A 72,089-nucleotide genomic window follows, 5' to 3' on the forward strand; every position below is an offset into this window, starting at 1 on the left:
GGGAAAACCTAGCCTATCAAAGACTAACATCTTCAAGCATCTTACAGCATTCGGAAGAGTACATAATAGTATATTGATTAACAAGCATGGTGTAGCATTAACGCTCGGAGATCCTTCCTTGACTTCCTTCGAAAAAGCAATCCCGGAGCCATCATATCCATCTCATGTTTCAAGTATCCATTTCTAGTTGTAATAGATCAGGACAACTCCAAGCGTCCATTACCATGGACACGACTATTCGAATAAATAACTTCCCTATAGGGGTGCACCACATTTCCCAACACGCTTGATTACTCTGACCGGACACACTTTCATGGGTCATGCCCGGTCTCGGAAGATCAACACATCGTAGTCCTACCTTGCCTCCGCAGGAAGGTTCCCGCCGGTATACATCCTAAGCACTCCGGGGCCTTGGGCCCTTCGCTCTTTGCACTCCGGGTCGTTATGCGACGAGCCAGGATGAGCACCATCTCATCCTGGATGGCACTGGCCTGACAGGCCCACAATGCTGAACTGACGTCTAACAGAGCTTTCGGAAGAAACATACGACGCTGAGTGCCCATAACTTTTCTCGTGTGGCGGTTAGTGCGTATAGGCCAGTGGCCAACTCAAATCAAATACCCAAACCCTTAGCGTATTGGGAGCTCACGGAGGCGAGCAGAGACTGATGATCATGTGATCCCGTCGCCCCGTCTCAGGGAAATACGGCAAGGGCTAGGCCCAACCATCTCACTAGGATGGTCTACCTGCCTGACCGTGCCTCGTCTTTATCTTGCGGGTGCCCTCCGGGTCATTCCAGCTATGCAGAGACTTTCAGGAACTCAGGTCCACCTCTACCGGGCTGGTACCGCATGTCCCTTCAGTCCTGCAGTAACAATAACTCTCACGGGTACCCACATGGTCAACCGGACTTCACATATCTCACGGGTACCCCTCGGGGCCGACCCGTCTTTAACATGGGCCTGGAGTAAAGCCAAGGTAATCATGTGTCCATAACATCAAGGGGGGAACCCGAGGAATCACCCTCAATGGAACCCACTTGATGTAATCGTCAAGGTGAACATATGAGGAATCACCCTCAAGGTTCACACTTGAGGTGTTGCACGACAGAGTCGTCATCGGGAGTGGTGAAGGAGGAATCACCCTCCATAATCCACTATTGTCGGTGTCAAAACCGGCGGATCTCGGGTAGGGGGTCCCGAACTGTGCGTCTAGGGCTAATGGTAACAGGAGGCGGGGGACACAATGTTTACCCAGGTTTGGGCCCTCTCTATGGATGTAATACCCTACTTCCTGCTTGATTGATCTTGATGAATATGAGTATTACAAGAGTTGATCTACCACGATATCGTAATGGCTAAACCCTAGAAGTCTAGCCTATGAGGTTATGATTGTTGTCCTACGGACTAAACCCACCGGTTTATATAGACACTGGAGGGGGCTAGGGTTACACAAAGTCGGTTACAGAGAAAGGGATCTACATATCCAAATCGCCAAGCTTGCCTTCCATGCAAAGGAGAGTCCCATCCGGACACGGGATGAAGTCTTGTATCTTGTGTCTTCATAGTCCAACAGTCCGGCCATAGTATATAGTCCGGCTATCCGAGGACCCCCTAATCCAGGACTCCCTTAGTAGCCCCCGAACCAGGCTTCAATGACAATGAGTCCGGCGCGCAGATTGTCTTCGGCATTGCAAGGCGGGTTCCCTCTCCGAATACTTCAAAGTACCTGACTTAAATAGCAGTGTCTGGCCTTTCATTTAATGACACGCTCATTAGCTTCTGTACCTTCATGATTTCAGCTTCCACATGTCGAGCGAATACGAGAGGTCGGGGCATTTTTGCATTTACCACCCTAACCATATGAGAAAATTTTCTATTAAAGAGACGGGGATCTTCAAATCTAATCCACACCATCTCCCCAAATGAGGAATTCGCAGAGCTTGCTCGCCGAAACCACCCCAATATGGCTAGAGCTCCCAACTCTTCCGCACGCCCTCACGGCCCCAAGCAGGGTGATTGCGAAAAGTGTTCCGTATCCCACAACCAACTGGTGAAGCTACAGACCCAGGGATTTCTTCCCCCTGCAGATCTGGTCCCCGTTCGAGTCGGATTGGCTTCTTTCAATGGCGGGGAACAGGCGGAGAAGTTCCCCAACCCATCCAGGAGGGAATGGGTATGTTTTGTTCCCTATTTGTTGAGAGGCGTTGGATTTCCAATCCATCCATTCCTTCGAGGGCTTCTGGAGCACTACGGCCTCCAACTGCACAACTTCACACCTGCCTCCATCCTGCATATTGCGGGTTATGTTGCTCTTTGTGAGCTATTCATGGGTTGCGAGGCTCATTTCGAGTTATGGAAGAAGCTATTTTGCCTCGTCCCTCGTAATCAGGATGGATCGATATTCCAAGTGGGCGGAGCCGAGATATGGTGCATCACCGGAACTGGATACCTATCTGGTACGCTGAAGAAGGCATCCAAAGACTGTCCTTCTGAATGGTTTTATGTTGAAGTCGTTTCCCTTCCTGACCCAATCCGGAGGGGTCTTCCTAAATATTCAAATACTCCATTGAAGAAGCGCCTCAACTGGCACCCTCGGAGCCCTAGGGAGGAAGATAGCATGGAAGTCCACCAACTGATGAGCAAGATAAAAACGCTTGCTCAATCCGGATTGTCAATAGTCGAGATTATGGTGATATCCATAATGCGAGGGGTTCAACCACTCCAATACCGAGGGCACCCTATGTGACACTTCAATGGAGAAGATGATGCCACCCGCTATGGTCAGAAGGGTCCGGACACTTCCGCCACGTTGGCGAAAATACTGTCTGATTTATACAAGGGAGAGGAGGAGGAGTTCACTCACATTAAGCCCAGGGATGGATTTTCCATGTACAACCCTCCCAGCTGGGTGAGTTTCCATTCCACTACTCTAATCCATCAACTCCCTGAATCCTTTTTCATAAATATTAATCTCTCATTTATAACAGGAATGGCGGAAAGTTACCAGGGAGATCCACAGCCCCGCTCCACAACCAGAGGACCACAACCAGGCCCTTGATCCCGGATTTGATGAGGATCCGGATATATTCGTGGAGCTTGGGGAAGGAGTGTTTTACCAGGCGAGCTGCGATGGCACCGAAGTGGCCATCATTGCTGACTATCCTGGTCTCCTCCCTGCGTCGCATGTAAGTAATTAGGAGACTTGTCCTTTGGGAGACTTTCCCTCTTTCGCCTTACCCACTGCACTATATTATGCTCTAAAGGGGAGGCGATCAGTGTGCCACGGAGCACCAGAGGCGACGCACATGCCTTCAAAGTGGAAGGCAAATAGAGATATGACTGGGCCTTCATTGAAGAGGTATGGTTTTTAAATATGCCCCATGTTCGTCATCTTAAAGTATGACACTATCCGTTGTGTCTTATCAGGAAAAACATTCCCTGGACTATGTCCGGGGATCCTACCGGTCAGGTCTCTACTAACCGGATTTCGGACCCTGTCACGAGGACTGAGGCTAATGCGGAAGTGACACCGGATTGTCTTTCTGCGGAGGATTCGGATAAAGTATCCGCCATAAACTCTGAGGTGGAAAGCGTCATGAATCATTGGCGCCGGTGGGCCGCTTTTCACGACCCTGGTTTTTCAGAAGAGGCTTTCAACGCCTTCATTTCGGGTGATGCATACATCCGAGCTGCTCGAGATGGGCTTTCCAGAGCTACAGACCAGTATTTGAAGGATATGCGGGTAAGTTCATACTTGCACAATTCTGATAACTATATACCAGTAGCCCCCGAGACTTGAAGCAGTTTAAGCAACTGATCTAAGGATCATTGTATACCCAGGTGCTCAAAGAGAAGAATGACATGTTGTCTCAAGAGCTGAAGAAGTGTCAAGCCCAGCTAACTACTACTACCACCGAACTGGAGAAATCCAAGAATGCAGCGTCTGGTAATGTTCCCCTATATCAAGAAAACATGATCATATATCAGTAGTATTGATATAGGTGCAAATCTTATGACAGAGGCATCAGAAATCACACGAGCAGAAAATCCAGGAGCTCAAAGGCAACTGGCTGCGAGCGAACGTGTACTGACAAAAGTCAGGGTGGAGAAGAACAAACTGCAAGATGCCAACACCAAGCTCGGTGAAGAGCTAAAAGATGTGCGAGCCCAGCTAGCTGACTCCGTTAAGGAGAATAAGAAGCTGCGAGGCGACATATTTAGTATGTGTTCGGACTTACCTTTACATAGTTCGGCGAGGAAAGAAACTGACAATAATTATGTTTGTAGGTATATTGACGGGCCATCCCGAAGAGGAGGTGTCCGGATCGTCGAGCGATCTGCTACAAGAGATGTCGCAAATGCACGAGCGAGCTCGGCAAGCGATGCAAAGTATGGCCAAGGCCTTATGGCCAACCAACTCTCCTCGAGGAAGTATGGAGGGGCATGTACAGCTCTTCAAGGGAGTGCGGCAGCGCTTCCAATTATGGAAGATATCGGCCTACCGGGAAGGTGCGCGAGAAGCCTGGGCAATGGTGAAAACTCGGTATACCAAGCTCGACCCAAATCATATGGCCCGGGTCGGACCTGTAGGGTCAAACGGAGAAGAAATTCATGTTAGCTTGGTGTATGACCAAGTACAAGTAGCCGCCAAGTATTCCCAATAGGATTGTAGGCTAGATAGCTTGTTGGATGGCATAGAGGAAGAAGTGTTTGAGTCTAAGTGACTGTGTACTTCATTTGACAAATTATGTCTCTAGCTGAATTGTAAAAAACGCTTGTCATGGGAGACCTTTTCGCTTCAACCTCTAGACCAGAAGGTGCGGAGTGCTTCGAATACCCGGTCGGTAATGTAAACAGGGGTATGCGTGGAAACCAGGCGTAGGGGTCATAGTTGCTTGAACAGACAAGTATCCGGCTAGTTATGTTATATTACATTTTGATAGTATGAAACATCTTCCAGAGAGAATAGTTCCGTTAAGGATTCCTTTCCCTGGGTTGACATGTGTTTAACGTGCATGTCCGGACTGTGATTGAAAAAACCACAGCATACATAACATCTGGGGGTTCATAATGTGACGAATAAAAACATCTTTAGTCCGCCAACCGAATATTCCCTTGAGAACGCTGGCTTTCAGCTTCACCCAGTCTGAGGTACACATCCAGATGACTCGGCAGTAACAATCGCAGAGGTGCTCCCTTTATGCCCTAGCTGAACTAACAGGGACGTAGGGCATAAGCACAGGAGCCAGGCAACCCAGCTTGGCCAAAACTTAAGTCATATTAATGCATATAATGGCGAAGAAAAGGTACATACGTGGAAAAGACACATATGCGGTGAGCTTGATGCTCGAAAAATAATAATAAGCTTCTGTACAAGAAGCCCCCAGGTATAATTGACATACATATTAAGAATTGTATGCGTCGTAGGTGTACGGTTTAGCCGTACAAAAGCTTTACAGCTCTAAAAAAGGAAGGTGAAAAGAGAGAGAAAATAAATAATGGAAACAAAAAAGGGGATAAAGGGGACAAACGAAGAGTTCGGCGCTAGGCGTAGAATCTTCGGAGTCTGGCCGCGTTCCATGGGTTCGGCTCCAGGCGGTTGTCTGATGCAACACGCAAGCGGTACACTCCTCCGATGAGAACTTCGTCAATGATGAAGGGTCCCTCCCACTTGGGCTTGAGTTTGTCCTTTTTCTTCTTCGGCAAGCGTAGAACAAGTTCACCAACATTATAAGTCTTGGCACATACTTCTCTACTTTGATATCTGCGGGCATGTTGTTGATAGAATGCGGAACGGGCTTTTGCAACATCGCGCTCCTCCTCCAGGGAATCTAAGCTATCCTTCCGATCAAGCTCGGCTTCTCTCTCTTCATACATGCGCACTTGAGGTGAGTCATGAATAATGTCGCAGGGCAACACGACCTCTGCGCCGTACACCATGAAAAAAGGTGTATATTCGGTTGAACGATTGGGCATGATCCATAGTCCCCAGAGTACGGAGTCGAGCTCCTTGACCCAGTGCTCATCTGATTCTTTCAAAGACCGCACTAGCCTGGGTTTAATGCCGCTCATAATAAGACCATTAGCGCGTTCGACCTGACCGTTGGTTTGTGGGTGATAGACAGAGGCATAGTCGAGCTTGATGCCCAGATTGGCACACCAGGCCTTCACCTCGTCGGCTGTGAAATTAGAGCTGTTGTCGGTGATGATGTTGTGTGGAACACCATAGCGGTGCACAACACCGGATATAAAGTCTATCACTGGCCCGGCTTCGGCCATTTTAACTGGTTTGGCCTCTATCCACTTAGTGAATTTATCCACCATGACCAACAGATATTTTTTCTTATGGCTTCCTCCTTTAAGGGGTCTGACCATATCAAGCCCCCAGACCGCAAAAGGCCAAGCGATGGGGATTGTTTGTAGAGCGGTGGGTGGCATATGTCTTTGGTTTGCGAAAAGCTGGCATCCGACGCAATGTTGGACAAGGTCATGTGCGTCTGCTCGGGCCGTCGGCCAATAGAAACCTGTACGGAAGGCCTTGCTTACAAGGGCCCGAGCCGCGGCGTGGTGACCGCCGAGACCGGCGTGAATTTCAGCCAGGAGCTGCCACCCTTCCTCCTCGGAGATACATCTTTGAAGGACTCCGGTAGCGCTTTTCTTATAAAGTTCTCCCTCGTGAACCTTGTAGGCTTTGGAGCGCCGCACAATGTAGCGTGCCTCATGTTGACACCAGATTTTGGCACGGTCAATAACTTATTTAAGATGACCTCAAATGGAGAAGTGATCTTCATGAAAGAGTTCCGTATTGTCGATATGAAAATCTTTGAAGTTTGGGTCATCACAATCCGATTTCATCTTGAAGGCCGAAACTATGCTCAAAGTACTAAGATCTTATATTTAGAGTACAGTTTGGCTGATTAAGCCCCCAAGACGACCTCAAATGGAAACATGATCTACACGAATTGTCTTCGTCTCATCGAAACGATCGATTTCGATATAAAAATCGTTCAAATCCGAGTTCGTATGCAAAAGTTAGAGCCATCGGAATGTAGCCCTGCCACAAGGCGAAGTGTGGCGCGCCCCACCAGACGCCATGTCTGATGGGCAGCGCGAGCGACGGATGTTTTGCGTCACAGTCCGTTTTGCGTGAGCTATTTGACCCTCAAGATGACCTCTGATAAAAAAACGTTCAACATGAAAGTTTTTCGTCTCGTCGAAACGGTCAAGATTGCTTTTGGACCCGTTTCCATCCGAGGTCGTTTACTGCCTCAAACATGATCCGCAAGGTGCAGCCAGGTTGTAAACCGAACCGTTTTGGAAAGTTCGGATAAAACCAGTCCGAATTTGACTAGGGTTTTGGACGTGAATTGATGCAATTTTATTGTAAGGAAAGCCTAGATGAATCCTTTTCTTGTACGGGAAGTCCAGCCGCCTCTTATATATGTTGGGGGTGACGGCCGATTGAACAACACACAATCGAACAAATCATCTACCACTTTTTATCTTTTATCTTTTCTCTTTAACCCTAGTTCTTCTTCTTCCTCGTTCTTCGTTCGTTCTTCTTTTGCAGGGCGGCGAACCTCGAGGCCCTAGGGGCGGTCAGGCCGACCTAGGGCAGCCCATAGCCGCCGCGCGCCCTGACGGGGTCCCTCCCGGGCGCGTGGGGTTTCGGGTGCTCAAAAGCGCCCGCCGGATTGCTTGCGTACCGCGCTTCCGGACGGGTATCCTTCGACGTGAGCTGCGGTGAATCACCCTCGGCGTTGGAGGTACACGGTGACGTGTTCGTGTGCGGACACACTTTTTGGCGACTCCGCCGGGGACGAAGCTTTGAATGGTCTCTGGCCTGTTCTTGCTACAAAGAGATCGTCATCTAGGGTTTGCAATCTACAAAGGTAATATGAATACCAAATTCACATATGTAGATGCAAATAATGCATATGTTGTTGCTAGATCATCTAACGAGCATAATGTATCGGCTAGCCCTAGTTTTATCAATCATGCATCTAATTATGTGCAACCGCCGATTCAGAATAATCTTCATGCTTTAACTTCATATAATTTTAGCAACATGCAACATATGTATCCCAACTCCCATGCATCGGCAACCCCACAAATCTATATGCCGATGAACAATATGAGGAGTTCGGTTAATCATGTTGAGACACCCCATGTAGGAACTTCCAATAGTATGCAACAAAGTGTTTCGACTTTTTATTCATCGGCAAATAACTTGCAGTATGTTAATCCAAACGTGCCGGTGGATAGGGGAATTAGCCATGCCACTACTAGTTATTTGGCCAATTACCCTCAAACATCGTATGCTACACCTCATGCTACGAATTTTTCGGCACCATACGCAATTGTAGATATTCGTGATTCAGCTCCGCACCTTCATGCTCATGGCCGAATAAGTGAAAATTCTACCAGAGCGCATGTGTCTTTACCTAGTAACGTAGCATATCATGTTGCCCCTGCACAATTACAGAAATTCGGCAACACACCATTGCCGAAAGCGTCTCAAAGTATTGGGGGCAATCCGATGAAGATTGGGCTGAAATTGGTCGAAAAAAGCTTAAAGATAGACTAGCTACAATGTTTGCTGAATTTAGACAAGAACAAGCAACCTTGCAAATCAAAGAAAGAAAGAGTGGTGATTCGAATAACAAAGTTAATTCGGTTATTAAAAAAGCCGAATCAAATAGTATTTGTACCGAATCTATCAAAGAAAAAGAGGATGCCAAGGCATTGGAGAGTCAATTCAAAGTGAAACAAAGTATTATTCAAGTGATACAACCATCATGCTCTCTCAACGTAATTGAAGAGGTATGTCTAGCAAGTGACTTGCCTATCTTCCGATTTGGTCGCAACTTTATTGTCGATGCTTCTACAAGAAAAATTCTAATAAGTAATTTTGAAAGACCAATGAAGAAGGGTAATTTACTTGTTAGCAACAAAATTGTTATAGACTATATCGGTCAACCCATTGCACCATTTATAAAGACCGATAATGACTTATTGTTGTGGCCAAAGCTTTCCCCGTTGCTTTATCTAAAGTTCATATCTAGTTGGGTAGCTTTGCTTATTTCTTACTTGGCTTGCACTTTGTCTCAATTGAGACATGTGTGTTCTAAATATTTTCGTATCGGAAGTTTAAAGCCAAGGTTAATTTCTTTTGAGAAATCCGATGCTAATATAATATCTTATCCAAAGACACCAGAGATAGAGTGGAAAACACAATGTATAGCCGAATGGGAAGATTCTAAATCTGAACCATTCGTTTGCTTACCTTCAAAGCCGTTCACACAGCAAGATCGGCTAGAAAACAAAAGGTATACCTTCGATTCAAGCTTGTGTGATCAAATATTTGATTTGTTGCTAAAAAATAATTACATAAGAATTCTTGATCACCATGTCAAGCCATCAATCCAAGGACGAATGTATTGTAAGTTGCATGATTCATTCAAGCATAGTTTTGAGGATTGCAATATGTTTCGTCAAATAGTTAAATCGGCCATTGATAAAGGACAACTGAAATTTGTTGAGACACGAAAATATGACTAGTCTATTCCGATTGGTCCCGATGGCAGAAAGTTTTTGCATCGGCTGCTTCAAGCCGATCCATTGAAAGAGAAGGTAAAAACTGCAGGTGATGGGATTAAGCTTTCAAATAATGAAGTTGTTGAAGAGCATAATGAACATAATCTTGAGGGCGAGAATTCCATCGAAGCTACAATGGAGATGCCAAGGACTGGGGGGCAGCAAGCAAATCCAATGATCGATGAAAGCAAACAAAAAGAAAACAAAGGCCGAAATAAGCGCAAGTGTAAGAGATCAAAGATCACCTTCGCTGAACTATTGGATAAATATCAAAAGAAGAGTGAAGAGAAGAATACTTATCGGCCGAATCATGTAAAAAAACCAAGATCACCCCAAGGCGCAAATATAAGGATCGGTATTGGCAAAGTGAGAATTTGTATGCAACATATTCATATCCTTATTTTGGGCCGCGAGTGCCAATGCCGTGGATGCCTCCCTATGCTCATGTAGATCTATATCTATCATGGGACAGGTATGATACAAGGGCACATTCTCCATCTTATTGTAGACCATCTCACCAATATTATGCAGCTCCGAGAAAAACAACATTTGAACAATCACATGTTAAAGACCGTTTCAATCATAAGGAATCGGTCCGGAACTCAAGGAAGAAGAAAGATGTAGTCAAACAAGTTTACCGCGTTAAAAGAGATGGTCGTAAGAGTGCTACTTCAGATTTGATCTCAAATGAAAAAGAGCCAATGAAAGTATTGACATTGGCTACTACAGGCAATGAGATGAAGCAATCAATTGTTAAGAGTCAAAGTGCCAAATCTGAAGAAAATAAGTTGAGAGTGCACAAGGTCAAAAAAGAATTGCCATTGGTCAAAATAGAATCACAACCGAGATGCCCACTCGGCTTATCGTATTGGCAAAAGAAGGAATTACAAAATCTTAGTGCACAAGAGCTGAGAAAGAGGAACATGGCATGGGTTCCCAAGAAGATCAATCAAGACAAAAATGATGTCCATGCTTCTGTTGCAACAAGTAAAATAAAAGTGAAGAAGGAAAATAATGAAAGCAACAAACAATTAAGCCGAAGGTGCGCATCACAACATCAAAATCTTCGGTTAGCACGTCATCCATTTTCTTCAACCATGCCGTTGATGCCTTTGCCATGGAATTCATCCCTAGGTATGATCAATTACCCTCCATGGATTTATTTTGATCCATGGATGCAACATAATTTTCTATATCATGAGAGGGTATTACCAAATTACCATACATTTGGTTAGTTACATTGTTGCTAATACAAAGGGGCCGAAATATTTTATTCCTATTTTATTTGTTTATTTCGGCTATACATACTTTGGTGGGTGAATTTTACATGGACCTCATGTTAACGACCGATATTTATCTATCGCCCTAAGAATATGTCAAAGCATGGCCGGTGTAGTATCTTAACATCGTCCTTAGTTCAATTGGAGATCAAAACAGACCTCATGCCGCTTAAAATATTTTTGCACAATGATCAAAGCTGAATATGCATTGTCATTCGGATCGGAGCTTTACCTTGCTATAGGTGCTATACATACTGAGGCTTTCGGTGATTTGTTATGAGTAGTGCAACAAATATCTAGGGTTTATCAATGTTTTGACGAATCACTTGTAGTTTATCTTGAGGTATGTCTAGATGCAAAATTTACCTTGGGTTGCTTTAAAATTGTTCATATATCTAGGCATGACAATTCGAAAGAGTTGGCACAGCAAGCGTTCGGCTACTATGTTAACCATGGTGTATTGCATTTCTATCAATAGCCGATGCTAGGTCTTGTTAACATAGGTAAGGCTGAATCGAAGCCCACCGCTTCGGCCACTAATGAAACTTTTATGCAGGCGAAGTAAGGATTGGAGGAAGTTCATTCTTGATTATCTGCATAATCCTAGCAAAAGGGTGAACAATATGGTTCGGAGGACGGTTTTGATCTATGAAACCTTATCACCGGATTGTTATAGAAGCTGAGAAGTTTTCACCCAAGTTTGCATCAAGAGGTTCAAACAAGCAATGGTCGATATATACTTGTCGTCCTAAGAACATGCAAAATGGCCGATGGAGTGTTGACATCGTCCTTAGAATAAACTATGCGGAAGTTATTTTTTGGCACACAAACTTTACCAAAAAACGGGGGGGCATGTGTTGACACCAGATTTTGGCACGGTCAATAACTTATTTAAGATGACCTCAAATGGAGAAGTGATCTTCATGAAAGAGTTCTGTATTGTCGATATGAACATCTTTGAAGTTTGGGTCATCGCAGTCCGATTTCATCTCGAAGGCCGAAACTATGCTCAAAGTACTAAGATCTTATATTCAGAGTACAGTTTGGCTGATTAAGCCCCCAAGACGACCTCAAATGGAAACATGATCTACACGGATTGTCTTCGTCTCATCGAAACGATCGATTTCGATATAAAAATCGTTCAAATCCGAGTTCGTATGCAAAAGTTAGAGCCATCGGAATGTAGCCCTGCCAGGAGGCGAAGTGTGGCGCGGCCCACGAGACGCCATGTCTGATGGGTAGCGCAAGCGACAGATGTTTTGCGTCACAGTCTGTTTTGCATGAGCTATTTCACCCTCAATATGACCTCTGATAAAAAATCGTTCAACATGAAAGTTTTTCGTCTCATCGAAACGGTCAAGATTGCTTTTGGACTCGTTTCCATCCGAGGTCGTTTACTGCCTCAAACATGACCCGCAAGGTGCAGCCAGGTTGTAAACCGAACCGTTTTGGAAAGTTCGGATAAAACCAGTCCGAATTTGACTAGGGTTTTGGACGTGAATTGATGCAATTTTATTGTAAGGAAAGCCTAGATGAATCCTTTTCTTGTACGGGAAGTACAGCTGCCTGTTATATATGTTGGGGGTGACGACCGATTGAACAACACACAATCGATCAAATCATCTACCACTTTTTATCTTTTATCTTTTCTCCTTAACCCTAGTTCTTCTTCTTCCTCGTTCTTCGTCTGTTCTTCTTATTGCAGGACGGCGAACCTCGAGGCCCTAGGGGCGATCAGGTCGACCTAGGGCAGCCCATAGCCGCCGCGCGTCCAGACGGGGTCCCTCCCGGGCGTGTGGGGTTTCGGGTCCTCAAAAGCACCTGCCGGATTGCCTGCGTACCGCGCTTCCGGTCGGGTCTCCTTCGACGTGAGTTGCGGTGCATCACCCCCGGCGTCGAGGGTACACGGTGACGTGTTCGTTTGCGAATACCTCATTCTGGTCCTCAGTAAGTTCTCGCCTATTAAGGTAGGCCAGAAAGGGTTCGGTCCATGAGGCAATGACCGCCATGATGAGATGGGCCGATGGTGTAATTTCGGTGGCTGAGCCCCCAATGATGTCGGTGTGTTCGGAATCTAGGGTTGTATTAGGGTCCAGATTGGTATTGCCGCTCTCCCCTTGCCACACCACGGATGGCTTGAAAAGCCTTTCCAAAAAGATGTTAGGTGGGACGGGGTCACGCTTGGAGCTGATGCGAGCAAGGACATCCGCCGCTTGATTGCTTTCTCGAGCCACATGGTGAAACTCGAGCCCCTCGAACCGAGCCGACATTTTGAGAACGACATTACGGTAAGCCGCCATCTTCAGATCTTTGGCATCGAAATCTCCATTTATTTGAGATATTGCGAGGTTTGACTCCCCGCGCACTTCCAGGCGTTGTATGCCCATGGAGACGGCCATCCGAAGACTATGCAATAAGCCTTCGTATTCGGCTACGTTGTTGGAGTCCGTGAATAATATTTGTAGGACGTACTGAACAGTGTCTCTCATGGGGGATGTTAGGACAACGCCTACCCCAAGGCCTGCCAGCATTTTCGAGCCGTCGAAGTGCATGACCCAGTTGGAATATGTGTCGTACTCTTTAGAGAGTTCGGCCTCTGTCCATTCAACGATGAAGTCGGCCAAAACCTAGGATTTAATGGCCCGGTGCGGTTTGTATGATATGTCGAATGGGAGGAGCTCAATGGCCCACTTGGCAATCCAGCCTGTAGCGTCGCTGTTGTTTATTATGTCATTGAGAGGTACTTCAGAGGCTGCTGTTATTGAGCACTCTTGAAAGTAGTGGCGTAGCTTCTGGGATGCCATGAAGACCGTGTATGCTATTTTTTGGTAGTGAGGGTACTGGGATTTGCATGGTGTGAGGACAGTGGATACATAGTATACCGGCTTCTGGAGCGGGAATTTGTGTCCGTCCTTCTCTCGTTCGATGACAAGTACCGCACTCACGACTTGGTGTGTGGCCGATATGTATAATAACATTGGTTCGTTGACGTTTGGCGTGGCCAGGATTGGGTTGCTTGCTAGAAGAGCCTTTATTTCTTCCAGTCCAGCCGTTGTCGCGTCCATCCACTCAAAGTGATCGGTGCGTCGGAGAAGGCGATAGAGTGGCAATGCTTTTTCTCCTAGTCTGGAGATAAAGTGGCTCAAAGCTGCCACACATCCGGATAGTTTTTGGACTTGTTTGAGGTCTGTTGGCGTAGCCAACTGTGACAAAGCTCGGATTTTAGCTGGGTTTGCCTCAATTCCTCTATTGGAAACGATGAAGCCCAGAAGCTTTCTAGCGGGAACGCCGAAAACGCATTTTTCTGGACTAAGCTTAATATCATATGTTCGGAGGTTGTCGAATGTAAGACGCAGATCATCTATTAACGACTCGACGTGTCTGGTTTTGATGACTATGTCATCCATGTATGCTTCAACTGTCTTGCCAATTTTTTCTCCAGGCATGTTTGAATCATGCATTGATAGGTGGCACCAGCGTTTTTAATCCCGAAAGGCATAGTGTTGAAGCAGAAAGGCCCATATGGGGTGATAAATGTCGTTGCGGCTTGATCGGACTCCTTCATCTTGATCTGATGGTATCCGGAGTATGCGTCGAGGAAACACAGTGAGTCGTGTCCTGCGGTAGCATCGATGATCTGATCGATGCGAGGGATGGGAAAAGGATCCTTAGGGCAAGCTTTGTTGAGGTCATTGAAATCGACGCATAGGCGCCAAGATTTATCCTTCTTTGGTACCATCACCAGGTTTGCTAGCCAGTCCGGGTGTTTTATCTCTCTGATGAATCCAGCCTCGAGTAACTTGGCTAGCTCCTCCCCCATGGCTTGTCGTTTGGGTTCGGAAAAGCACCATAATGTTTGCTTGACCGTCTTGTATCCCTTCAATATATTTAGGCTATGTTCGACCAGCCTGCGTGGGATTCCTGGCATATCAGAAGGGTGCCAGGCAAATATGTCCCAGTTTTCGCGTGGGAACGCCTGCAGTGCGGCGTCGGCCATGGGGTCCAGTTGTGCCCCGATGGATGTTGTCTTCGTTGCGACAGTCCTTGATCCTGTCCTTGACAAGGAGGAATCTGGCCCAAAAGTGATGGACCAATTCCTGGGACTACTGTCTGATGTAGGTAAGATCGCTTGTATCTGGGTGGGTGGGTGGATTTAAGTCTGAACCATGACCCTATCTGGGATCCAGAGCTTGAGAAAATTTCGAGCTTAACAGTTTGGACTCCGGGATATCAACCAAGTTTTCTGGCCCACGGTCCGATTCTAAGCTCGAAATACGGGGCATCTCTTCCCACGGTCGAGTGTCTGGCTCTGTGAGCTCGGAGATCTGAACATAGTTTGTCCTCAACATAGGGGAAGAGTCGTCGCATTGCTCCTCCACTACCCCTATCTGATGAGTGATCGGTGGAGATTCAATTTCTCTCTGATTGGGTTTAAGCCCAATCTGATCATAGTCTGTAGCAACTCCCAAGGCGGCGATGTGATCCAGGAGTTCGTTTAAAGACGACAACTCCATCAGATCCATCTGTTCGGAGTATTCTGAGATGACGCGAAGGCGATTTTCGATGACCCGAGAAGTCATCGTTGGCCCGACGACCGAACGGGCGGCCATGGTAAATCCGCCCAGCTGGAGGGTTTGGCCTGAAGCCAGGGTTCCCCCGGTGGTGATGTTGTCCTTGAAAACATGGCGAGCCATCAATCCTGTCTTCAACGTCACAGTGGAACTCTCAATGAAAGCACCAATGTTGGTGTCAAAACCAGCGGATCTCGGGTAGGGGGTCCCGGACTATGCGTCTAAGGCTAATGGTAATAGGAGGCGGGGGACACAATGTTTACCCAGGTTCGGGCCCTCTCTATAGAGGTAATACCCTAGTTCCTGCTTGATTGATCTTGATGAATATGAGTATTACAAGAGTTGATCTACCACGAGATCGTAATGGCTAAACCCTAGAAGTCTAGCCTATGAGGTTATGATTGTTGTCCTACGGACTAAACCCTCCGGTTTATATAGACATCGGAGGGGCTAGGGTGACACAAAGTCGGTTACAGAGAAAGGGATCTATATATCCAAATCGCCAAGCTTGCCTTCCACGCAAAGGAGAGTCTCATCCGGACACGGGACGAAGTCTTCTATCTTGTGTCTTCATAGTCCAACAGTCCGGCCAGAGTATATAGTCCGGCTGTCCGAGGACCCCCTAATCCAGGACTCCGTCAACTACCGACTAGCTACACTACAGAGTTATCATCAGGAGTGCATTACGAGGTATCACCCTCGGCACTCGATAGTAGCTCTGCAGAGTCGTACAACTAGGGGGGTGATGTGATTGCTTGTATCTGTGTTGGTATTTCCCCGAAGAGAGAGGAGATGCACCTTCGGAGACACCTGTAGAGCTCCTTTATAATCACCCAGTTACGTTCTGATGTTTGGTAGCACATAAAGTGTTCCTCCGGTAAACGGGAGTTGCATAATCTCATAGTTATAGGAACATGTATAAGTCATGAAGAAAGCAGTAGCAACATACTAAACGATCAAGTGCTAAGCTAACGGAATGGGTCAAGTCAATCACATCATTCTCCTAATGATGTGATCCCATTAATCAAATGACAACTCATGTCTATGGTTAGGAAACATAACCATCTTTGATCAACGAGCTAGTCAAGTAGAGGCATACTAGTGACACTTTGTTTGTCTATGTATTCACACATGTATTATGTTTCCTGGTAATACAATTCTAGCATGAATAATAAACATTTATCATGATATGAGGAAATAAATAATAACTTTACTATTGCCTCTAGGTCATATTTCCTTCACTGGCGCTCTACAACAGAAACGCGCTGCTACAAAGTTTTTAGCAGTACCGTGCTTTGGGAAGAACCGGTACTACTATTCCTAGCCTACCGGCACCAGTGTGGGAATTATAGTAGTAGCGCTTTTCTGTGCAGACGCGCTACTGCTGCAACTATAGTTGTAGCGTGCTTTTTCAATAAGCGCTACTACTAAGTAGCAGTAGCGCCTAGTTTTGACCAGCGCTACTGCTATACCTCTATGTATAAGGTTTCCCCTAGTAGTGAATGCACCCCAAGTAGGATGTAAATTCATTGCATGACTATCGGCTTTCGTTCTTGCATAGGGAATCACAAACCTTAACACCAATATTCTTACTAAAGCATAATTACTCACCAACATGACTCACATAGTACTATCATCATATCTCAAAACTATTACAAAGAATCAAGTTTATAATTTCCAATTATCTTCATGATTTTTTATTATACCCCTTGAATATCTATCACTTTGGGACAAGTTTCATATATTACCATTGCTTATAACAAGCTCTCGAACAAATTTAAGTGAAGAACATGAGCATAAGAATTTTCATCTCTCAAAATAATATAAGTGAAACATGAGAGAATTTCTTCAAAATATACTAACTCTCAAATTAATCTAAGTGAAGCATGAGAGTTTTTCTTCAAAAATTAAAGCACCACCATGCTCTAAAAGATATAAGTGAAGCACTAGAGCAATTCCACAGCTCAAAAAGAATTTAAGTGAAGCACATAGAGCAATTCCAACAAATCATAGCATCATTATGGCTTTCTCAAATGGGTGTGACCAGCAAGGATGATTGTGACAAACTAAAAAGCAAAAACCTCATAAAATACAAGATGCACCAAGCAAAACTCATGATATGTGATGAATAAAAATGTAGCTCTAAGTAAAATTACCGATGGTTGTTAGGAGAAAGAGCGTATACCTTCCGGGGCATCCCCAAGCTTATTTGCTTGGTTCTCCTTGAATACTACCTTGGGCTACCATGGGCATACCCAAACTTAAGCTCCTTTCACTCCTTATTACTTCATCCATCGTGATGTCACCCAAAACTTGAAAACTTCAATCACACAAAACTTAACAAAACCTTCATGAGAACTATTAGTATAAGAAAACCAATCTTCACTTTAAGTACTGTTGCAAACCCATTCGTATTTTGTTATTGCATTATACCTATTGTATTCTAACTTTACCATGGCTAAAAAACCCGGTATGGTCCATAGATTCATCAAAATAAGCACACAATGCAAATAAAACAGAATTTGTCAAAAATAGAACAGTCTATAAAGACTGAATTTTACTCATACTTTTGTAACTCCTTCTGAACAATTAGGACAACGTAGAAAATTTGTATATCAATCTTGTGAAAACATTCAGAAGTTTTCGTCGCTTTTGTGAATTTTAATAATTCTGTTACTGGATGCAAAAGTTTTCGTTTTCCAACAAGATCAAATCAACTATCACCAAACATGATCCCAAAGGCTTTACTTGACACAAACACTAATTAAAACATCAAAACACAATCATAATAGTAGCATAATTGTGCATACACTCAAGAACAGAAAGAAAAAGACAAACTAAATTTTATGCATTGGGTTGCCTCCCAACAAGCGCTATCGCTTTATGCCCCTAGCTAGGCATAATGCATAGATTCAAGTATTGTCATCTTTAGTTTTTGATCCATAGGTTGCCCTCATGAGTAATTCATATGCTGGCTTAATTCCTGTTTTAGGGAAGTTTTTAGATGGGATGCGACATCCTCATTAGGAGTACCGAAAAATTGCTCTTTCATAACAAGTTTCAACAAAGCGACCTTAATATTATAAGACTCCACACTAGTGGCAAGAGGAGCAATCGTAGTATTAATAAAATCATTATTATTAGTATAGGAAAAATCGCACAATTTGGTATTTTCTTGAGACATCGTGAACAAGAAATCTGATGAGAACAAGACAAACAAAAAGAAGGCAAATATGTTTGTGCTTTTCAAAAAAAACGTTTTAGAAGTGGGGGAGATGAAAACGAGATGCAAATGGCAAATAGTTTAAATTGCAAGGAGATGAGAATTGTGATTAGGAACCTGATAGATGTTGATGATGTGTCCCCGGCAACGGCGCCAGAAATTCTTCCTGGTTGCTTGTATCTGCGTTGGTATTTCCCCGAAAAGGAGAGGATGATACGGCATAGCAATGGTAAGTCTTTCCCTCAGTTATGAAACCAAGGTTATCAATCCAGTAGGAGAACCAAGCAACACTATGTAAACAGCACCTGCACACAAATAACAAATACTTGCAACCCAACGCGTAAGAGCGGTTGTCAATCCCTCCTCGGTATTGAGATAGATTAAATTGTATGAGATTGGATAAATAGATCTAGAGGAAACACACAAAAAGATAAAAAAATGCAGCAAGGTATTTTTGGTTTTTGGAATAATAGATCTAAAAACAATATAACAGAAAATAGACCTGGGGTCGTAGATTTCAATAGTGGCTTTCGAGAAAATAGTATATGGTGGGTAAAAAAATATTGTTGGCAATTGATAGAAGAGCAAATAATTATGATGATATCCAAGGCAATGATCATGTATGTAGGCATCACGTCCAGATTAGTAGACCTGCCTGCATCTACTACTATTACTCCACACATCAACAACTATCCAGCATACATCTAGTATATTAAGTTCATGGAGAAACGGAGTAATGCAATAAGAACGATGACACGATGTAGACAAGATCTATTCATGTAGGAATAGACCCCATCTTTTTATCCTTAATATACATGCGTGCATCGCTACCCCTTCGGTCACTAGGTGAGGACACCGCAAGATCGAACCCATCACAGAGCACCTCTTCCCATTGCAAGAAAAATCAATCTAGTTGGCCAAACCAAACAAAAGTTTTGGAGAAGAAATACGAGGCTATAATAATCATGCATATAGGAGATCAAAGAAGACTCGGTTAATATTAATGGATAGAACTGATCATAAACTCACAATTCATCGGGTCCCAACAAACACACCGCAAAAAGTCAATACATCAAATAGATCTCCAAGAACATTGATGAGAACATTGTATTGAGAATCGAAAAGAGAGAAGAAGCCATCTAGCTACTGCCTATGGACCCTTAGGTCTGTGGTGAACTACTCACGCATCATCGAAGGAGCACCAATGAGGATGATGAACCCCTCCATGATCGTGTTCTCCTCCGGCAAGGTGCTGGAATAGGGCTCTAGATTGGATCTCGTGGTTCTGGAACTTGCGGCGGTTGGAATTGTGTTTCGTCGACTCTCCTAGGGTTTCTAAAATATTTGGGTAATTATAGAGCTGAGAGGCGGTGGAAAGGACCTCCGTGGGCCCCACCATCTCATGGTGTGTCGGGGGCCTCTAGCATGCCTAAGTGGGTGGTGGGCCCCGCGGGCCTTCCCTCGTGCACTTCCTTGCCTCCTAAGTTGTCTTCTGGGCAGAAAAAATCTCCAAAAAGTTTTGTGCGTTTGAACTTCGTTTGGTACTGATATTCTGTGAAGTAAAAAAACAAGTAGAAAAATAGCAACTGGCATTGGGCACTATGTCAATAGGTTAGTCCCAAAAATGATATAAAGTTGCTATAAAATGAATGTAAAATATCCAAGAATGATAATATAACAACATGGAACAATCAAAAAATATAGATACGTTGAAGACATATCATGAGGTGATGTGCCGGCTCTGGACGTTGATCACGTTGATTGAATCATCGGTGATGAAGCATGGGCAACAGGGACAAGGTGAGGGGTCATTGATGGAAAATTAACCAACCTATATTAACCAGTTTAGGATAAGCAGGTGAGGTACAAGAGCAGGTTACAAAAGCAGCCTATGCATCAGAATAGGAGCAATCAATTACAGTAGCAAAATCTAATGCAAACATGAGAGAGAATGGAATGGGCGATATCAGAATGATAAAGGGGGGTTTGCTTGCCTGGTTGCTCTGCAAACGAAAGGAATCTTCGGAAGCGTAGCCGCAGTCGAACACTGAAGCATCAATGGTCTTGGGGTCTACCGGAGAGGAAGGAGGGGGAGAAACAATAAATAACAAGCATACAAGGGGACAGAAAGCATAACATGACCGATAGCTATGCTGAGGGTGACCTAACGCAGGGCTACGCATTACAGACGGAGCGGGAAAATATCCGAGAATATTTTCCTGGCTCGAGGCATTTATTGGATAGATGATCGGGAGAGGACGGTTCCATGTTTCAGTGTTAGAGGCATGTGAGAGGTATGTGGACAGCGTATTCGTATTCGTGCCATTTTTCTGATCGATTTTCATAAATAAATTATTTAAATCCGAGTTATGGTTTATCTTATATGATTTTCTAAAGTTTTAATCATTTTCTGAAATTAAAATAAAGTCGAAAATAAAAGGTTAAATTGCTAAGTACACCTAAAAGTGTACCCAGCCAAAAGCTGTATTAGGCTGACAGTGGGGCCAGGGGACCCAGTCAGCTTTGAGCGCTGACTGGTCAAATTTACAAATGGGCCCCGGATGTCGTAGACACTAGGTAATTAATCGAGTTTTAAAACATTTTAATTAGCCTAAATAACTAGTGGGGCCCACTGTCAATGAGCCTATTAAAGACAGTTTTATTTAATCTTAATCCTAATGCTACAGTGGCATGGCCCGCACGTCAGTGAGTGTTAGGGGGTAATTAAAGGTTGGTTTAGCCCCTAATCACGGCGCCACGTCGGCAGGCGGCGGAGCTTCACCACCGGCGACTGAAAACGTAGCGTAGGTGCGCAGACTTCGCCGGAATCACGTTACGGGGCACGGACGGGGGCGCGGGTGGGTTCTTTCAAACGCTCGGGACATGGCGCGATGAATGGAATCGGTGGCTCGACCGGAGGAGGACCGCAGCGTCGCCAGCGACGAGCAGGGTGGACGTCGGGGCTCGGGCAAGCTCGGAGGCGGGGCTGCGGGGCACGAGGAGGCTCGTGGAGGTGTGCGTCGGGCTCCAGGGAGCCCCAGGAGCATGGATGGGTGCTCGGACACGAGCTAGGCCGACTGTGGCTGCGACGATGAAGCGGCAGGCGGCGGCGAGCGTCGGTGACCGGAGGGAAAGCCAGAGCATAGGGCAAAGAGGTGGGGCACGGGGCTCACAGAGAGGCCGGTAGGGAGCTCAGGGGAGCCGGAGGGGGTCTCAGTGGACCGGACGACGACGGAAGCGGCGGCGGCTCGAGGTTGAAGATGACCTCGCCCCGCTCGAAGGAGAGGCGCTCGGCTCGAGTCCGATGTCGCAGGCGACGTAGGGAAGCAGGACGGATCTGGTGGGCACAGTGGAGCGGCAAGGAGAGGCCGATGAGCGTGCGGGCGTCGCCGCTCATGGCGACGGTGGGTCAGGCGCTGGCGGATATATCGCGGGAGAGAGCAAGGGGGAACTGCAAGGGGGGGAGAGGGCATTGAAGAACCCTAGAGGCCAGGGGCACCCTTATCCGCTCCTGCGGCGTTACAGGGGCGAGAGGGGATCGGGCGACCATGGCGCGCGTGGCCTTTCCCTGGCACACCACGAGGTAGGGGAAAGGCCGAGGCCAACAGGCTGGGCTAGAGCCCACCAGCACAGTGCAGCTCTGCCCCTTTTTCTATTATTTTTTACTTATCTTCTTTTAAACTGTTTTGCTTTAATTTTTAATAGTAAACTAGTTTTGTAATGGATATATAATATGGTCCATAATTATCATTGCATATTTAGACACTGCCACAAAAAGTTTGGAGTTTAATTAAAATAGTATGGATTTTACATAATCTAAACGGCAATGAAAATATTGATTTGGCCCTTGTTTTGATTATTTTTGGGCATTAACCACTTTTACAAAATATTTTTCTATAAATGATAATTCCTTAGTGAATATTTGCAACATTTGGAACATTTGTTTTACTGTCTGAAGAAATATTTTATTTGACTTTATTTTAAATTTGAATTTGAGGTTAAAATATTTCTTAATTATCTTTCTTAGGGCATAATGATGATGACTTGGCATCATTAATGTGGACTTACTGTACGCATGATTCTCGGGGTGTTACAGTAAGCTAAGCTAACATGTGAATTTAGTCCATTTATTGCTATAAGCATGTTCATTGTGTTCATCTACGTAGTTGCTAGTTTACGTTGCATGTGCTGAATGGATTCAGCGGTCCAGATATGAGGGAGACGGCTACCAAAGCAACCAAATGAGGGGTCAGTGTCCGCATATGCGTTCACACAGGCGGAGCTCCCGGTAGGGCGAGGTTGGGCGCTCGCCCTACCTTGATTTTTGGCGATTTTGTGTTACGTATATACACATGTTCGATCGCTAATGACCCGAAAACACTAATTGAGGAGCGCTCCTCGCAACGATTAGTCGGGGAGCGCTCCGCGCGCGCCAAGTGTCACGCGCAGAGCGCTCCCGAGACTTTTCGGATGCGCTCCGCGCGTGACACTTGGCGCGCGCACGGCTTCTCCCGTGATTTCCGGTTTCCGGTTTTCTTTTGTGGTTTTTCCTTTTTTCATTTTAGTCCTTATACTTCTAATGTTTTGTAATACCTTTTGATCTGTTTTGAGATCTATTTCTCGTTTCTCTCTGTTGTGGGCGAACCCTCGTCGCGCATTGTTCGTTCTTTGCCGTAGTCTTCGCCCGTCGCCGCCGCTGCTCTTGTCGCGTGGTTACGGCGGCAGTTGTTCCGGCCGCCGCGCTTATTGCCTGGTCTTACGGTAGTCATTCTTTAGCGTCGAGCGCGCTTCCTCGTTCGCGATATCATCGTTCCCTACTGGTTGCCTTTGTGGGTTCCCTGTTTCCCTTTCACGTTTCTCTTTTTGTTCCCATTATATTTCCGGGATATGGAGATTTATGGGGTAGTTACGGGTGGGGACTACCAACACTATCAGATGTCAAGTTTCAACTGGGTTTTGTGAAATTAGTTGTTGATAACCATTGTGTTCCTTGCAGTTATGGCTTGTCCTTTTTGCCGTATGCCTGGTGGCCCATGTTCTTTTGTTGATTCTTCTATAGATGGGTTTAGTGTGGTCCTGGATTGGCGTTGTTGCAGGCGTGTTGTAAGAAAATCATTTTATAGTTGTTCAATTTTTGGCACACAGCTTATTTCTTTTGGTGCTGTCCATGCTGTTTATATTTTGATTATGATCCTTGTTTTGATTTGTTGTGCAGTATGTTCCGTGCAGTGTTAGAGCTCATCTTGCTCGTTACATCGAGGAGTGTAGGGCTTTAGCCATAAGGAGGGGTGACGAAGATACTGACCTGGCTCTTCAGTGCAATGACGGTTATTTGTATGGTGTTCTATTTAGTCATGGTCGTGTGAGGAGCAAATTCCATGGTCCTTCCTGGGAACGATTGGTCAGTGATTATGGTGTTCGTCCTCGTGATATAATGACCATTAGCTTGAACATTATGGAACTTGGATTGGTATTGATTTTTATCGTGTTGGTCGTGGAGATGCGTTGTCTCCTTTATCGTCTGTTGGTAAGGTTTATTTTTAAGGAAGTTTTTATCTTGTTTTATTGTTTATTTTGATTTTTCTGTTCCCTTGAGACTGTAATTATATTCTGTAGCTCTACATGGTTTGAGAGACTCTGAGAAGGAGCTTGTTGGGAGTTGTTATTACACCCGTGATGTTTTTCTTAATTATCAGCAGATGTATTTCATGAGGTGTCAACTATTTGATGATGACTACATACCCTATTGTCCTTTTGTTCACAGGATTGATTCCATGAATGTTAATGGTCATCATATGGTCAGATTTTTTTCCCATTTTTTGTTTCTGTTTATTTATTTATTTTTATTATGTCTCCTATTTATAGTTTTGATTTTTTATTCTATTTCTGATAGCTTGATGTTTTTGTCAGGTTATTCCTGGTATTGTTGTGAGGAGTTTGAAGGGGTTTGTGACTTTTCCTAGAACTGGTGTTTTAACTCTTGAAGTTACTCTGGAATCTGGTGATGATGATATATATGTGAGCACTCCTTGCTCCTACTTCATTGGTTTGGGTAATAGAATGGTGTTCAAACAGGAAGGTTTCAATGATTTTCTTCAGGCATCGTCTATTGAAGTAAACAGTTTGGTGCTGATAACTTTCAAACAGCTTGTTGGGAGGCTTGCTGTTATCTTCAATCTTCTGCCGTAGTGATGTTAGTTATAGCCTTTGAACATAATGGATTTTGATGTATAAGATGCTTGGCTGTGCATCTCTTTTAACGATGTTTTTTTGGACGGATGTTATTTAATTGTGGTCAAAGTTATAAATACAGTAGAGGCACGTGTGTTGTTTACTCAGAGGCATGGTTGTGCATCTCTTTTATGTGAGAGGCACCTGGATTCAGCAAACTGAGGCACGGAATTGAAGTCAGAACAGGCACGGTTGTGTGGAGGCATGTAGAGTTACCATGGGTTTCATGTGAGGCATGTGGTTTCAGCAAACAGAGGCATGGAATTGCAGTCTGTACAGGCACGGTTGTTTGGAACACGGGTATACTGAGAGGAACGTGTGTGCAATACCAAAGTTACAAGGGCGATGACGGGTGCCTAACACGCAGAGATACTGTGGGTTTCACGCGAGAGGCACGTGTGTGTGTAGCACGTAGAGTTACAGTGGGTTTTATGTGAGGCACGTGGATTGAGGAAATGGAGGCACGTAATTGAAGTTAGTACAGGCACGGTTATGCGGAGGCACGGGCGATCAGTCACGCGGAGCACGTAGAATTACTGTGGGTTTCATGTGAGGCACGTCGATCGAGCAAACTGAGGCACCGAAGTGCAGTCAGTACAAGCATGGTTGTGTGGATGCACGGTTTTGAACCCTCTTGCTGCTATCAAGTGTCTTGAGGCACGGATGTATGTCAGCAGAGGCATCAGTTTGAATATTTGGTTAGAGAGGCTCGGTTGTGGATGCACAGGTGTGAAGTCTCTAAGGTCATGGGTGCGTGGCACCAGAGGCATGGGTTGAGTCTACACTTAGAGAGGCACGGTTGTACATGGGTCAGTTGTACACGGTAGTGCAGTTTTGTGTCATCATGGAGGACTGGTGTACGGAGAGGAACCTGTGAATGGACAGTGTGGTCAAAGTAACAAAGTTCTTGTCCCTTGCGTCTGTGTACTGAATGTTCTTCTGCAATATTTATGAATTGTTTATACAAATGTTGAATAAGCATTCTACTGAAAGTTTGCAACGATACCATCACATATTCTTGTAAATGCATGATGCATCTTGTAAAGGTTGAGTATGAAAATTATAATACAATGTCGTGCGACATATCTCTAGTTCTATAATCATGGATACAATATATGCTTGCTCGATACTTGGACATAACTTACTAATTATATTTAGACACGCACACCACTGTGTTCAAAGTTCATACGTAAAATAGTAATACAATACAGACAACATCTTTGAGCAAGAACAAACATATGTACAACATGGGTTCATTCAACCTAAATTATCATAATAGTTGTTCCACGCACCTGATCACTTGATCATGACAGATCAATCAATCACGGCACGATCCATTTTCTCGCAATTTACCAACCGCTGCTTCCCTTCTGGCGCTTCCAGCCGCTGGAAGATCCCTTGTCTTTGTTCTTACGCGGGCGGGGTCTTTCTTTCAGTGGTTGTTGGTGGAGGTGACGTAGCCCATTCTTGATGATTAGGATTCCACGGTACAACTCCTAGCTAACATACCCGTCCTTTGTCGCGTACTCAAGGTGTATCAGGGAAAGCGGCTTCCACTCCCAGAACTAGTGCTTCTCCTTTGGGAATGATTTCTTCATGTTCTTGTATGAGGGGTCGATGATGGCCGCTGCAAGGTCAGCCATGGAGTCCCTTTCTCCATCACCCTTGATGCAGAATAGCCTCTAGATGTCGACGTGGTGCTCGTCTGGAATTCTGATGCATGCACGGGCAAGCATGGTCTTGTCGTTCCTGGTGTCGACGCTGGTGAAAGTTACCACTTTCTGTTGCAGGAAGTCAACTAACGCCTGGGAGCGCTCGGACCTGCAGTAGTGGTATACAAGGACATGCTCGCGCATGGAAAGTTGGACGACGGCGATCCCTTGTCGTACGTAACTACTCTTAGATGTGTACTCGAGGTCGAGGCCGACGAACTTGTTCTTCTCCTCCTTTAGCCATTCCTCGTACTTTTTGATGATCCGCTCCATGGTCCTTGGGTCGTTGGTGTACACCACCTCCAACACGGTTGTACCGTGGGTAGTGATGTGCTCGGTGAATGTTGTTATTTTCCCGTCGTCCATGGCTGGAGGTGTGCGGTGGTGAACTGTGGCCGGCGAGAAACTTTGGAGGGAGAAGACGCAAATGGAGTCGGAAAAGTGAAAGGGATCTTTTGTCGTGGAAAAAATTAAACCGCCAAAGAGCAGTTGCTAGTCACCCAGCGGTTCCAGGCGTAGATTTTCGGAAACAGGCGTTTGTTTTATCTGTTTTTTTAAGATTACCACTTATCTTGTTCTTTGATTATTTTTTTATTCGTAGCATGCTGCGTGCGTGATCCATATGTGTGTATTCCATCTTTGGCTATGAAAGTAGTCGTGTGAACGGCAGAACACTCAGCAGATGCATGGTTGTGCCTTTGTTGTGAAAACGTTTTTTTCAATTAACAATCTTCCTTGGTCAGGGAGGCACTGTTGTTATGTTATTCAGTGCACAACTGTGTGTTCATGAAAAGTTGGTGAAGTAAACATAGTTTGCACTTGAAAATGGAGTCCTGTGTGGTTTTAAATTGAGATATGTTTCAGTAGATCGTTTGAATAAGTTTGATAACATGGCATTGTTGTAGGTTTTTGATCAAAAACTGAATGTTGTTTCGTTTGATTTTTGAAACTTTTCAAAGGATTAGAACTACATTTTTTTCGAATGAATCATTCTGATAGTTCAAACAACATTTGTTGCAAAGCATCATTCTGATGGTTGAAACTGTGAGTAGAGGGTCCGTAAGAGCTACTCCCTCCGTTCGGAATTACTCGTCCAAGAAATGAATGTATCTAGATGTATTTTAGTTGTAGATACATCCATTTTTGTGACAAGTAGTTCCGAACGGAGGGAGTACATAAGTTTCAAAAGATCATTCGGATAGTTAAAGCAAGCACATGGTCCATAATAGTTACATTACTGTACCATTCTAACTAGCGAACTTATTTTAAATAAACCAGTGTTTTGCTCCTGGGAGGCATCATCTTGAAATGAGCGCTGAACATCCTAGGAGATACATTGTGCTTCCATTTTAGGTGCGGGTTCTGACAGAATCTACACAATGCGTTGAATGATGATGGACACAGAACCATCATGGCACTCTTTGAAAGTGATTAGAACGACGTTCTTTTCAACAAAGGATGCAGCTGATATGAAGTCTCTGAAAGAAGACTTTTCTATTACCATTCGACCGTCGTTTTTGCAGATGTAGTACGACGAAGGAGTGATGACATGGGTAGGTTCATCAGGAGCTTCAAGGGTCACCGTGCCATTGGTTGGCATGTCCACCCATCTCTTCAGTGTTGAGACAACGCTCGGAATTTTCTAGAAGAAATCGAAATTAAATGGAAATTAAAACCGTTGAATTGCCACTTGGACAATAAATAAAAGAATGGCTGAATACGGTGAGTGCGCAAAAATTAAGAAATTCTAAATTGCAAGCAATAGAAATCCTGGCATGTTCATGTTTGTGTCTAAACAGATGAAACAACATATAAAGAGAACAACAAAAGTTTTGTTGTTTTATGTTTGAATAAATAGGTTCTTTATAATTTTACATATAAGCAAGATTTCGTCAATATTGTTTATATTATATATTAGCAAAATACGTTTGGTATTTTAACAAGGACAAATTTAACCAACCATGATGCATTCTTTGGTGTTAGTGGGAGTCAAGACGTGTACAAATGGACGACAACGGATGAAAGTATCTCTGAAAAGGCGTTGTAGAAAGAATCGTGTCTGGTTGTAGGTAAGCTCAATATCCTTAGAGTAGACACAATAGTGAACATGGTCAAAATCGTGAGAAGAAAGGTCGTCCAGAGCTAGAAAAAGAACAAGATTTGAAATTTAGATAAAGTTTTATGTCATACGGGTTAATATTATTCAGTTCGATTCATGCATATCAAAATGCAGCCAAAGAAGATAAGTTTGTAGTATTAAATACGTACCAACGTGGGGGTAATGGAAGCAGCCTTTTGTCATTGTGATATGTTTGTATTTCGAGATTGAGACCCTCGTGTGGTAGTTCAAATTCTATGCGGTCTCCAGCACGAAGCTGATAATCATCCGCAAAGGTGTTCCACTCACCACCACAGAACTTTGTGTAGTTCGGCCTATGCTTAAACAAAGCATTGTAAGACCTTCCTTCATGTGTAAGGAGGGCTGGCTCTACCTGCTCTTTATGCAATTTTCTTGCTTCTTCCTTCCTCTCGCCGATGTACTCAGCGAGAAAAGCTCTGACGTTACAAGGTACATACTGGAAAAAATAGTAAAAATAACAACCTGTAAGTATAACTTTGAACCCGTGTATTATTAATGTTAAAAGTTTTCTTAATTTGGATATGAATTTTTGATAAGAATTACAGGTAACAACATAATGGTATTATAAATTAATGGATACAGATTTTTGGCATATATTGACTAGTTTTAATTAGAACTGAAGATGCATTATAGCAATCAAGACATAGGCAGGCAAAACTAATGGACTATATTAATTAGGGCATAGGCAGGCAAACTAATGGGAAATGAAAACACAAGGCAGGTGCGAAGAAGTAACAGTGACGATTTCTAGTGTGTTGTAGGAAACTAATATGTTAGTGATGCTTACTAACCATGCGTCTCCAGCAATTTTCATCAAGAATAACCTCAAACTCCTGGAGAACTTCAGGGTGTGGTTCGCAAGGGCCGCCTGGTTGGCAGCAGGTAGGGCAAATCATACCTAAATAATTCAGAACAATTATGTTAAGAAAACAAGAATATGATAACAATTTAAAAACAAGCTTCAGCGTTGAAGGTAGACAACGACTAGCTTCAACTATGTTAGCCATATTAAAATGTTCGTATGAAGGCAGACAACAACTACAAATTTACCAGAAATCTTCTCATGTACTCCTTCCAGAAAATCAGTATGACAGAGTTCAGTACACTTGTTTGGATTTTCTAATGGTTTTTATATTCCTTTAGAGAATGAAGTCGTTGTACCGGATCTGACGCTTCAATAACTATCAAATGAAAAACCAAGACGTAAAACATAAATACGGATCGGAGCATGCTGCTTATGCATATGCTTTTTACGTGGGAGAGAAGAAGAATGAGGGTTGACGAACGGAGATTGGGGTAGGGGAAGCTTAGGGCAAGCACACACGGCTAGCAAATCTACTTGAGAAGTACGGGGTAGGGGAATCTTAGGGCAAGCACGCACGGCTAGCAAATCTACGAGAGAAGTACGGGGTAGGGGAAGCTTAGGGCAAGCACACACGGCTAGCAAATCCACGAGAGAAGTACGGCTTGGAAGTTAATCGAGGGACCCAACAAAAACTCTACAATAACTTGTTTGAAATGAGACTGTGTGCGGGAAAGAAGCACGAACCCTATAAGTAGGTGGTCGGATAAGGCGGATGGGTTGTGATGGGAAGCTTAGGGCAAGCACGCACGACCAGCAATGTAGGGGAGAAGCATGGCTTGGAAATTAATCGATTGATTGCTGGGAAGAAGCACGAACCTTAGAAGCAGGCGATGGATAAGAACGACGAACCCTAGAAGCAGGCGGCGGAGAAGGCAAATGAGTTCTGATGTGGCTGAGGGAGTCGGAGCTTATTGAAATATAAAGGAGACGGGAGAGAGCAAGAGTAGTAATGAGTGTTTCTTTTTTTATTTTTTATTCTGCGAAATTGAATTAATGCTGGTTGTAGATGGTGTGCGTGCATTCCGAGGTGTTGTGGGCACACGAGATGTTTGACTCACCCAGCTGCCTCCCATTATAGTTGTCCAGCTGTGTTGCCTCCCAGCGGAGTCTTTTACGTGCCTATCCTGCCTTACATATTTTTTGCGAGGCGCGGTTATATATGCTGGAAAGCATACTCGTGCTTCTGCGTTTTTAATTTTTTTTAATCACATGTTTAATCAGGTATAATTGTGTGTGTTTTTAGGAGAGGAACGGTGATGATGTTATTAGATGTGCGGTCGTTGTAGCAGGAAAGGCATGGTCGATACGTCGGGGGAGGCAAATTGACGGGAGGCATGATGGTTCCTATTGAGAGTCACTTTTGCATCTGGAATGGAGCCACGGTTCGTGACTCTGTTATTGTAAAAAAATCAATAGTCGTTGACCCAGGGAGCCACTGTTTTTATGTACATTGGGTTCGGGCGGGAATATGTATGATAGCGCAGTGTTATCTGTATGTCAGAAGCATGGATGTGCTTTTGTTTTAGCAATGTTTTCGGTGGTACGTGCATGCATATAGATGCAGGTCCGTTGGTATCACTGAGGTTTGTCTTTAAGAAAAGTGGAGGCATGCGTGTGGCTTTTGTGCTGGCTGAATCGTGCTTTTAATTTGGTTCACTCCCCGTGTTGTATTTGTACGACAGGGTCATCTAGTTTGCCTCCTCTCATTGTTCTCTCGGTCGAAAGATGTGCTGGTGACCGATGGGATGGCTATTTATTATTAGTATTCATTATGGCAGATACCGTGCTAGAGTTAACCTAGAGGCTCCTCGATTATAGCGTTGCAGCCGTGACTTTTTAAGTGCATGGTTTCAAAAGTTGCAGAAGCACAACCGTCCATTCACACCGTCCCCGATGCAATTTAATGGGCGCATGGTAACTGAGTCGTCTCTCCCCAAGGTTAAGTAGTGGTCTATTCCGGGAGGTTATCGCATCTTATTCTCTCTAGAGAAGTGCAGGTAGCTCCCATCATCCTCGCCTCGTACGAGAAGCACAGTCAGACTCCATTGTCGTGTCACCGTCTTTTCCATGGATGACTTCAGGAACAATACTGAGCATCTATTTATAGATGCCGATGGTAATACCAGGCTCGAGGTGTTGTACACCAACGAGGCCTACAAGGTGGAGGAGATTCTTTCTCTTTATGAGGAATGGCTGGGTGAGGATAGGTACAAGTTTGTTGGTCTTGATCTGGAGTACACACGAGAGGATTATTTTGATCATAGTAGAAAAGTTGCCGTCACGCAACTGGCGATGCGCAAGCATGTTCTTGTCTATCACTTGTGCAAGGCCAGGACGGAGTGCGCTCCTCTAAAGGATTTCCTTCGGAACAAAGGTATCGTTTTCGCTAGTGTCGACGTCAGGAACGATAGGGATGTTCTCACAAATAGTTTCCTCAAAATCCCAATAGAGTGTCACATCAATCTTCAAGAGGAGCTCATGATCAAAGGAGGCAATCTTAGGGATTCCATGGCAGATTTGGCAGGAGCCGTCATAGACAAATCTTACTTGAGTATGAAGTCGTCTTTTCCCAAGGGTCTGCATGACTAATGGGAATGGAAGCCGCTTTCCCTTGAACATATGAAATATGCGGCAATTGTAAGTGAAAACTTCAAAAAAATATGATTTTCTGTCTTTATATTTTTGTTTTACTACAACAATAGTACTTTTTCCTCTTTACGTATATATTCATTCTCATCCGTTTTTTGTTTTAGGATGGGTATGTGAGCTACGAGCTCTACCACCGAGTTTTGTCGATGAAGGACATGATGCATCCCCGTTGTCTTCCTGACCACAGATGCCGTTGATGTTTCGGAGCAGAACTCCAACTGAGTAGAATGGTCACGGTGGACGTTTATGTGGACATTTCTGTGAGGAATGGACTCCTGGAAGACTTCCATTTCTTTTTTTTGTATAATCAATGAGTACTTTTAGTTTAATCCTATGGAGTACCGTTTTGTTATTCAGTATCATGTTTGGCTTGTCTTATGTGATTTGTAAATATTTTTTTCTGTTTTTCATGTTACAAGTTCATTGTTGATGTTTGCTCGAGTTCACGTAAATTTCGGTAACTTGTTGAAGTGGCGCATATGTATTGTTTGGGAGAAGCATTTTTTTGTTTGGCTTATATTCAACGCCGTTTGTTTGTGTTTGAATTGTTGTCTTTTACACGTTCGCACAAGACAGGCACGTCTGCTAACGTACGAGGCAACATTTCAGTACCCTATCTTTGTGTTCTTCGGGACCGTGCCTTTAGAAGCCTGACGAGGCTTCACTCCCGTGCCTCTTCTTTTCCGCTATTTCTGTACCTCACGTGACACACGTGGTGTCTGCTTGTGCTGGTGTCACATGGCAGTTTCTCTTGAGACTGAACAACCGTGCCACTTCCATCACTCTTTTGTGCGTCCAGCTGGTTTGTACCCATGCCTCGAGAACTCCGAGAAGCCGCAATTGCGTGACTTTATACGCTTCAGTTCCGTGTCTCCTGTATGTGCATTTGCTTGTCTCAGGCGTCATGTTGGCTGTGACTATACGTGCCTCTGGTGCAGATGTCCGTCTGTGACGTCACACATATGTATTGTTTGGGAGAAGCATATTTTTTTGGCTTATATTCTGCGCCGTTTGTTTGTGTTTCAATTATTGTCTTTTACACGTTCTCACAAGAGAGGCACGTCTGCTAACGTACGAGGCAACATTTCAGTACCATGTCTTTGTGTTCTTCGGGACCGTGCCTTTAGAAGCCTGCCGAGGCTTCACTCCCATGCCTCTTCTTTTCCGCTATTTCTGTACCTCGCGTGACACACGTGGTGTCTGCTTGTGATGGTGTCACACAGCAGTTTCTCTTGAGACTGAACAACCGTGCCTCTTCCATCACTCTTTTGTGCGTCCAGCTGGTTTGTACCCGTGCCTCGAGAACTCCAAGAAGCCGCAATTGTGTGACTTTATACGCTTCAGTTCCGTGTCTCCTGTACGTGCATTTGCTTGTCTCAGGCGTCATGTTGGCTATGACAATACGTGCCTCTGGTGCAGATGTCCGTCCGTGACGTCACGCATATGTATTGTTTGGGAGAAGCGTTTTTTTTGTTTGGCTTATATTCAGCGCCATTTGTTTGTGTTTCAGTTGTTGTCTTTTACATGTTCGCACAAGAGAGGCACGTCTGCTAATGTACGAGGCAACATTTCAGTACCCTGTCTTTGTGTTCTTTGGGACCGTGCCTTTATCAGCCTGGCATCCGTGTCTGCGGAGGCTTCACTCCCGTGGCTTCTTTTCCGCTATTTCTGTACCTCACGTGACACACGTGATGTCTGCTTGTGTTGGTGTCACACGGCAATTTCTCTTGAGATTGAACAACCGTGCCTCTTCCATCACTCTTTTGTGTGTCCAGCTGGTTTGTACCCGTGCCTCGAGAACTCCGAGAAGCCGCAATTGTGTGACTTTATACGCTTCAGTTCCGTGTCTCCTGTACGTGCATTTGCTTGTCTCAGACGTCATGTTGGCTGTGACTATACGTGCCTCTGGTGCAGATGTCCGTCCGTGACATCACGCATATGTATTCTTGGGAGAAGTGTTTTTTTTGTTTGGCTTATATTCAGCGCCGTTTGTTTGTGTTTAAACTGTTGTCTTTAACACGTTCGCACAAGAGAGGCACGTCTGCTAACGTACGAGGCAACATTTCAGTACCCTGTCTTTGTGTTCTTCGGGACTGTGCCCTTATCAGCCTGGCATCCGTGTCTGCGGAGGCTTCACTCCCGTGGCTTTTTTTCTGCTATTTCTGTACCTCACGTGACACACGTGATGTCTGCTTGTGTTGGTGTCACACGACAGTTTCTCTTGAGACTAAACAACCGTGCCTCTTCCATCACTCTTTTGTGCGTCCAGCTGGTCTGTACCCGTGCCTCGGGAACTCTGAGAAGCCGCAATTGCGTGACTATATATGCTTCCGTTTCGTGTCTCCTGTATGTGCATTTGCTTGTATCAGGAATCATGTTGGCTGTGACTCTACGTGCCTCTGGTGCAGACGTCCGTCCGTGATGTTATGCATATGTATTGTTTGGGAGAAGCGTTTTTTTGTTTGGCTTATATTCAGCGTCGTTTGTTTGTGTTTTGAATTGTTGTCTTTTACACGTTGGCACAAGAGAGGCACGTCTGCTAACGTAAGAGGCAACATTTCAGTACCCTGTCTTTGTGTTCTTTGGGAACGTGCCTTTAGTAGCCTAGCACCCGTGTCTGCGGAGGCTTCACTCCCGTGGCTTCTTTTCTGCTATTTCTATACCTCACGTGGCACACGTGATGTCTGTATGTGCTGGTGTCACACGACGGTTTCTCTTGAGACTGAACAACCGTGCCTCTGCCACCACTCTATTGTGCATCCAGCTGGTTTGTACCTATGCCTCAAGAACGCCATTTCCAAAGCCGTGCCTGTGTGCCGAGAAGCCGCAATTCCATGCCTATATACACTACAGTTCTGTGCTTCCTGTGCATGCATTCGTGTTACTCAGGGGACACACTAGCTGTGACTCTTCGTGCCCGTGGTGTCAGACGTCCGTCCGTGAGGGGATGTGGTGGCTGTTACTCGTCATGCCTGTGCTTCTACACGCCTGTGCTTCCGGAGTCTTTAAAACTGTGGCTCTCTGACTTGTGTCGTTGATTTGCTTCAAGTATTGATGTATCTCATGTGATACATGCCATGACTCTCGAACAGAGTGTTGTCACCGGTGCCTCTTGGAGGTCTCTTGTTTGCATTCATATGATTTGTATATAGAGGATTTAGGTTGAGATTGAAAAACAAGACAGAAAAGATCACGTGGCTCGCGAAGCCGACGCATGTGCCTGTATAGGCTATGTTTCCGTGCCTTTGTTTCCTGCATTGATGTGTTTACGGCGAGTTTCTGCCTGCATGTGTACGTGCCTGTTGTGATAGCGACCGGTATCTGCAAAAGTTGTACGCTCGTGCCTATGGAATAGACATGTATGTGTGTCTTGTGCCTGCATACCTGTGCCTCACATGAAACCAGCCTTGACTCACGAGGGACATATGGTGTGAATCTAGCTAGATGAGGAACGGATGAGTTCTGGCCTTCGGATCTAAGGTGTACAGTAGGTTGTTCATTTGCTTCATTGGATTCTTCCATCGGTGGTCTTTGTTCAAAGGAGGAATCGATGACCGATGTGGTGGCTGTTCGATGTGACTATTCAATGTGTTAGTTACCGTAAAATAAAGTTAGAGGCTCCTCGGTTTCTCCGCGGTATCAATTATTTGTGCACAGCCGTGACTTTAGGAAGTGTACGGTTCCATGAGGTTTGGAAGCACAACCGTCTATATGCTGCTCCTTGTTCACACGTTAATCCATATGGTAACCCAAACGTCCCTCACCAAGGTTAAATACTGGTCGTGTTTGTGAGGTCTCCACGTCGTATTGTAGTTGCAGAACATCAGGTAGTTCCCACCCTCCTTACCACTCCCTAACCTTGTCGCAGGGTCTCAGGAGTCTCCATTGGCACCTTGCTTCTTGTTGCCATGGATGACTTTTTGAACACCACCGAGTACCATCCGATAGTTGCAGATGGTAACACGAAGCTCGACGTGTGGTACACCAACGAGCCTGGCAAGGTGGAGGAGATCATTGCCTTGTATGAGGACTGGTTGCGCGAGGAGAAGTACAAGTTTGTTGGTCTCGGCATGGAGTTCACACGAAAGGATTGGTATGGGCATAGAAAAGTCGCCGTCATGCAACTGGTTATGCGGAATCATGTTTTGGTCTATCACTTCTGCAAGGCCAGGATGGAGTGCCCTGTCCTGAAGGATTTCCTTGAGAATAGAGGTATAACTTTCTCTAGTGTGGGCGTCAGGAATATTAGAGATGCTCTTTTTCAAGATTTCATCAGAATTCCAGAAGGGTACCACGTCGACATCCAAGAGAAGTTCATGATAAAAGGCGGTCAAGAAAGGGATTCCATGGAGGACTTAGCAGGAGCTATCATTGACGAATCTTACTCCAAGCTGGAGTCCTCTTTTCCAGAGTTTCTTCGTCACTACTGGGATTGGAAGCCACTTACCTTTGATCACCTGAAATATGGAGCTACTGTAAGTGAAGATTTCATTTTCGTTAGTTTCTGCCTTTGTTGCAAGAACAGTATTTTTTTTGGACATTGATGTTTTCATTTGGTTTTCCTTTAGGAAGGGTATGTGAGCTATGAGCTGTACCGCCGATTTCTGTCGATGAGCGACATCCTTCATCGTCGCTGTCTTTCTGATGTCAGATGGCGAGGACGTTTCTGAGGATTGTGTGATGAATTGGTTATTTGATAGTTATTGTATTGGGTAATATTACATCGACTAATGAATTTGTAATTGTGGTGGTTTTATTTTGAACCAGATGGAGTTGACTGGTTTGGGAATTTAAGTTTATTTTCATTCCATCATGTTTTTCTTGACTGGGTGCCTTCAAGAATATTTTCCTCTATGATTTCTTGCTATTCGTTGGTATAAGATGAGATGTATTAAGAAGACCACTCAGATGTGCACTTTCGTGAATCTAGGCAGCACACAACCGTCTGCTCAGGAATGCATTGTTTTTGTTTTAGGCAAGGCATGGTTGTTTTTATAACGAATATACGGTTGTGGTTGTGTGTTAGGCAGTGCATTATGTTAGTATGAGTCACTGTCATGGTTGTATGTTCTGTAATATTTCTATTTAGTCTGGCTAGTGAATTCACGTCTGTCTAGTTGGTGGAGGCATGCCCTATGTTATGTCGAGACAGAGTTGTGTGTGTCGTTTGGAAATGCTTTCTCAACACGTTTGTTCGGAGAGGCACGTATACGTTGTTACTCAAAGGCACGATCGTGTCTTTCTTTCGAAACGTTTGCTTTCACTTACTTGAAGTGACGGTCGTGCTTCCATCACTCGTTGGCTTGGTAGAGGGGCCGGTGTTAAGCTATCGAGGGGACGGTCCTATGTTAACTGGTGTCGCACTTGTGTGTGTTAGGTTAGTTGTCTGTGTTAAGAGTGGCACGTTCTACGTGGATAAGAGGCACGACAGTGCCTCTGTGACCAGCATTACTGTAGGTGAGTCATTTAGCTCCTTCGTGAGATGCTTACGAATCGATAGTGTTTTTCCTCTGTGTTACAATTGTTTCTTTTTTTATGTCTAGTAGGAGTGAGTGGTGTTATAGTGCAATAAATTGATGTCTTGAATATGATCTTTACAACTTTTTGAAAAAATATGATTCTTATTTTCGAAAAAATATGAAGTTAGGAATTTAAGACTTGACCATTTGAATGCACAGTTGTGGTTGATGGGATCCATAGCAGATATCTTTGACTGACACAAAAAATAGCTGAAACATTGTTGTGATTACATGGGTCGATATGGCTGAAACAATGTTCGGATGTCTCCATCTAAATTAAGGCACATCTAATCAGTAGTCATCTTCTTGCAAATCTTCTTCTTTCGCGCTGGATGTTGTGTTTGTTGAGTACGATGCTTAGTGCCTCAAATACATGGCATGTGTTGTAGTTCAATGTTATCATTTTGTAAGTTAGTTGTTCTCTCATCGGTTTCACATGGATCTACAAAACAAATAAGCGCACAAACTAATAAAATTTATTGTAAAACTTAATGTTTAGTTGGCTTGTATGATGATGAACATATGTTTATGTGTTGTCAATGAGAGTGAACTTACACTATTGATAAAAAATGAACTATTATTGAAATTAATGAGGGGCATCAGATGCATGGTGTAAATAGCACTGTCATCCCTGAAATTTGAGATCATTATGTTATTGGTTAGTAGGTGGACAGTAGATATGGGGTATGTAGTGGAACAAAAAATGCATGGTGTAAATGAGGTAGAGCTACAGTTAGAAGAAACTCACTCTCTGTCTGAGTTACATACACTCTACACAGGTTTGCCATGAAAGGTGGCAATTGTGTGAGGATAGTTTTTGTAAGCAGAATGATAAGCTCTCTTGAAGTTTTCGATGACAATGTCCGAGTGTTCCTTTATACCGTCGCAATTGATATAAGGACACAGAATTTCGAACCGACGCATTGCAAGATTCACGATTATGAGGTAGATAAAATGTGGTTTCTTTCTCACAGGTATTAATACCTAAAACAATTAACGGGAAGTTATATCATTGTAACAAGAAAATCTGTAGAATTGAAGACGAACACTGGACAGATAGAGTGAGTAGGGTGAACTCACGATGTTGCATTTGTTTGGCAGCCTGAACCCAATAGTTTTTTCTGCAATTTGTTCCTTCAGTAGATCTGTGCTTGCTCCTAGAACTTGAAATTTATCCTGCATTAAATTGAAGCTGCGTCACTCAGCGTGCTAGTAGTAGTAAATGTGGTTTGTTATTATTATTTATGAGAAGCAAGAACTTACAGAGGCATCAATGTACATTATATGCTTGTGCACAGATGTTGGCGTTGGCGTTGCGTAGAATTGTTCTTTCATCAGCAACTCTGAGTAAGCATCGACCACGAATGAGTTGATATATCCGTATACCTTCATTGACAAACCTAAAGTTCGATGATCGGCCCAACGTCGGTCGACGTAGAATATCCTCTTGCTGCCAAAAAAGATAGATGCATTTTAAATCGTATGATTTTATTATTTAACATTAGAGTTGATGAGTATTCAATTGCAATAGCAGAATAATCGAGCTGAAACTCTTTAATTTGAAAGCTTCGGGCAGAATGTATTGCAGTAGTAAAAGAAAGGATCAAAACATTACTGTAAGAGGAAGAACTAATTCATTACCTATCATGTTGACTGATGGCTGGTGTACTGTCGACGATTGTTTCATACACTTCTTTCTCCTGCATTGTAGAATCTCTTATTTCCAAAAGTTGGCAGTGATCTTGATGGTCATTCCCTTGGTGAGTGAACCGAGTCTGTTCTAGCTGAGGATGATGTTGATGAGGTTGGAAGACATGACCACCGGAGTTCATTTGATCATTACTAAGTTGCATATAACCCTCATTACAATTGTTGTTTCTTTGGACTATTAGGCCTTGTGGTTGGTGCTGCATGTGCAGTTGTAATGTTCTGACAGTTGGATCACCGGTTGAGCTCGAAGGAATATCTGTTGGAAAATGTTGCAGAGGATGGCGGGAATACTGCATGCTGTTGAACTGTTGTTGCAAGGCACTGTAACTTTGGCCACGAGACTCGCTTGTCCGTGGTTGCTGATGGTTCTGCTCTTGAGGTTGGCGTTGCTGGCACCGTGCAGTGCTATTATTCTGGGCATCATTGTGTTGGGGGTAGTGGGCATTGTGGACAGGGGTTTGTTGGTTGTATTGTTTCTTACTTTGGTTGTTCATTGCATAGGGTGAGTGCTGGCTACTGTTTGAGCTGCCGTTATTCTGAGCACCAGGACATCGGTAGTAGTTGTTTTTGAGAGTAGGAACTTGTTGGTAGTGTTGGGACAAAGCAGATGCTGGCAAACTGTCGGACAAGACAGTTTGAGTTAAACCTGTGGAGTATGACGTATCAAAAGTCTGTGAGAGGTGGCTACCGCCTGGCATTGCGCCTGATCTACTGGTCATATGTGGCTCTTCATAGTTAGAAAGGCAAGATTTGGATGACGAGGTTGAATTCTTGGTCAAGTGTGAGATAGTATCAGGTTGGCATTGTTGGGATGCTACTTGGTTATGAAAGGGTTGCTTCTTCTTTTCTTCAACGACTCTGTCAATTTGTTCATAGATAGATGGGTCAGACCATATTTCATCATCATCAATGAATCCAGCATCAAGGAGGCTTCTGTGGTTGTCAGGCTGTAGAGACTGATTGGTTAAAGTTTCTGTTGAATTGTGTGGAGGCTCCAGTATTCTAACTTTTTTCTTAGGAGGTGTCGTATTATTGTTTCCTGGATCTTCTGACTGCTGTAAGGACTTCTTATGAGCTGCCATTTGTGTTTCCAGTTCTGGCGGATGTGTGGTTGTGGTAAGAGGGACGCTGTCTGTGGGATCAATACGTGGTTGTTTGGTACATTCTTCATGTTCTTCTGGAATGTTATTGTCTTCCGCATCGGTAGATGTGGTAGTAATGATTGGAGCATCACTAGTGGATGGAAGTGCCTTTCTCATATCCAGTACTGTGGAAGAACCGTTGTCAGAATCAGTGGTGACGACTACTCTAGGAGCAAGGGAGGAAGTGGCTCTGGTGCGTTCAGTTTCAGCAATCGTCTTCTCATCTCTCAAAATTGAAACAAGATGGACCTTAGCTTCTTGTAGTGAAGAAGAACGTTGTTCAGTGACTATGTTTAACTTTTGTGCAGGTTGGGATATAGTGAGGCTCTTTGTGTTGGTTGAAGAATTTTTGTGAGCGCTATCAGAACCGCTGGACCGTTCAGTAGTTGGTGACGTTTTCCCAATGTGATGAACAGGTGCTCCAAGTGTATCCGGAGATTGGACCAGTCAGTAACTGTTTGTCAACCGCAGAGTGCGAGGTTGATGTTTCTGTTGTAGTATGTTTTGTTGTTTCCTCCAAGAGTTTTTCCAGTGTGCTTGTCAGAGAGTTGTGGTCTGCAGATCCTCCAACAGAATTTGGGGTTTCAATCCGTACAGAACTCTCAGACGAATTTTCACCTGTCATTACGATTGCCCCACTCTCGAGCATCTCAGACGTTGGCATGAAGGGCTCATGAACCGGCAAGCCATCAAGGCAGTTCTGCAGATGGTTGTGCACTTTGTCCAGATGAATCTTTGCTTGTTCATCAATGTCCTGTCTGTTGTGGTCTATCCTGTTCACCTCCAGTAGCAACTTAATCTGAGTTGATGATTTTAGCTGTGAAGATAGACGAATTTGGGCCTGCTCTTTGTCATATGGATTGTGGGAGACTGGGTCAAGGGTATCGCAGCAACCCTTTAAATTTTCCAGGGAGTATGACGTTGTGTGAAGGACACTGGTTGAGCCACTGCTGGAAGAACTTTGACTACTTGTCGTGCTAGAACTTGGAAGCGTAGAGTATGTTGAAGGGGCTAATGAAAAAGTTTCTTTTTCATTTGAGTTGTCCTGTTGCAAGTTACAATAAACACCCCGGTCTCTGGTGTTGGTTTCTTTTGCACTAAGATCCCTACCGAGTGAAAGGAGCTTCTCCAATTTCTGCTTGAGAACTAGTTGAAACTGGGAGAAAAGTTCTGTACATTTCATTGATAACTTCTGCAATTTTCACCTTGGCCTGTAATTGAAAAAATAAAACATCAGAAATATTTAATACCGGAAATGAAAATTAGTTACTAATACTGAAAATGAAAAATATCTTGTGAGCTATTGTATGTTCTGTCAAGAATTGCAGAATCACGCATGATATGCTGCGGGGAAGCGCGGGTAACAAGGTCCATGAATCATCGTCAACACATTCCTTGAAAGAGCACACCAGATGTATTGTACGAAGCATGGTTGACCTACCGTTGTAGGGAAGCTGTGCTATATTGAACAAAAAATCATAGCTAAGGTAGTATTGGAAGGACTTCTATATTAAACACAAAGGCACGGCTAACGTCCTGTATGAAGCACTCCTATGTTTAACACAAAAGCAGAGCTCACGTATTATATAGGAAGAATTTTTATATTTAACACAAAAGCACAGCTAACGTACTATAGGAAGCACTTCTAGTTTTAGCACAAAAGCACAGCTAAGGTACTATAGGAAGCACTTTTGTATTTAACACAAAAGCACCGCTAAGGTAGTAGAGGAAGCACTTCTATATTAAACACAAAGGCTCGGCTAACGTCCTGTAGGAAGCACTGCTATGTTTAACACAAAAGCAGAGCTAACTTGACTCTGTAGGAAGCATTTTTATATTTAACACAAAAGCACAGCTAACGTACTATAGGAAGCACTTCTAGTGTTAGCACAAAAAGCACAACTAAGGTAGTATAGGAAGCACTTTTATATTTAACACAAGAGCACAGCTAAGGTAGTATAGGAAGCACTTCTATAATAAATACAAAAGCACGACTAACGTCCTGTAGGAAGTACTTCTGGTTTTAATAGAAGCACTTCTGGTTTTAATAGAAAAGCACAACTAACGTACTATAGGAAACTGTTTGGATGAGCACTCGTCCTATATGAAGCACTTCTAGTTTAACATAAAAGCACAACTAACGTACTATAAGAAACTGCCTGGATGATCATAATAGGACATGTATCTTTTTTGTAAAAACTTAGGGAGCATCATTTCAAACATAAAATCAGGTGCAGTAGCTGGAAATCACTTACGGAACAAAGTTTTTCTTGAGGCACAAATTCTTCTATGTAGGATTCTAGTCTGGGACTCATTTGGAGAAATGGCGCCTGAAAGCCAGGCGGTGGTTGGAAAGGCGTGCGCCTAATGTCTTTCAGCTGTCATGCGCAAAAGGAAACAATTACAGTCAAGTCAAGTTAATACATTCCAGCTAAGTCCTTATGTTGAGTTGAAAACTTCGCCAAAGGAAGATGATGAAAAGTTGACTCACCGTGTGTTTCCCAAAAATTCCGTCCTCTGTTGATAGGCTGTCTGTGTTACATAATTCTTAATGGCCTCTGTGTCCCACATGACAAGTCTTGCAGGAGTGTCAGGTTCCAGGTCCATAATCTTCGTATCCAAGTACTCAAAATACGTTATCTGCAAGTGGGGAAGAGGTGAAAATGAATTATTCTCTTGCAGCTGTTTGTGGGTACAAGAAATGTACAAGTTAGTGAACGAACCACTGGAATCAGGAGGCAGCCACACAGGGTGCCTGCGAATCCTTTGTCCTTGAAGGTCTGGAGTGATGCCACCAGTTTCTCTGTGACAGCATTGGACCAATCATATGATGGTATGTTACTTGCTGGTCCTTCTAGAGCGGCTAAATAGTCGGGGCTAACGCAGTCATATGTCGTTGGGCACAGAAATACCGTTGTTGCAAACATCACGAAAACCCGTTGAAACACTTCTCCTGTCAGTTGTGGGGTTATTAGATCAGTTAACTCTCTGATGTTTGGAGCGTGCCCAGCACACCGAGTTTCAGACTTAACCTAACATCTGAAAGCTTCTGAGCATTTTCTTGGGATAACCTGCCCGCCAAGTGGAATTCCTAAGATCCGGTGCACCGTGTACGAGTTGATGAGGAATCTGTATCCACTAGGCAGTATGAAAGACCTGGAAGGGCAATCAAAATAGTGGACAAGCCAGCGAACGAAACATCTTGGAAGCTCGCGACATGACAGATCTAGAAGGTATCCAAATCCAATATCTCTAACAAGCTGCTTTTGTGGTTCTGTTAGCTTTTCACAGACAGTAATGAATTTCTGAAGCTAAGTTTCGTGCTGAACTCTTCTTCATATTCACCCATTGTAACAGCTATGTTGACAAAGATAAGAAACGGCCTTTAGCAAATGTATTGTTGAACCACATGCTTTTCTTGCACAAGCCTACATATAAACGTTGAGTCAGCAAAACAGAGACAAATATTTAATGCGTGATTAAAAATGCAGCTAGAATGAGAGGCATTGATTTCGAAAGAAATTTCAACGACACACGCAAGATGCATGATAAAAAACACCTACTTCGAGGCAGCAAGCTGCTTCTTTGCCCTGTACTCCTCAACAAGCTTTTTGTGCGCTACATGTTTTAACTCGATCCTTAGTCTCTTTGTTTCTAGCTGGTCATGAACCATGAAATCTTGGGTGACAATCTCTGTGCCATTGACAGACTGGGACTGAGTCTCCGATAGCTTTGGGGTGGAGTCCATCTCATCGAACTCTACATAAGAGGTCACGAGACATCATCGACCAGGTCAACTATGTAAGGCAGTTGTTAGCAGTCCATGTGAGACCATCATCAACAACTTGGTCCATGTAAGACGGTTTCTAAATCTGGGTTAGTAACTACTTTGCAAAAAGGGATGTATGTCCTTTGGATCTCTGCTATAGATTGCGGATCTATACAATCATTTGACCTGTGACCTCATGTTAGGGATCAGGTTAGTGAATTTTGACTGCGGTTTAATTGAGCTCTGCAAGTAATATAATATGTGGTCATGAGAGTGCTTAAGTTTTGCATGGCTGGAGATATAACTCAACTTAGCAAAACCACGGCGCAAGCATGCAGTTGGCATGATTAAAGTGAGGTCAGTTGAGTCCTAATTTTAAATCCATAACCCTCCTGCTGTTAAGACAGCGCAACAGTTTGAGCATGGACCAAATTGGATCGGGAACCGATATTCAAATCGCGCCCCACATGCTGTGTTGTGTAGATGCAGTGTATACGCAGCCCGCGGAATTGCTAGTACTGGTAATTTTTTTTGTTCAAACGTTGAATCGGTGGCATAATCATGGTGATAATGCAATGGATTACCTGAACAGGAGATCCACGGCGAGTGAGATGAAGGAGACGGATAAATTTTCAGTGACGAGCGAACTCTATGGAGGGATCGGGATTGGCTTTCCTTTGGAGAGCTAGAATATGCCTCGCCTGTCGCCACCGATGCTAGATGGAGAAAGATTTAGAACTCATCTTGCGGACGACCCCACAAGTTAGTCAAATACTTGGAGGAACTATTTGAGAGCCCACATGTCAGTATGACTTCGAAGTCCACCTACCACATTTTGTCACCCCAGACGTAGGTTCTCCTCGTAGGACTCATATAAGGCCGACCCCACAAATTAGTGAGAGACTTAAAGGAATTAGTAACTGAGACCCCACTTGTCAGTCTCGTCGACGGTCAAGTGAAGTCGACCTACCACATCACGTCACGCCGAAAAAACATGTGCATCTCTCATGCGTCGCAAAACTCACCCCACCTATCAGGTTATCCTTCTCCTGCACGCAAAAAATCAAAGTAGGCTCTCTCTTTCCTTCCATCTTTCTCTCTCCGTCTCTCTTTCTCTTTTCTCTCTCTCCCAGATTCAAAACCAGTAAGGAGATCGCTGACAAACTGCAGGGAAGCAGATCCCCTCACAATTTAGAAAGGTGTGAGTTCTGAACAATCAGCGCATAAGATTTGGCAATCAAAGGTTAGTAGAAAGGTGTGAGTTCAATTATACAGAAGTATAAATATATCTCTGTTGCGTGGTAAGTGTAGTACCTTAGTAAGAAAGATTGAGATCGACTTTGAAAATTTTCAACACTGATACTGCGGGTTTATAACTTTTTCGGGCAGATGTTCAGGAGTTCGACATCTGGTCAGGACAACAGGGACGGTCGGTCTTTGAACGACATCGGCAAGGATTATGGGAGGCAGGTAATAGCAAGGCAGTTGAACATTAGGGTTTGGTCTTTTATTTCTGTGACGTTTGCTGTCAAGGTGCTACCACTGAGAACACTAATTAGTAGATCATTAAGAAGAACAAAAATGATTAATATATCCTGGATGAATGTTGTAATATCTGTTTATCCTGTGCATCTACTCTGTAGTTGAGTATTGAGAGGTGGAAGAAAAAAAATCACTACAAAATGAGAAGAAGATGAAGGATGCATATGTTGTCAAACACGCACATGCTATGCGGGCTGGAGTAATTGGAGTCAAGAGTGAGATACAAGCTCTTGGCAAACATCCCAACTAGGAGCATGTTGTGCAGCAGACACCTGCGAAGAGGAGCATTCTAAGCAGCAGAGACACCACTAAGCAGATTGTGTAGGTAACGACGAAAACTTCAAACGCTGGTTTTGAACGTACGTGGAAGTTTTACGTGCTAATTCTTCGTAATACTCTCACGTGCCTCTAATTATTCTTTTCTTTCAAGACACAGTTGTCCACAAAGGTGCAGAGCGGGTATTGTGACGCCCTAGCGTTTGATGGCGGTCATAATGAAGAGGTACAGGGTAACAGAATTTGCCTTGATGCAAGCAGAAGGATCATTGGCAACAAAAGCATTAGTGTTCAAGGATTCGGTACGGTCTACGCAGGCAAGAAGAGTCCAACGACAAAATCAAACATAGGAGGAATAAACTTTACTGTTCAGCAACACCAGAAAGCAATACAGGTGACAGCAAATATGGACGTGCAATAACATTTAAAGCAAATGTATATTTTTTGTGAGCAATTTTTTCCTTGTTTTCGTCTAGTATATTTAAATTGTAATATCTTGGACACGCAGGTGTACGAGCAAGGAAGCAAGTATCGCGGTAGTCCACGGATCGATGAAAACATAAGGCAAGGTCCTTTGAAAGGATCACCTGCGGTGTTCAACATGAGGGGTCCTTCCAAAGGATCTCCGATGGCATTCAGAATAGCGAGAGAAATTACCAATGCACGGAGGTTGTCGCCAAGATTTGCTGGACAAGAGAGGCATGGGAAAACAAAGGTGACGTCTGAACTATGCTTTTTCAATTCAACGGACAAACAGTTTTATGGAAGAACAGGGTAAAGTGTAAAACATTAGGACGGCTGTCTGTCTGGTGCGGCTGTATATGTAGTTGTATAGGATGTTGTTGTGCATCTCCGGTTGTATGGTGTAAGCAGAAGCACATCTGTGCCTCTTTGTCGAGATGTGTGTGTAGCATGGTCACGTTCGTGCTGCTGGGTGTAATGTGAATAGTGCCTATGGTGTACCGCTTATTAGAAATTAAAAAAAACGCATATGCTGCTCTGGGTATCTAATTCTGTTCCATGCTATGTGTTCAGGATTTGGCGGAGGGGATAACAGATGAGGCAAAGAAGTATCATATTTCTCCATCCATTTTGAAAGGAACGCAGCATTCAGAGCAGCAAGTAGCGTGCAGCGCCAGCACGGATTGCATTGTAGAAGCAGCACAGTCCCTTGGTTGCACGAGTGCCAGAGAAACAGGGAGCAGCATTGCACAGTGCGACAGTGGAGAGGCAGAGTCATTCATGGATTTGTCCGTGCCATGCAGAAACGACGCTGCTGCGTGTGACAAACAACAGAGCAGCAGCAGCTCCTCTGTAAGTGGACCTGTGGCTGGCGATGAAACTGATGTCCTCAGAAGTGAATGCGATCAGACGAACGAAGACATGGTAGACAGAATCAAAATGGCACCGCCGACCATTGTAGAGAAAGAAATGGACGACATGTTCAAAGAAGGCATATACCCAACGATTCAGGAGGTCACCGAAGCGCTCGAACCATAGGGTGGTATGGTATTTGGATCATTGGATGAGTGCTTTTTCTTCTTCTGCAGATATGAGAGAAAGGTTGGCTTTGCTGCCAAGCGATCAACGAGTAGAAGATCGACATATGATCAGCAGCTTGACAAGCAGGTGTTTCAGTGCACCAAGGAAGGGCAGAATAAAACAACTGAGAGACATGTTAAGGAGAGAAGGAGCAATTGCTTGATCCGGACAAGCTGCCCAGTCCAAATAATAGCCAAGAGGGATGCAGATAGGAGGAAATGGTATCTGAAGAACGTGCGCCTAGAGCACAACCACCAACTTCACCCATCAGATTGGATGCTGAAGTTCATGAGAGGCTACAACAAGATGACACCTCAGGAGAAATTATTTATACAAGTGTTGCAGATGGCGAGGTTAGAACCAAGGAAGGTTATGCAGATTTTTACTGCCATGGGGACACCGAGGCGAGAAATTATGTTCGACACGATTGGCATAAGCAACATTGCATGCCGGGACAGGGTTGGAGAGCGTGGCACTGATATCGAGGTCACCATGAAACTGTTTGCCAATATGCAGAGGCGAAGGCCGGGATTCCACCATGTGGAAGAGACAGAGAACAATGTAGTGCGGAGCCTGTTTTGGACAGACTCCTTGTGCAAGATGAATTATGATCTATATGGAGATTTCGTGTCTTTTGACACGACATTCTCTATGAATATGTATGGCTTGCCATTTGCCCAATTATAGGTGTCGACAACCATGGGTCGCCCGTTCTGTTTGGACTAGGCCTTTTGAAAGATGAGAAAATAGGGTCATTCAAGTGGCTCATAAGCATGTTTGTCGAGGCAATGGAGGTAAAGAGCCGAAATACATAATAACAGACCAGGACCAGGCGATGAAGACTGCAATAAAGGAAGCTCTTCCGAGAATGAGGCACATGTTCTGCTGGTGGCATATTAGGAAGAACCTGAAGGAAAATAACGCATTAGTGTTTGCGCAGCACCCAGGGATGTCTGATGATTTATTTCGAATCGTCAAAAACTCACTAAATCAAGACGAGTTTGACCGTGCCTGGAAAGCAGCAATTTCTGTGCACAAGGCGGAAGGCAACAAACACCTGAACACGCTATGGGAACTCTGAAATTTTTGGGTGCTGGCTTACTTCAAGGACTGCTTCTATCCTTTCTCGTCAACAACCACTCGCAGTGAGAGCACGAATTCGATGTGGAAGAATTACGTCGACCACAGTGACACTATAAAAAGGTTTGTTGATGCATATCACATGATTCAGCAAAATTTCCTCACCACGCTTGACAAGAAAAGACACCAAACAGAAGAGAAGGAGCCATCACTAGAGACGGGTTTTCCGATTGAAAGACAGGCAAGTCAAGTATACATGAATGAAATTTTCAGGAAATTCCAGCTGGAGCTACGGAATCGGACTTACTTCAAGTGCTCTGACCTAGCAAAGGGGAGGCAGTATTTTTAAAAAGGATTACTGAGCCTGGAGAAAAAGTGTGGAAACCATATCCGGGCGAGGAATTTGAGAGGTCTGAGTTCAGGGTAGATGTGGATGAGCAAAAAGAAATATACGGTTGCAGCTGCAAGAAAACGAGTAGGGATGGCATCCAGTGCTGCCATGTGCTTAAGGTGATGAACCAAACAGGCATGATAGATCAACTTCCAAAATCCTTTGTCATCCCTAGATGGACCAGGAATCTATCAGAGAGTCTGAAAGTTCTGTCTACAAGTCAAGGTGATAGCATGACCGCACAAGATGATGAAACGATGAGATTCGGCCTCGCTTACGCTGAGTTGTCGGATATCTGTTCAAATGCTTGCAGAAAAGAGAAGGCATACAGTGTTCTGCGTGAGTGTATGGTAGATATGAAAATAAAAGTCATGGCGGCACTTGCTGAGGAACCAGACACAGGCATTGTTGCCGAAACTCTCAAGAACCCTCCCATGAGTGGCTCAAAGGGCACGAAAAAAGGAGATCGAATCAAATCTAGTTCTGAGAAGAAAGGAAAAGGCAACAAAGCCATATCCAAGTGCGGCCATTGTCAAGAAAAGGGTCACAGGAAAACAAACTGCCCAGATAACCTAGAAGTACAGGAGAGGATGAGGATTGAAGAGGAGAAGAGGAAATCGCAGCAGGAGAAGAGGGCAAGGTCAATTAAATGGCCGACAACACCGACAACACCATCGAGGACATCAAACGGCTCAGGACAATGCACTCCAAGCCCAGGAGGAAGACATCAAACGCCATCAACTCCAACGACCCCACTGATAGCAGGGAGCATTTACCAAAGTCTTGCATCTACGCCAGAATCGAACATCACACAAGACAGGCACACAGAATGCGTGCAGGGAAGCCCGGGACAAGGCACGGAATCAGCGCAGTCCATTTTCAGAAAGGAAAGGTCTGAGTGGAGACTTTTTGGTACCGGAGAGCAGTACGAAAAGGAAAATTAAAACGTAATAATGCAGGCTAAACAAGGCGTAAGCAAAAAATAGTGATGACCGCAATCTTTCGCTTTGTTTTTATGTATGAATGTTGATATTGCAGGCAAATAGGTTGAATAGGTATGTAGAATCGTGGGGTTGCACAAGTGTCGAGAAGGAAGAATGGATCGCTGAACATTCAAAAACAATGCTGCACGTGGAGCGATGAAATAGCAAGTGATCGGTGTGGAGGGCGGGCTGGTGTCGATTGTTTATTTTCTCGCTGTGTGGTTATAAGAACGGCTTGTAAGTTATTTTGCTGCAGTCATAGAAAGAAAACAAATTTAAATAACAACGCCTTTTGTTTCTTTATGTATTTTTACTCGGTAGAGAAAAATATCAGAGGCACAGGTTTCCTTGTTATTTTCCGCAGCCGTGTCGGTTTCTGAACGTGGATGTTCTAAGCATACAAGCATGCTTCTCTGCTGCATGACAGAGAGATAAAAATAACTGAAGGGCACGGGCAGCCACGGCCATGCCACTGGTGAATGTTCAACCGTGACTCTCACGGTTGCATCATAAACGCACAGACGTGACTCTATGTAATACCACACCATGCCTCCGCGTGTTTACGTCGCTTGTCTCTCTGTTTGAACGAGTCGACGGGATCGTTCGGAAGACAGACACTAGTTTACATGACTCTATATAATACCGCACAATGCCTTTGTGTTCTGCCCACCCGTGCTTCCGGCGTGGAACAGATTCTTTTAATGTATGTATGTGTCGTAAAAAATTAAAACTTCGAGGGGCACACCCGTTCCTGGTCTGCATGTTCAAAAGTGCATATTGTATAATCAAAGCCGTGATTGTTCAACAGTGCATCTGTACAACCATGATTTCACCTTGTCGTGGCATCGTGACGTTCGTTCTCTGCCTGAAAAGTGTGCCTTCCATAGCCGTCCTACTGTGCGCCTGACAAAGGAGCAATGCCAGCCGATAGAGTGCTTCTTCTATTACTAAAAGTGTGGCCCTCTCTGCTTCACTTCCATGCGTTTGACAGTTGCTCCTTGGTACAGAACCGTGGTTGTACAAAGTTCTTGCCCATGCTTTTAAGGACAGTGTTTCTCCGATCGTCCATTCAATGTCTCATAAAGTAAACTGTGAGGGTTCACATTTGTATCTAGTCCCGTTGTGTTTCTGCAGTAAACGCTCGTACGTGACTCTATGTAATACCACAACATGCCTCCACTAGTTCACGTTTGTGCCTCTCCGTCGGCGGAATCGTTCGGAACACAGACACGAGCTAACATGACTCTATATAACATCACACGATGTCTTTGTGTGCTGACCACCCGTGCTTCCGGCATGGAACAGATTCTTTTAATGTATGTACGTGCCGTAAAAAATTAAAACACGGAGGGGCACGCCCGTGCCTGGTATGCATCTTCAACAGTGCATCTCGCATAATCAAAGACGTGACTGTATTTAATGTTTCAAGCAGGCATCTACAATTTACGGGAAAAATAAAGGAGAGGTAATTAATCTGTACCTTTCCCGTCCTTCTCAGTATTTAAGTTGTTTCGTGGGTGGACAGGTTATAATCCATTTTTTTAGATCCACCTCACTGAGCACTTGTCGTGTGCGGTGCGACCCCTGCAATGGAGATGGAGATGGAGATGGAATGTGCTACTTCTAGCTCCAAGAGGGCGAGAGTGGCGCCATCGGCGACGCCGCCTTCTGGTGGTGTGTTTGTCGCCATAGGGGAGGGAAGCGGCAAGTGTACTCTTCCTCGATCCAAGGATGAAGAAGAGGGGTCTCGTCTGGACCTCATCAGCGACCTCCCGGACGCCGTCCTAGGTGAGATCATCTCTCATCTCCCCATGAAGGAGGGCATCTGTACTCGAATCCTCGCTCGTAGGTGGCGTCCTTTATGGCTCACCGCTCCTTTGAATCTCAACTGTCGCGAGATCTCTCTTGACCGTCTTTTTAGCGATGGAGAAATAATTCATATTGCCATCCTCTTGAAGCTGTCCGCCGTCACCGAGGCCGTCTTCAGATTTTATACCAGAACTCGGTCTTCTCAATATTCTGTCGTTAATGTTGTCAGTCTTCCGGAATTCATCCTGTCCAGTCATCCCGGCTCAGTAAGCCGCCTCTCTATCCCGGCGTGCTACCTGCGGTGTAGACCTGCCACCGTTGCGGCCTGGCTCTGATCGTCAAAGCTCAATAATCTCCAGATTCTTGAGTTCTACTATCTGTTCGCAGGATTCGTGGCGCAAGAGGTCACACCACTGGGTGAATTCATCGTGCCCTCAGCGCCGGAGTCTGTGTTTAGGTTTTCCTCCTCTTTGCACACACTCGGCTTTGCTCTTTGCCATATACCAGACAATTATGCAGGGACACTTAAGTTACCGCTGGTGAAAAGACTATCACTTGTGGAAGTTCTTATATCGGAGGTCTTGCTTCAAAGCATAGTCCACTCTAGTTTCCCTGCACTTGAGTCTCTGCTGCTTATTTTCAGTGGGGGAGTTCGTCGCATCACAATAAACACGTATAACCTTGTAAGCATTGGCATTTGTTGTCACTACGGAAAACTCATTATTGAGGATGCGCCTTCACTTCAACGGTTGATCTGCGATAAAGAGGACGACCACTGTTTGATTACTGTTGTCTCTGCACCTAAACTGGGGACGCTGGGTGAATTCGCATTCGTGTCTGCGCCCGCACTTGTTGAGGTACCGACTTTACCTGATTCTGGAACAGGGTGATGACTTTTTCTGATATTAGTTCCATTAATTTGTTGAAATATGTTCTTTGCTTCATGCAGGGTGAGGATTTGGAGGTAACCGGTGTCTCTGCACCTGATCCGTATCCACGTCGTCTCACATGTCTTGCGGTATTGAGTTTTGACAATACTTCCAGCTTCATCTTGTTTGAGAGCAAACCAGTTTTATTTCGTCCAACCTTTAATCTATTAGTTTTGTGACGTATCTTCTGTTTATTTTAATGAAGCATTTTGGGGCAGTCAGTCTTACAACAATGCGGCAATCTGTCAAGACCTTGTTCATCTACATGGATTATAAGGTGGACATTGTCGTTGAATTGCTGAAGTGCTTTCCAAAACTGGAGAACTTGTCTGTCAAGGTGATGATCTTGAGAAATGTGCATACTGTAGTTCTCCTTCCATTTAAAAATGTTTATGTTAAATTTGACTTAAGTGGATACATACATACATACATATCTTTTTCTATGGACGCTAAGTATTTTCAACCTTTCATGTATTTTTTAGGGACGGTCGACACTTCGTTCTGAAAAAACGTATGGCATCGTAGGCACCGGCAGTTTCTCAAACATCACGGTATTTGTCTGAAGACAGTAACGCTGGAAGATTATTATTCTTGCCGGGGTAACGAGGAATTTCCGGCGTTCTTTGTTCTATGTGCAAAGTATCTGGATAGCATTGACATTAAGTTTGTGTACCATCATGCGGAGTTCACAGAAGTATTTTACGAGGAGCAACAAAGGGTTCTGAAGTGGCACAATAAGGCTTCTAAACATGGTCGTCTTCGATTATTACCAAGTTGCTTCCATGTGCATCAGTATTTACAAAATAGGTGTTGAATATCTCGATTTGACGGATCCATTCAGATGTTCATGCTGAAGAATAGGTCTTGAGATGGTTGCTCATGTTCTTGGGAGTGTCTTATTGTCTTGAAGTTTTGGAGTTCGCATTTTGTGTAAACCTTGTCGAACAATTGTTGTTCTGTTTGCACTGTTTGTATGCTTTGTTTGTCTTTGTTGTCCTTGAGGAGCCACGAAGGAGCTTGCAAACAGAAAATTAGTCTACCTTTCTGTCTTTTTATGTTTATGCTGCTTTACGTCATAGTCGCCAGTCATGTGGAAATGCACCAATAAATGTGTGCCCCTTTATGTCTCTCGAATGGGTTGTTACGTGTCTCACAAAGTAAGCAGAAAGTGTTGACATATAAACCCGATTCTGTTAGGTTTCCGTAATAAACGCACATACGTGCCCATGCCTCCGTGGTCTTCACGTGCGTGCCTCTTCTTCTGACCGAGTCCACCGAGCCATTCGGAATACAAACAGAAATCTTTCTGCGTGACTGTATATAATAGCTCTCCATGCCTTTAAGCACTTTATGCCCGTGCTTGCGACCCTGAAACACAGACATGCACGAACGTCCACGCCTTTATCAAATAATATAAGTAGAATCAAGAAAGAACCATTACACGACTCAATACGGAGCCGTGTCCTTATGGAATTCACGTCCGTGCTTTTAAATATAAGGAGTCCGCGTCTCTGACGTAGGGCATTCCGTGCCTCACAGAGTAAGCGTCCGTGGCTGTGCGTAACACAAAGGTTCAATTCTGTGGGCTAAACGCCCGTGCATCTCCGTCTAATCGAGTCACAACGAGCATGATTCTATGTAATACCACAGACCATGCCCTTGAGCGTTGCATGCTCGTGCCTATGAGCCCAAACATTCGTGCCTCTCCGTCTGAACGAGTCGACGGAATCATTCGAAACACAAACCCAAGCAAACATGACTCTATATAATACCACACCATGCTTTGTTGGGCTGTCCACCCGTGCCTGTGTATGTTTTCTTCCGCAATAGTGAAGGAAAATGACCGTTCTTTTGTTTTCCACCACAACAGTGAAGGAAAGATATAATTTAAAGTTGTCGTCCAATTGGTCAACGTCCCCTTCCCTCCTTTCCTCACACGCTGGATCTACGCGTAGTGAAGACCTAGTAGTTTTTCAGATCCACGCCACATATAGCGGTGCTCGCAGGCGGCACGAATCCAGCAACGGAGACGGGGATGGAGATCCGGCGAGGTGCCCCGAGCAACAAGAAGGCGAGGTTCGGGCCACCGGTGACTTCATCCTCTGGCGGCATGGTGGTGGCGGCCAGAAGCGGCACGGGCCCGCTCAGTGGTTCCGAGAAGCAGGAGTCTTGCCCGGACCGCATTAGCGACCTCCCGGACTGTGTCCTCAGTGAGATCATCTGTCGTTTGTCCACTAAGGAGGGCACCCGCACTCAAATCCTCGCACATCGGTGGCGCCCTCTGTGGCGCGCCACTCCTCTGAATCTTGACTGCAGTGAGATCCCTATTGGTCGTCTTTTTAAGCCTCTAGAAACAGTTCATATCGACGTAGTCTCGATGCTCCCCAGCAAGGATGTCATTCGCATTAGATATTTTGGAACTCGGTGCAATTTTCAGCCTGATGTTGGTGGTTCGTGCCTTCCAGAAACCATCCTCTCCGCCCATGGGGGCGCAGTCCATCGCCTCTGCATTCCCGCATGCTGCCTCCACTACAGACCCTCTACAATCGACGCCTGGCTTCGATCCCCAAAGGAAATAAGCTTTTAAAAAACAACGTCTCTCATATAGGCCATTCCGTGCCTCACAGAGTAAACGCCCGTGGCTGTGCGTGAGACAAAGGTTAGCATGACTCTATGTCATACCACCGACCATGCCTTTGAGCGCTTCATGCTCGCGCCTGTGACAATTGTGACCCCGCGTAAAACACAATCATGCCTCTCTGGTCCGACATAGCGTGCGTCCTCTGGTGATAGAGTCAAAGGAATAACATACTGTCGGTGTCAAAACCGGCGGATCTCGGGTAGGGGGTCCCGAACTGTGCGTCTAGGCGGATGGTAATAGGAGACAAGGGACACAATGTTTTTACCCAGGTTCGGGCCCTCTCGATGGAGGTAAAACCCTACTCCTGCTTGATTAATATTGATGATATGGGTAGTACAAGAGTAGATCTACCACGAGATCGGAGTGGCTAGACCCTAGAAGCTAGCCTATGGTATGATTGTTGTTCCTCCTACGGACTAAAACTCTCCGGTTTATATAGACATCGGAGAGGGCTAGGGTTACACAGAGTCGGTTACAATGGGAGGAGATCTTCATATCATATCGCCAAGCTTGCCTTCTACGCCAAGGAAAGTCCCATCAGGACACAGGACGGAGTCTTCAATCTTGTATCTTCATAGTCCGGGAGTCCGGCCAAAGGTCTTAGTCCGGCCATCCGGACACCCCCTAATCCAGGACTCCCTCACTAGCCCCTGAACCAGGGATCAATGACGACGAGTCCGGCGTGCAAGTTGTCTTCGGCATTGCAAGGCGGGTTCCTCCTCCGAATATTCCATAGAAGATGTTGAACACCAGGGTAGTGTCCGGCTCTGCAAAATAAGTTCCACATTCCATCGTAGAGAGAATAATATTTGCATCAATCGAATCTACTGACGTATTCCGCGGCATGACATCATGCCACGGCCTGGCTTTTATTCATTTTACCATTCCACCTCAGCGCGTTTAGCGAGGCGGTTTCCTTGGCACGTCTTGTCAAAGCAGAGATTGTGTCCCCTTATTCCGGGATTCTCATCAATACGGGTGTGGGTAACCCAACCGCGCCATTAACCGCGGTGCTTGGGAGATAAGCGAGTTTTATTAGGCCGGTGGGGGGCTCGTAGTTTTGGCCGCCCATATAAGGGGATAAGAATCCGCCCTTTCCATTCATGCCTTCTTCCTCTTCTGCTTATCCGTCCATGCGCGCTCGAGCTCTAGCGCCCAAGCCCGCACTTCCCACCTCAACCTTCTCCAACCATGTCCGGAGCGGGAGGTAGATGGATGGCCTCCTCCGTTACGGAGGGGCAAATCAAAAAGCTGAGGAAGGCCGGATACTTGTCTGACGACATCGCGCACCGGCTTCCAGATGTGGGGCAACTCATCCCCACCCCGGGGCCCCATGAGAGGGTTGTTTTTCTTCCCCATTTCCTCCACGGACTGGGTTTTCCTCTTCACCCGTTCATCCGGGGTCTCATGTTCTACTACGGCCTGGACTTCCACGATCTGGCCCCGAACTTCATCCTCAATATCTCGGCGTTTATTGTCGTGTGTGAGGCCTTCTTCCGCATCCAGCCCCACTTTGGCCTATGGCTGAAGATCTTCAGCGTCAAGCTGAAGGTTGTGAAAGGCCGACAAGCGGAATGCGGAGGTGCCATGGTGGGCAAGATAGCCAACTTCACCTGGCTCGAGGGTGCCTTCGTGGAAACCATCAAAGGGTGGCAATCGGGGTGGTTTTATATCACCGAGCCGCGTGACCCTAAGTGGGTAGCGGCCCCCGAATTTCGATCCGGCTTCCCCACCTGGCTCACATCTTGGAAAGAGACGGGCCTGTCATGGGGCAATCCGGAAGAGGTGACTGGACTCCAGACCTGCGTCCGAGACCTGGTGACCAAGAAGGTTAAGCTTGTCAACATGGTCCAGGTCATGCTCTTCCGCCGGATCCTCCCATGTCAACGACAGGACTTCAATTTGTGGGAGTTCGACCCGGCCCAGCACCAGACTCTATCCCGGCTCTTCGAAACGAAGCACGAGGACGCCTGGAAGGTGCTTTTCAAGAGTTCCGGGGTCTCCCCTCCCGTCACTGAGGATCGCGGATTCTGCGCCAAACGTCAAGCCTACGAAGTAAGCTTACATTTAGTCCCTTATGGGATACCCGAATTTCATAGTGTGACTTTATGTGGGATCTAAACTCCCATTCCTTTGACAGGACTGGAAGAGGACATCCGGACAGTTTGAATGTCCAGCCCCTTTGCCCGAAGGCCCAGCAGACGCAGACTTAGCGAAGCTACTGGTTCCGGCACCTCACGTGGTGCCAAAGAAGAAGGCCAAGGAGAAGGCCACGGGGACCCGAAAGAGTTCCCGGCGCCCGGTGTCGTCGGATTTGCCCGACGACCCCAACGCACCCTCCGCCTCCGAGGACGAGGAGGAGGAAGAAGAAGAAGATGCCTCTCCCCCTCCAACGGGGGGAGGAAAGAAAAGAAAGGCCGCCCCAATTGGGGAGGCCGGAGGGTCCAAGAAGGGGAAGACCCTTCTGCCGGACTACGCCCCCGACGCCGAAGACGGCGGGGGGGAATGGCCATCCAGGGTCAAGCCCCTGGCAAAATCGTAAGTGTCCGTCTACTCGAATGACTTATTGCCCTCCTTTATTATTCGATAGCTTCTAACGCCGAATCTAATCATCCAGTCCACCCAGAGCTCAGCTTGGCGATTCGTCGAGCGGCTCTCTGAATTCGTCGGACGTGAATAAGGCTTCACTTCCGACGGCCTCCTCCCCTCTCCCTATAGACGACGCTGAGGTGGAGTCCCGCAGGGGACAAAACTAGGAGGAGGTAGTCCTGGAGGTGCCACAAGGTGACCTTCCGGATTCCGGGCCCAAAGGAGGTAAAGCCCCGGAGGGATCTAAGTCCGGCCCTGGGCCGAGCACGGAACCATCAGCGGTTCCAGAGTCCGACAGGCGGCACCTTCATAAGAAGGGCAAGCCTGCGACGCCGGCGACTTCTGTCCATCCGGAGGCGCCAGACAATTTGCTGGAGGCGCTTAACGGTGCCTCCATCGATGAGGAACACCGCACTGTTATGAGTGCGGTGATTCGGAAGGTTCGGTCCGCCAAGAGCGGGCTGATGGAATCCTGTACAAGCCTGTTAACGGGCTTTGAGGTATGTGTTCAAAAACATATAAAAAATATTACCGCATAGATAGTAGCCCCTGATGCTTAGTTCGGTGTTTGAAAAGAAAAGCCGAGCTGAGGATCCAAAAGGATATACGCAGGAGTCTAATAGAAATATGTCAATATGGGAATGCAGGCTGCGCTGCTGACCTCTGCCGCACTGACTGCGGAGGTCAATGCATTGAAGAAAAGCCTCGAGCGGTCCGAGTGCGAGCTCGGCCATGCCAAGAAGCGGCTCGAGGATAAAGAGGGTACATAGTACCTCCTGTAAATGTATATATAAATACTTGGTTGCCAAATAATAACAGGACCAACGTTAATGTTGCAGGAGCCACAACCAAGGTGGCGACCCTGAAAGAGGCGGTCTCCAAGGCCGAAAAGAGTGCGTCATTGGAGCGCACCGAGCGAGAGAAGCAGGAGGCACGGGTGGCGGAGGTGCGGCAAGAGCTCCAGGCTCTCGTGGAAAAACACGAGAGTTTGGAGCGTGACTCGAAGACTCGAGAGTCCGAGCTTGCCTTGGCTCTTGAGAGTGCCAAGACCGCTAAGGCCGAAGTCCAGAAGGCCCTTCAGAAAATCGAGGCAATGAAGAATATAGCGGCGGGTAAGGCATTCTTTATGCAAAGCAAAAATATAAAAGTTAATTATCTGCTACTTACCTGAATCCGGGGCTCTCCAGGAGCGTTCGCCGATCTGCCTCGTAGTGTGTCTGATGCCGCCGCATACTACCGAGCTCGACGGAAAAGGTGTTCTGGTCTCAGTATGCTGAGCCTAAACATCCGGTGCCCCTGAGTGACCAGCTGAAGCAGCTGGTCGAGCTCCACAAGCTGGCCGAACAGGCCATGAAGGGCCTCATAGCTCGGCTGTGGCCTGGAGATGTCATGCCTGGGAGCTACTTCGGTCTGGTGCGGCGGCTGGTGGACGCGTGTCCGTGGATTGAGGTCATCAAGCGCTCCATTTGTATTGAAGGTGCCCGTCGGGCCCTTGCCCGTGCTAAGGTGCACTGGGGCAAGCTAGATGCGAAGAAGCTGTTGACGGACGCACCACCGCCGGGCAAGGAGTATCGTACGCCCGAGATGTATTATAATGGCGTTCTGAAGGGTGCTTGCCGTATAGCGGATGAGTGCTCCAAAGATGTAATTTTTGAGTAGACTCGCATTTGTTATCCTGTACGCTGAAGCTTTGTTCATATGCGTTAAGCAACGCTTGTTAATTTAAATATTACCTTCTGTGCGGCCGTTTATCAAATCTGAGAGATGCAAGTCGTCGGCTTCGACCCCCATGCCACGAGTGCTGGGGTGTTCGGGATAAACCTGAGCGCTCTTGTTCCCATTCTTGGGTCCATCTAGGGAGGCGTTCAGCACAATGAACCAGGCCGTCGGACTTATAATGCTTTATCACTCTCACTTAGCCATAGAATTCTATAATTTTAAATTTTGGCGAAGCCCCTAGTATTCGGAAGACCGAGTTCGGGGCGCTATCCACGCCTAGGCCGGATAAGTCCGGTTCCTCGCTCGGAGCGGCATAAGTCTTTAAGGACTCGAAGAAACCTCGCGAACAGTGACTGGTCTCGCGCACTATCATGACAGTCAGTTTTAGCTTTCTCTACTGAGGTGTTAACCCAGCTCAACTAGGGCACAATTACAGTAGTTCTCCCAGCGCTACCTTAGCCAACAATGCGGAACGTAAGGTACCAAAACATGGGAGCCGGGCAAACCCAACTATTGACCAAAGACATGATTCGGAGCCGATGCATATAGTGCTATAAGTTCGGGGTGCCGCACTCGTGAGAGTGTTCGGTCTTCTCACACCATGTTATGGGGTGTTGTAAGCCCCTGGTGTATTGTCCGCACCAAAGTGTACGGTTGCAGAATGTCATGACTGAACATATTTGTATATAAAAATAGATAAGTACAATAATAGGTAAGAGCTATATATTGTTTATTTAAAAAGGGTTGCTGCGAAAGTAGAACGATACAAGAAGTGCGGTAATCAAGAGATGGGAGTATTTGACATATTCCCCTCCAGGGGCAAGCTGCGGGATTGTAAGTAAAACAGGTATTAAACTCGTTATAGAGACCACCTGGACTTTTGACGTGGCTTGCTCCCTCCCTGGCTGTTGCATCGTGGGTTCGGCGAGTGTATTGCCGGACAGGCCTTCCGAATAGTTGGGTCCTGAAAGTGTGTAAAAAAGGAAAACGGCGAAATAGGGAGCCCCTTAGTGCGGTTGAGCCGCCTTCTTGGCGTGCCGTTGTTGTGCCCCTCCCCTTATGCCCATGGTATCTCTAAGGCGTAATTATGTACGCGTGGTACCAGTATCGCCATTTGGTGGGGGCTGGGGTTGGGGCCGCACTGCTATGCTTGCTCGGAACGTGCCAGCCGGATTTGTTATAGGTTACTTCGGGCTCGCTTGACGTTGTCCGGACGTTTGACGCCTGGATTGGAGAACTGCCTTGAGAGGCTACTCTGTACTTCCGCCGCCAGGGCCGCCGTGTGCTCCTCCATTCGGAGAGAGCGTTCGGTGTTTCCATTTACCGTGATGACTCTGCGAGGTCCTGGCATCTTGAGCTTGAGATATGCGTAGTGCGGCACCGCATTGAATTTTGCAAATGCGGTTCGTCCAAGCAGGGCGTGATAGCTGCTACGGAATGGGACTATGTCGAAGATTAACTCCTCGCTCCGGAAGTTATCCGGGGATCCGAAGACCACTTCGAGTGTAACCGAGCCTGTACAGCTGGCCTCTACCCCTAGTATGACACCTTTGAAGGTTGTCTTTGTGGGTTTAATCCTTGAAGGATCGATGCCCATTTTTTGCACTGTGTCCTGGTAAAGCAGGTTCAGGCTACTGCCGCCGTCCATTAGGACTCTGGTAAGGTGAAATCCGTTGATAATTGGGTCTAGGACCAGTGCGGCGAATCCGCCGTGATGGATGCTGATGGGATGGTCCCTTCGATCGAAAGTGATCGGGCAGGAGGACCATGGGTTGAACTTCGACTGGCTCCAGCGCATAGACGTCCTTGAGAGCATGCTTCCGCTCCCTTTTGGGGATGTGGGTTGCGTATATCATGTTCACCGTCTGAACTTGCGGGGGAAATCTTCTGTCCTTTGTTGTTCGGAGGTCGGGCCCCCTCCTCCTCATCGCTATGTAGCCCCTTGTCTCTGGTCTCGGCACTTAACTTGCCTGCCTGCTTGAACACCCAACAGTCCCTGTTGGTGTGATTGGCTGGCTGTTCGGGGGTGCCGTGTATCTGGTACGAGCGATCGAGTATCCAGTCTAAGATGGATGGGCCCTGAGGGTTTCTTTTAAATGGCTTCTTCCGCTGACCCGGTTTAGAGCCTCTGAATCCGGCATTGACTGCCGTATCTTCAATATTGTCACCGTTAATGCGGCGCTTATGCTTGTTGCGACATGACCTGCCGTTGTTATCCTTGGTACCCGAATTGCCGGGGCTCTTAGTTATGTTATTGCTACGAGCTATCCAGCTGTCTTGTCCCGCACAGAAGCGGGTCATGAGTGTCGTGAAGACTGCCATAGATTTCGGCTTTTCATGTCCTAGGTGCCGGGCAAGCCACTCGTCTCGGATGTTGTGCCTGAAGGCTGCAAGGGCCTCAGCGTCCGGACAATTGACTATTTGGTTTTTCTTGGTTAGGAACCGTGTCCAGAATTGTCTGGACGATTCTTCTGGCTGCTGGATTATGTGGCTTAGGTCATCAGCGTCTGGTGGTCGCACATACGTGCCCTGGAAGTTGTCAAGGAATGAGGATTCCAGGTCCTCCCAACAACTAATTGACTCTGCTGGCAGGCTGTTAAGCCAATGTCCAGCTGGTCCTTTAAGCTTGAGCGGGAGGTATTTGATGGCGTGTAGATCATTGCCACGGGCCATGTGGATGTGAAGGAGATAATCCTCGATCCATACTGCAGGATCTGTTGTGCCATCGTATGATTTGATGTTTATGGGTTTGAAGCCCTCGGGGATTTGATGATCCATTACTTCGTCTGTGAAGCATAGTGGGTGTGCGGCGCCCCTGTACTGGGCTATATCACGACGCAGCTCGGACGAGCTTGGTCTGTTGTATTCGGCCGGGCCATACTTATTATGTCCGGCATGACGGCTAGCGTCACGTGAAGCGGGGCGCCCATGCGATCCGTAGATCGATCTTGTTTGCCTTGCCTTATTCTCCAAGATGTCTCGCAGGTCTGTTGCGTCTCCCCGTACTCTGGTATGTTTTGAGCGGTGTCGGGGTGCGGCTTGGGTTGAGGGCATGAAGGCCTCTCTATCGCGGCCACGGGGTGGCCGATCAGGCGCATCGTACGCTGGTGATGTAGGTTTAGTTGCTTCCTCCTCAAGTTGGGGTAGTAGCCTGCGCTTTGGGTAGCTCTTGGACGGGCGTTCTAGTTTATACTCTTCGGCCGCCAGGACTTCGGTCCATCTGTCGACTAGCAAGTCTTGGTCAGCTCTAAGCTGCTACTGTTTCTTCTTGAGGTTGCTTGTCGTGGCTACGAGCCTGCGTTTGAAACGCTCTTGTTCGACGGGATCCTCTGGCACGACGAATTCGTCGTCGTCGAGGCTTGCCTTGTCTTCGGAGGGAGGCATGTAATTGTCGTCCTCATCCTCTTTGTCGGCCGCTCTCTCATGAGGGCTGGCTCCTTCGTCCTCCTGCACTGAATCGTGCTGGAGGGGGTTGTCTTCGGCACTATCCGGTGTGTTGTTATCTCCGGTGCCGGAGTCGCCATTTTTGCTTTGGCGGGACTTAGAGCGGCGCCGCTGACATTGACGCTTGGGTTGCTTGTTGGAGGGGTCATCCTCCGTTTTCTCCTCGCCATCCCCCGCTTTAGGGGTGTCCACCATGTATATGTCATATGACGAGGTGGCTTTCCAGTTCCCTATAGGTGCTGGTTCTTGATTGTCTCCTTCATCGGCATCCATGCCGTTGATGTCTTCGGAGTCAAAGTCGAGCATGTCGGTTAAATCGTCGACAGTGGCTACGAAGTGGGTGGTGGGTGGGCTTCGAATTTCTTCGTCGTCCGCATCCCAACCGTGTTGGCCATAGTTCGGCTAGGGCTCTCCTGACAAAGAGAGAGACTTTAATGAATTCAGGATATTGCCGAAGGGCGAGTGCTGAAAGACGTCCGCGGCGGTGAACTCCATGACCGGAGCCCAATCGGGCTTAATCAGAAGAGGTGCGGGATTTACGGAGTCCGGATCGGAGTCCGGCACCTTTGTTTCATGGGCCTTGCGAGGGACTAGGCTGGTATCCAGCTCTATCGCCGTAGAGGTTGCAGTTTCCGAGGCGGCATCCAACAGTCCGTCCCCGACTGGTGCAGTGGGCTCCGAGCTAATGGTCGGAGCGGACACCTGAGCGACGCTCTGGGTGTTGTCCGATGACAGAGCTAAATCATGCCCATCGTGACAGTGCGGCGCGCCCGTTCGTGGCTTGAATCCGTCGAAGATCAAGTCCCCGCGGATGTCGGCCGTGTAGTTTAAGCTTCCAAACCTGACCTGATGGCCAGGGGCGTAGCTTTCGATCTGCTCCAGATGGCCGAACGAGTCGGCCCGCAGTGCGAAGCCGCCGAATACAAAGATCTGTCCGGGGAGAAAAGTCTCATCTCAGACCGCATCGCGATTGACGAGCGAAGAAGCCATCGGGCCTAAAGGTGACGACATAGAGGAACTCTCAATGAAAGAACCAATGTCGGTATCAAAACCGGCGGATCTCGGGTAGGGGGTCCCGAACTGTGCGTCTAGGCGGATGGTAACAGGAGACAAGGGACACGATGTTTTTACCCAGGTTCGGGCCCTCTTGATGGAGGTAAAACCCTACTCCTGCTTGATTAATATTGATGATATGGGTAGTACAAGAGTAGATCTACCACGAGATCAGAGTGGCTAGACCCTAGAAGCTAGCCTATGGTATGATTGTTGTTCGTCCTACGGACTAAAACTCTCCGGTTTATATAGACACCGGAGAGGGCTAGGGTTACACAGAGTCGGTTACAATGGGAGGAGATCTTCATATCGTATTGCCAAGCTTGCCTTCTACGCCAAGGAAAGTCCCATACGGACACGGGATGGAGTCTTCAATCTTGTATCTTCATAGTCCGGGAGTCCGGCCAAAGGTCTTAGTCCGGCCATCCGGACACCCCCTAATCCAGGACTCCCTCACATACTATGGACTGTAGGACCACACCCGAATAACATTCTATGGAATGTGCGTCCATGCTTTTAAATAAAAGGAAATAAGCTTTTAAAAACCAACAACTCTCATATAGGCCATTCCGTGCCTCACAGAGTAAACGCCCGTGGCTGTGCGTGAGACAAAGGTTAGCGTGACTCTATGTAATACCACCGACCATGCCTTTGAGCGCTTCATGCCCATGCCTGTGACAATTGTGACCCCACGTAAAACGCAATCATGCCTCTCTGGTCCGACATACCGTGTCTCGTCTGGTGATCGAGTCAAAGGAATCATTTGGAACACAAAGAGACACGAACGTAGACCCGAACTGTTCTACATGTCTGTGTGGTATGTTGGATAGTGCGTTACAATCCTGAAGGGAGGACCGTGTGTCTGGTTCGTGACAAGCCGTGCCTCTGCCACGCTTCAACGGTTTTGTCTGTGAGCGTTTCAGCAGAATCATCTACAAAACAGAGGCACGGCCTTGAATCTTGTAGTGTCTTGATTTTTCAACGTGCCCGTGGAAAACTTTGATGCTCGCAGAGGGAAGTTGACTGTAGGACCATGCTTGCGGCGTCAAACAAATTCTTCTATTGAATGTGTGCCTTAAATAAATAAAACACGGACGGGAACGCCCGTGCCTGGTCTGCGTCTTCAACTGTGCATCTCGTACCTTGTAAGCCGTTGCTCTATTTAATGTTTCAAGCAGCCACCTACCTTTTACTCGTTACGAGTAGTAATTAACCCCGACCCTCCCGTCAAAAGAAAAAAAGAGGTAATTAATCTGGACCCCTCCGCTCCTCGTCGCTGGTATTTAAGTCATTTGATGGATTGACATGCTGTAATCCATTTCTCCAGATCCACCTCAGTGAGCACTGGTCGTGGGCGGTGCCACCCTTGCAACGGAGGTGCAGATGGAAAGCGCTGCTCGTAGGATCAAGAGGTTGAGAGTGCTGCCTCCAGCGACGCCGCCTTCTGGTGGTGTTCTGGTCGTCGGAGGGGATGGAAGCGGCGACCGTGCTCCCTCTCGATTCGAGGAGGAAGAAGAGGGATGTCATGCGGACCGCATCAGCAATCTCGCCAACGGCATCCTAGGTGAGATCATCTCTTGTCTTCCCATCAAGGATGGCATCCATACACAAATCCTCGCATGTCGCTGGCGTCCTTTGTGGTCCATCGCTCCTCTTAATCTCGACTATCGCGAGATCTCTGTCTCTTGTCTTTTTAACGATGGAGAAAAAGTTCAAATCGAGACCATATCTCATGTGTCCGCCTTGGCCAAGGAGTGCGTTCGCAAATGCTATTCCGGTCAAAATACTGTCTCTGATGTTGTAAGTCTTCCGGAATCCATTCTGTCCGGCCATGCTGGCTCTGTTAGCCGCCTCTCTATCCCAGCGTGCTCCCTACAGTGCAGACCCTCCACCGTTGATGCCTGGCTCCGATCATGGAAGCTGGACAATATCCAGGTTCTTGAGTTCTACTACCTCTGCCCAAGGTTTCTGACGCAAGAGGTAACATTACTGGATCTATGCACTTCATCTACGCCCTCAGCACCGGAGTCCATGTTTCGGTTTTCTTCCTCTCTCCACACTCTTGCCTTTGCTCTTTGCCAAATACCGGACAATTACGTTGGGACGCTTAAGCTACCACTGGTGAAAAGACTCTCGCTTGTGGAAGTTGATATATCAGATGCCTCGCTGCAAAGTATAATCCACACTAGTTGCCCTGGAATTGAGTCTCTCCTGTTTGTTTGCAATAGAGGAGGTCCTCGCATCACAATAAACTCGTCTAACCTTGTAAGCATTGGCATTCGTTGTCCATACGGAGAACTCATTATTGAGAATGCCCCTTCGGTTCGACGGTTGATTGTTGATTTTCTGGTCGACGACTGTTCGATAATTGTTGTCTCTGCACCTAAACTAGAGGTGTTGGGTGAATTCGTGTTCGTGCGTCCCTTAGCGCGTCTTGAGGTACTGTCTTTCCTTCACACTGGAGCAGAGTTGCACTTGTTCCGATGTTTGTTCTATTAATTTGATTATCTATGTTCTATTCTTCATGCAGAGTCAGGAGTTGGAGTTAGCCGGTGTCTCTACGCCTGATTCGTATCCATGTCGTCTCACGTGTATTGAGGTATTGAGTTTTCACGATACTTCCAGATTCACTTTGTTTGTGAGGAAACAAGTTTTATTTCATCCAACCCTTATTCTATTAGTTTTGTGATCTTCTTTCTGTTACTTTTCATCAAGGGTTTGAAGGCAGTCAGTCTAACAAGAATGTGTCAATGTGTCAAGACCTTACTTATAAAGTGGACATTGTCGTTGAATTGCTGCAGTGCTTTCCAAAACTGGAGAACTTGTTTGTTGAGGTGATGATCTTCAGAAATGTGCATACTGTAGTACTCATTCTTTTTCAAAATGTTTTTCTTAAGTTTGACTGCAATTGATGCACCCGTATCTACACATCATTTATTGTTGGATACATCCATACATAGACAAGTCTACGTCTAACTTATTGTCACGGAGGTGATAGAACTGATGTTCCTTCTGTTTTTTTCATGGTCTGTATCTCTTTTTATAGACGCTAAGTATTTTTAACCTATCATTCATATTTTAGGGATTGTCGATTTCTCGTGGTGAAAAAAACAAATGTCGTCATAAGCACCGGCAGTTTCTCAAATATCACGAGATTTGTCTGAAGACAGTATCACTGGAAGATTATCTTCGCTCCGAGAGTTACGCTGATTTTGCGATGTTCTTTGTTCTTAGTGCAAAGGATCTGGATACCATGGCCATTAAGTTTTCCTCCCCTCCCGCAGAGTTCACGGGAGTATTTTACGAGAAGCAACAAAAGGCTCTGGAGTGGCATAGAAGGGCTTCTAAACGTGCACGTCTTAGATTATCATCAAGTTGTAGCCATGCGCGTCTGCATTTAAGAACAAGGAGTATTGAATACCTGGATTTGACGGTTCCGTTCAGGTGTGGATGCTGAAATCAGGCCTTGTGCTACTTGTCCAGGTGTATGGAGTTATTTGTTGTTGCGGTCTCTTTGCATCGTGTGTAGGCTTGTCTGAAAGAGGAGCTTGAGTTGTATGTAAACTTTATCAGAGAACCGTTGTAGTCTTTGCACCGTGTGTAGGCTTGTCTATTTTTGTGTTGCGTGCAGCCATTAAGGAAGTGTGTGGTTTTGTGGCTTTGTACAGGCCGAAGAACTACAAAATGCTGTGGCACCAAGGTTAAAATATATAAAGTAGTTTTAATTTTTCAGTGGAGAAATGCTCGTTGTACGTGTAACCATACCTGTGTTGTATGTACGATAGTGCCTCTCATATGTACCTGTCATGCACAGAATGGATGCACATCCGTGCCTGTGTTGCAGGTAGAGCAGTGCTTCTCGTATGTACTTGCCATACACACTGAGGAGCTGCAGTTGAGCCTTGCACTGATGGAGATGCATTTGAGCCGCTGCACTATTTCTACTCCGTGTTCCGTGGTCATAAAAAACGGCTTGTAAGTTTATTTGGTGAAGTTGTAGAAACAAAGCAAATTTAAACAGAAGAGATTTTTCTTGTTTAGGTATTTTTATTACTCAGCTGATAAAATATTATAAGGGCGATAGGTTTGCGGGTAATTTTTTGCAGCCGTTTCTGCTCCTTGTTCTGTGGTTATAAAAAACGGCTTGTAAGTTTATTTGGTGAAGTTGTAGAAACAAATCAAATTTAAGCAGAAGAGATTTGGTTGTTTAGGTATTTTTATTACTCAGCTGAGAAAATATTATAAGGGCGATAGGTTTGCGGGTAAATTTTTGCAGCCGTTTCTACTCCTTGTTACGTGGTTATAAAAAATGGCTTGTAAGTTTATTTGGTGAAGTTGTAGAAACAAAGCAAATTTAAGAAGAAGAGATTTTGCTTGTTTAGGTATTTTAATTACTCATCTGAGAAAATATCATAAGGGCGATAGGTTTGCGGGTAAATTTTTGCAGCCGTTTCTTTATGAAGCTGGATGGTGTAAGAATACAACCATGCGTCTCTGCTGCGACACAGGAGAGATGAAAAGAGCTCCAAGCATAGCTAGCCCAGTGGTCAACCAAACCTGTTTCGTGGGGCGTTACGTAGTGCCTCTGGTGACCGCACAACCAAGTTTCTACTTAACATGCCATGCCCAAATGCGTGTTGAGGATTTAGTCATGACACCGCAGACTCACAACCATGCTTTTGACATTGTCGTGACATCATGATGTTCGTTGTGTGCTTGACTAATGTGCTTTCCACACCCACTCTACTGTGCGTGTAGCAAAGGAGCAACGCCAACTGATAAAGTGATTTTCTACTGCTAAAAGTGTGGCCCTCGTTGCTTGACTTCCATTCGTTTGACAGTGGCTCTTTGGTACAGAACCGTCGTTTGCCTTTAAGGACACTGTCTCTCGGATCGGTCATTCATTGTCTCAGAAAGTAAACAGTGAGGATTCGCATATGAATCCAATTTTGTTATGTTTCTGCAGTTAACCCTCGAATGTGACTCTGCCTAATACTGAAGTATGCCTCTCTGGGCTTCTCGTCCGTGCCTCTCCGTATAAATGAGTCGACGGAATCATCCAGGAAATAGACACGGGCAAACATGACTCTATATAATACCACACGATCCCTTTGTGGATCTGACGCCCGGGGTTGTGATACTAATAACAGAAACACTGAAACACAGGCGAATGTGTTTGCTTTTAGGTTCACGGCGTTTGCTGTGTAAGAACCCTGTGTGGCATGTAGAGCAGTGCGCGTCCCATCAGTTCACGGTCGTTGTGTGGTACGTGGAAAACCGTGCGCTTGCCATGGTCGTGCCCGTGTGACAGGCATGATCGTCTGTGTGTTTGCTGACAAACCATGGTTCACTGAATCATTTGGAACACAAACACGAGCACAAGCGAACATGACTCTATATAATACCACACGATGCCTTTGTGGATTTGACGCCCGTTCCTATGACCCTTAACACTGAAACACAGAAAGTCACAAACGTACATAGCCGTGTCTGCAGAGAGTTGAAGTTCGTTTAGCTAATGAAATGTGCGGCTTGCGCAATAAACGCATGGACGTGACTCTGCCTAATACTAAAGAATGCCTCTATGGGCTTTTCGTCCGTGCCTCTCCGTCTAAACTAGTCAACGGAATCATTCGGGAAACAGACATAAGCGAACATGACTCTATATACTACCACATGATGCCTTTGCTGATTTGACCCCCGTGCTAGTGACCCTTATCACTGAAACACAGACAGTCACAAACGTACATAGCCGTGGCTGCAAGAGACTTGAAGCCCCGTCCAGCTAATGAAATGTACGGCATAAGAAAAAGATCGTTTAGCCATAGAGCAAAATACCGTGTTCACTGTTGCCAAGGTTACAGATTGAGTGAAAAGGTACATGCATTGTTTCACCACACCTACGTAAATTCCAAACCGGAAAGTGGCGGCAACAAATCACTCCAAGGCTGTTTTCTGCACTTACAAGTGAATGGATCCTTTAAATCCAGGTGCTCAACGCATGCGTTCCTTAGATCCAAGTTCTCGTGGTTGCAACTTGGCGACAACCTAAGGCAAGCATGTTTAGAAGTCTTTTTGTCCCACAAACGCCGACTCCCAATCAACCCCACCCCTAAGCGGCATGGGTCGTGTACAGCTTCGGCCTCGTACTATGCAGATTTGGTTTAGATCACAACGATTTTCCAGGCAATTCCTAGCATAACAGTGTAGATGTGTCGCTTTCAAACACGGAGAGGCGAAACTAACAGAGAGGAAAACGGATCGGAGCGAAAAATTCACATAGAAGTTAAGAGAAAATGGACTAACCCTAGATCTAGAAGGAGAATCGAGAGAGAAGAGATGATGAACTCTACAGCGGATGAGTGGGAGGGGGCGATCTGGGTTGGCACAAAACAAAACAGACACTTATAATACGCGCCTGCTCACTGACATGGGGCTACTGTACAGCGTCAAAGGCAAGACTATTGGCTTATTAGGAGCATAGAGGCACGCACGAATGGCCCCAAAATGCACGGACTTACATGCAAATAAGGCACGTCCATGACGTACGACCATGCTTCTGTTTTTCAAAGTGTTTTTCTCTAGCACGGTCTCTCGGAGGGGCAGGGACGTGAAGCCACGGTGCGCATCGTTATGTAAGGATGAGAATGAGACGCACGGAAAGGCCTCTGTATTCTAAATGTTCTCAGTGACGTGTTCATTGACAGACGCGCGGTATTTAAACAGTTGGCGCACGGTTGTACATGTGCACAACGCACATACGTCTTTTGTATTCTGCTGGTTGTTTTTGCATGACACGGCCACTCCGAAGGACAGGGGAGTGAAGCCATGGTGCGCACGGTTCTCTGAGGAGAAAATGCACTGAAGTGCCTCTGTTCTCGTAACATTTTAATCATCTTGTTCACTGAGAGAGGCACGGGTGTAATATTTTATATTCCAAAGAAACGTGCTGCTAGCGAGGCGCATCCAACAATACCTCGTCTTGCATCATTCAATGAGGCATGGGTTACTGTAATTTAGCAAGGCACATATGTCGCTTTGGCATGGGGAACCATGCCTTTGATAACCTGGCACTGACTTGTCAAAGGCACAGTCCTATGTGCCTCTGATAACCTGGCACTGACTTGTCAAAGGCACAGTCCTATGTGAGACAGAAGCACCGCACTAGCGCTGACACAGAAAATCTACAATCTACAGAGTCCTGCTTACTCCTGATGCAGACGTACATCTGTGCCTCCGTGACTCGATAGTTTGTACTCAGACATAAACTCGTTCACGGACATGCGTTTACACGAAAGGCACGTACAGTCTGAGGTTGCTGGGAGCACGTTTTGAGATTAAGCAGAGTAACGGCCATGTGCACGTATAGTCTGCCACGAAAGAAGGTAGTGTCATCCGGTCACTGCAGACGCACTGGCTCTCATGCACTAGACGCACGCTCCCTGCAGAACAGGCAAGGCAGTGCCTCTTCTCTTCCAAATGTTTTTGTTCCCTTGTCGCACACAAATGTTTTTGTAGAATCACGATAGAATGAAATAAAACTATCAAATTGTCAGAAGAGCAGGTGCATAGCACAAAAGCATTGTTATAACAAGCTTACAAAATGGTGCAAAAGGCGAATGGATTGTTTGGCCATGTTTAGAAATAACACAGCTTCGGATTAGCGCAACAACATCTAACT

Source organism: Triticum aestivum, chromosome 1B, assembly GCF_018294505.1.
Source record: "Triticum aestivum cultivar Chinese Spring chromosome 1B, IWGSC CS RefSeq v2.1, whole genome shotgun sequence".
Classification (NCBI taxonomy): domain Eukaryota; kingdom Viridiplantae; phylum Streptophyta; class Magnoliopsida; order Poales; family Poaceae; genus Triticum; species Triticum aestivum.